The 72,089-nt window shown below is 38.3% G+C and overlaps 4 protein-coding genes and 1 pseudogene across 5 annotated transcripts; 3 read left to right on the forward strand and 2 right to left on the reverse strand.

Annotated features, from left to right (window-relative positions):
* Positions 1-682: 682 nt before the first annotated feature.
* Positions 683-43,999, forward strand: LOC132142551 (protein FAM193A-like). Of its 2 annotated transcripts, XM_059552504.1 has the most exons (23): positions 683-1,022; positions 6,273-6,341; positions 8,181-8,414; positions 21,570-21,739; positions 21,856-22,023; positions 22,640-22,871; positions 23,099-23,223; positions 23,311-23,458; positions 23,561-23,635; positions 23,768-23,845; positions 25,712-25,830; positions 26,042-26,284; positions 30,680-30,812; positions 32,772-32,915; positions 35,694-35,945; positions 36,286-36,499; positions 38,105-38,329; positions 38,439-38,715; positions 38,886-39,072; positions 40,141-40,371; positions 41,910-42,735; positions 42,842-42,923; positions 43,012-43,999. In XM_059552504.1, exons 1-23 carry the CDS (start codon positions 879-881, stop codon positions 43,103-43,105), a joined length of 4,470 nt encoding a protein of 1,489 aa, XP_059408487.1. In that variant the 5' UTR covers positions 683-878; the 3' UTR covers positions 43,106-43,999. The 2 variants fall into 2 exon arrangements, with proteins under 2 accessions (XP_059408487.1, XP_059408489.1); XM_059552506.1 differs by lacking the exon at positions 6,273-6,341.
* On the forward strand, positions 28,425-29,788 carry LOC132142552 (E3 SUMO-protein ligase ZBED1-like). The gene is made up of 2 exons (XM_059552507.1): positions 28,425-28,834; positions 29,198-29,788. Exons 1-2 carry the CDS (start codon positions 28,454-28,456, stop codon positions 29,744-29,746), a joined length of 930 nt encoding a protein of 309 aa, XP_059408490.1. The 5' UTR covers positions 28,425-28,453; the 3' UTR covers positions 29,747-29,788.
* A 7,024-nt stretch (positions 44,000-51,023) lies between the features above and the next one.
* LOC132142553 (TNFAIP3-interacting protein 2-like) lies at positions 51,024-56,615 on the reverse strand. Its single transcript, XM_059552508.1, has 6 exons — positions 55,951-56,615; positions 55,162-55,455; positions 54,981-55,070; positions 54,535-54,825; positions 54,296-54,412; positions 51,024-52,404 (listed from the first exon to the last, which is right to left on the reverse strand). The coding sequence occupies exons 1-6, from the start codon at positions 56,359-56,361 to the stop codon at positions 52,162-52,164; spliced, it is 1,446 nt and encodes a 481-aa protein (XP_059408491.1). The 5' UTR covers positions 56,362-56,615; the 3' UTR covers positions 51,024-52,161.
* Positions 56,616-57,946: 1,331 nt separating this feature from the next.
* On the reverse strand, positions 57,947-60,702 carry LOC132141950 (dentin sialophosphoprotein-like). Its single transcript, XM_059551593.1, has 9 exons — positions 60,456-60,702; positions 60,293-60,347; positions 60,153-60,200; positions 59,998-60,060; positions 59,525-59,554; positions 59,389-59,424; positions 59,234-59,266; positions 59,054-59,119; positions 57,947-58,970 (listed from the first exon to the last, which is right to left on the reverse strand). Exons 2-9 carry the CDS (start codon positions 60,344-60,346, stop codon positions 58,524-58,526), a joined length of 777 nt encoding a protein of 258 aa, XP_059407576.1. The 5' UTR covers position 60,347; positions 60,456-60,702; the 3' UTR covers positions 57,947-58,523.
* Positions 60,703-64,126: 3,424 nt separating this feature from the next.
* On the forward strand, positions 64,127-67,982 carry LOC132141674 (SPARC-like; annotated as a pseudogene).
* Positions 67,983-72,089: the final 4,107 nt, after the last annotated feature.

Here is a 72,089-nt window from a genome sequence, read left to right on the forward strand (position 1 = left end):
TTAACTACAAAAAGTTTCACATTTTTTATTTCATTTACATTTAATATAATAGCACTATATATTTTTTAACACTGTTATCGTAATAGACTTCATTAACAGATACAAATAACAATAAAGAATACTGTATACTGATTAGAATGAGCTGTGAAATATTGTATAATAATGACCCATATTGAAATCTAAACTGGATATTTCGCCTGATATTTTACCTCAACACAAGTTTGAATAGCTAGTTAGCGCCACCTAATGACTGAAAGTATTACTGCGTTTAAAAACATGGCCTCGGAGAGCAATGGGAATTTTAAAATATTAGTAAGAAAAAAAATACCTCAATAAAATAAAAAGAAAGACAGAAAGAAAGAAAGAAAGAAAAAAAAACCTTGACCAGAAACCCAACACACTTGTAAGAGACTTGAATTAGTGGGACGAGAGAGAACTTATAAAAAGTTATAAAAAATAGAGCAAGACAGCAGCATAAATAGAATAACAAAGAGCTTCATTATCCGTTTATGCTCGCATTTATTGTTTTAACAATCTTCCAGCACCAACACAGACACAACATCTAACCAAGGAGTAATAATAATAATAATAATAATAATAATAATAAAAAACCTCGAAAATAAAACTAAATTTCCCATAAGCCCTAAGCACATCATACGCTATTACGTCATGGCGTAAACGCCATTGGCCTATTCCTCTTGGGTCGGCCATATTGGAATTTGAAGTCTGCTATACTGTGAGCAAGTCGGCAGTCTCTTAGATTATATCTCTCAAATACAGTACATTTTACCCGTATTCGCAGCGCCAGAGTCTGGCATTGCACCCGAGACCCCGCTGTTTGTAGACGGAGCGTTGTCTGTGTATTTCGTGGGGTAGAAATGAGTCCTACAGACGCTAAACGCGGAGCGAAGCGCAGGAAGAATAAGCGGGGCGGCGGCGCAGGGAAGGCCGGAGCTCCGCCAACACCATCCAGCGGCTCCGCACACGGAGACCCGAGCACCATCCCGAGCCTCAACAGAGAGGTGAGCGGCACCTGGGGCATGCGAGGCGGTTAATGCTGGATCAGAGCTTAAATACACTGTAGTTTAGTCCAGATCCCATGATATCGGAGGCTCAGGAGAACTCCTGTAGCTGAGCACACATTTACATAGAGCCTGAGCTCAGCTTTACTGATCTAGAGCTTTAATCTTAAACAGTTCCTGGTCTGATCACAGAAACATGGGAGGAAAATAGTAAAGAGGTGTGCAAAGCGTATTTAAAGTGATTTTATGCTGTAGATGTGGATGTTTGAGTGATTTGTGCTGCTCAGAGTGATGTAAAGCTAACGTTAACTTGTCAAGCGATGTCCAGTGTTAGCTGATGTGTTTACATATGTATTTCAATAGATATATTATTGTGTTAAAGTTCTCACATAAAAAGAGGAATAAATGCGGTTTTTATGCTGGAAATATCACTATCACCCCGCGATCCACAGTAATGTCACCACGTACGTTAACGTTAGATATAGACAGACCTGTGACCAGAAGTGTGTTCAAATTATCCAGTTTACACATTTACTAACTTTTAACCATGTCCAATTTATTCGTAATTTAAAAGTGGATTTGCTTGTTATTATTATTAAGCAAAATTGGCTAAATAATTGCCCTTCTGAACTCCAACAGCGGTGTCAAAGTAGGAACATACCGGAAGTGCTTGAAAATAGTCGACGCTAAATGTCAACAAACCCTTAATTACGTCTGTCAGTGGTTTTGAATCGAGTCTTGTGCGAAGTTTGTGCTTTGGACACAAATGTAATATGAGGTAATGTCTTTACATCAGCACAGTTATTTCTTAACGTGTTCCATATTAATATACACACCTTCTTACCTCAGTTTCTCAGCTGCCTTGCTGTCGTGTGTTGATGGTGTCCAGCTGAAGAAGTGTCAGGGGATGAACAGGCCACTCGCAGCACAGGGTCCAGTGTTCAGGGCTTTGTCAGAGACGTATTCTTTCTGCTGGTATACCTCTTGTTTCCAGGGAAACCACATCTGTAGCTTAACAAGAGTATCAGTCTGTGTTGAAATAAGCAAGCTAAAGAGGCCATTGCATCGCTGGACTGAATTACAGCTCTTTTGCTTGCACTGGTTCTGGTTAATGCGATTTCAGCCACCAGTGGGCAAAATGTTGTGACCATGTCGTTAGTGAGAAATCACAGACAGTTAGAAATGTTAGTGTTTCGGTCTTATATGAATTGAATATTGCATCAAATCGATTTGATCATAAATAAGACTGATTATAGAAGAACATTTTGATGCGAATTGACAGACAGAGTCAGCTGAGAGCTTGGAATTGGGACATTTTTGTTAGGGTTAGATTTTAGCAGGCAATCAAGAAATCACATTCTCCTTTTCCTTATAAAACTGACAATATTTGTTATTTGTAAGTGTATCGTTTATTTATTTATTTTTCGAAACAGATTTCCTAAGTTTCTTTGCCCCTGGTTGGACAGACACCCATTGGTTAAGCCAGTGTGTCTGTTAATGTGCTCGAGTCAACCAATCAGTGTTTGACTAATCAAACAGTTAGCTTGAATTATTTTGTCTCTGCATATCAAGCTAAGATATAGAGAAGCATTAACATGGAAAAATTCCACACCGTAGCTATAAACAATACAAGCAATTAGAGCTGAAACAACGAATCGATTTAATCGATTAAAATCGATTATTAAAATAGTTGTCAACTAATTTAGTCATCGATTCGTTGCTAAATAACTTGTATTTGCCGTAAGCGGCTCATTTCGTGCATATTTCAAATCTGCGGTGACCAAAGTGTGGCAGTAATGAGCCACCGGAGGTTTTACTCAGCCAGTACAGCAGGAGAAGTAGCGAATAGCCAATAGCTGGCCTTGTTTTATGTCACGTGCTTCCCGAACAGCGTCTCTGCAGCATTCAGCAGGATGTGGGAGTACTTTACTTTGAGCCTTCAATAAAGAAGAGTAACCTGTAAACTCTGCACTACTGAACTGTTTAAGGGGACGTTCACATATCGCGTCTTTTGCGCGCTCAAGTTCGCTATTTCCAACACCGCACCGCATCGAGTTAAAAACATCTCAACTTTTCAGAATGCTGCAAGCGCATCGCGGGTCATGTGACAAGAACTAACCAATCAGCTTCATCCTTTCCCTTAACGTTAAAAGCTCAGTCAAGATGAAAGGAACAGCTGATCATAGTTGTATATGGATTTCCATTTTGAAATAAATTTAGTAGCAGAGCTACTGCAAGCGGTTTTTTGAGCTGCAAATCCATTTATCCTTTGCTGAAATTTCCGCGTCTTCAAGGAGAGAGCACGTCATGGTTGCTTAGCAAAGGCAGACGCCTCAGGGGCGCTTCTGCACGAGCGCTTTGGAAAGAAGGAGAAAGCGGTGCGCCTAGCGTTCTCCACGCGTTTTTAGGCGCGATTTGTGAACGGCCCCTAAGACTTTCATTTGTGCATATTCTCCAGTACAATGTTGTTTGCAAATGTTTAGTCGTAAAAGCTGATAACATTGCTTTTTAACAGTTAACATTTAAAGCTTTACAAACATGTTCTGTGATCAGTTTGTCGTTTACCAGTTCAAAATTCAGTCGTGCAGCCTAATTATGACTGAATGAGAGAGGTAAATGTTTAAAGATATTTGAAATGCACTTTTTTTTCTAAGTATTCACTGCTCTTTTTCACACAGCAGGTTTTTTTGTGTGTGTCCAATTTTTTTTTTCTGGACAACCTTCTGATGGATTTTACTTTAAATGAGTTCCATTCAGGTTTCATGCCACTGGCACTTTATTCGAAGGATTGTTTACAATTTCACAGCAAAAGCTAAAAAGCTGTTTCCCAGTAAATAAAAAATACAATGCACTGCAATTTTATTCTGTTTTATCCTTATTCTTCGTGAAAATACGTTCTGAAAGATTCCTTAATAAGCTTTGTTCGGGATGTTAAACTACTTTAGTAGCTCTAAGGACTGCCATGGTGAAAACATTATTTGAAATCTACTTGTGAAATTTGCTAGAGTATGGGTCAGTGTTTTGATTCCAGAAGAGTTCGACAAAGGATTACTAACACAATAAAACAACTCCAGGTATATTTTTGATGAGGATATGACAAAAAGGTTAAAATCTCTTAAAAATCTATGCTGAAGGATAAAGACCATTTATTAATAATTTACTTGGGGAAGAATGGAAAAAACTAAAATATAAGTACATGAACCGATTAATCGTAAAAATAATCGACAGATTAATCGATTATCAAAATAATCGTTAGTTGCAGCCCTACAAGCAATGCTGTTTTATTTTTTTGAGATTTGATATTGCTGCCTTTATTCTTGTTAGCATTGATTTATTGAATTGCTGATAACCTGCTGTTACATTATTTACAAGCTTTCGCTAATTAGTTATATATATGTTTTATTATCAAAATTAACGTGATAGTTCACCAAAAAATGAAAATTCGGTCATGTTTTTTTCAATCCACTAAGACTTTCGATCATCGTTTGAATTCAATTGAAGATACTTTAAATGAAATTCAAGAGGTTTCTGTCCATCCATTGACAGCCTTAGTAACTTTCACTTCGAAAGCCCAGAAAGGAAGTGAAAAGATCATGGAAGTAGCCTAGTCCATGTTACTCCAGTGGTTCAATTTGAATTTTCTGAAGTGACGGGAATGATTTTTGTTTGCCAATAACCCCCCCCCCCCCACCCCCTCAAGAATAACCATATATATTTTCTTTACCTACGCTTCAGTTTTCAATGTTTCATTTAAAATATCTTCAACTGTTTTCCAAGGATGAATGAAAGTCTTAGGGGAATGGAACAATGTGAGGGTGAGCATTTAATGACAGATTTAGATTGGGTTAACTATCCCTTTAAGATCATCTGAGAAGTTGCTTTGTCTTGACGGCTATATTAAATTACAACATTTAACATATTAATTATGGCTGGAACACAGGAAGGAAAATACTCTGTGGTTTCCTAGTTTTTTTTTTTTTTTCATGTTCCACATTTTGGAATAGGGATCAAGTGGCAACTCAGCACTTTACATGATGAAATCTTTGTTACTGCTTATTGTGCAAAAGTAAAAATGAAAGCTATTGGAATTCAAATCATTATTGATTTGCCTTATTTTAATAGTATATTATATTAAAAATAGGTGTTCTACTTCTATTAGGGTTCATTCGGGGTAAGGCTGGACAATAATTCAAGTTCAATATCGCTGATTTTTTTTTTCAATAACATTGATATGATTTTTAAACACATTTCTGATATGTCAATATATATTACCAGTGTTTCCCATGCATTGATTTATTTGTGGCGGCCCACCACAGTATCAACATTTTACCTTCACAAATAGATTTTCCAAAAAGGCTTTGACGAAATCAAAATGAGGTGCGGGTGTTTTCTGTAGCAACTCTGAACGCTTTTCATATTCTTTATCCTGGCTGAAGCACTTTAATTTCAGTCTATAAGAATAATCAGCTTATATTATAGTTTAAATGGAAAGATATTAATATAATAAGGTGTGTCTGAGAGTCTTATGTTTATTTGACAGTGATTTCACATTTCTTGGTTGTATGGAAGCCAAATAGGGGGGTGGTGTTGGAGCAGTGGATAAGACTCATGCCTTTGGTGTGAGAGACCCTGGTTCGAATCCACTGTGCGACACCAATGTGTCCCTGAGCAAGACACTTAACCCCTAGTTGCTCCAGAGGCATGCGACCTTTGACATATATAGCAATTGTAAGTTGCTTTGGATAAAAGCGTCTGCTAAATGCATAAATGTAAATGTAAATACAAATAAAATGGGAACATTGTACCATTTTTATTTAGAAAATATTGTATAGTTTTATAGGAGGACGTTTCATAGATTTGGCAAATTCATTTTTTAGAAGTTTATAAGTAAAGACATCCATTGTGGGTGTTCTAGGCAGTTTTTCGGAGGCTTTTTTAATATTGTTCATATTGATATCAGAATTATATCATATCGACTGAAATGAAGTAATATATTGTGATAAACTTTGGCCATATCGTCCAGCCCTAACTCAGAGTCAGCCTTTATCCAGTGAACTGATTTAACTCTTCTGCATGGTTTTGCCAAAGGCTTTTTCTTTGTGAGTTGGGAGCTGAGTAGTGCATTTAGGTGGCACTCTTTTAGCTTTGAGCTGAAGTTGTAAACAACAGAGTGTATCTAATTACATTATTGTAATAAGTTTATAACCTTGCAGCTTTGGAGAGTTGATCTATGGCCATCTTTCACTTCAGGTCCCAGTGAATGGTGCTCCACAGTTTTCAGAAGGGCCAGTAAACGCTGACTTCTCAGGAGTCCTTCAGGTAACAGGCAAATCTCTCACTTTGCAACATTTCTACAGCACTCTGCCGTATTTGCATTTCCTCTGTGTGGAAGCACAGCTGTGATTTCCTGAAAGTCTGCTCCGGTTTAAGTTGGGTTACTGTTTTGAAGCATATTCTTGTGTTGATCCATTGATCTCCTGTGGCGGATGGCCGTTAGTGCAATTTGAGTATATTCTGTATGGGCATTTTACGTTTCTACAGTCGTGGCCAAAAGTTTTGAGAATTACATAAATATTAGTTTTCAAAAAGTTTGCTGCTAAACTGCTTTTAGAACTTTGTTTCAGTTGTTTCTGTGATGTACTGAAATATAATTACAAGCACTTCATACGTTTCAAAGACTTTTATCGACAATTACATGACATTTATGCAAAGAGTCAGTATTTGCAGTGTTGGCCCTTCTTTTCCAGGACCTCTGCAATTCGCCTTGGCATGCTCTCAATCAACTTCTGGGCCAAATCCTGACTGATAGCAACCCATTCTTTCATAATCACTTCTTGGAGTTTGTCAGAATTGGTGGGTTTTTGTTTGTCCACCCGCCTCTTGAGGATTGACCACAAGTTCTCAATGGGATTAAGATCTGGGGAGTTTCCAGGCCATGGACCCAAAATTTCAACATTCTGGTCCCCGAGCCACTTCTTTTCACTTTTGCCTTATAGCACGGTGCTCCATCGTGCTGGAAAATGCATTGTTCTTCACCAAACTGTTGTTGGATTGTTGGAAGAAGTTGCTGTTGGAGGGTGTTTTGGTACCACTCTTTATTCATGGCTGTGTTTTTGGGCAGAATTGTGAGTGAGCCCACTCCCTTGGATGAGAAGCAACCCCACACATGAATGGTGTCAGGATGCTTTACTGTTGGCATGACACAGGACTGATGGTAGCGCTCACCTTTTCTTCTCCGGACAAGCCTTTTTCCAGATGCCCCAAAAAATTGGAAAGGGGCTTCATCGGAGAATATGACTTTGCCCCAGTCCTCAGCAGTCCATTCACTATACTTTCTGCAGAAGATCAATCTGTCCCTGATGTTTTTTTTGGAGAGAAGTGGCTTCTTTGCTGCCCTTCTTGACACCAGGCCATCTTCCAAAAGTCTTGGCCTCACTGTGCGTGCAGATGCGCTCACACCTGCCTGCTGCCATTCCTGAGCAAGCTCTGCACTGGTGGCACTCCGATCCCACAGCTGAATCCTCTTTAGGAGACGATCCTGGCGCTTGCTGGACTTTCTTGGACGCCCTGAAGCCTTCTTTACAAGAATTGAACCTCTTTCCTTGAAGTTCTTGATGATCCTATAAATTGTTGATTTAGGTGCAATCTTAGTAGCCACAATATCCTTGCCTGTGAAGCCATTTTTATGCAACGCAATGATGGCTGCACGCGTTTCTGGGCAGGTCACCATGGTTAACAATGGAAGAACAATGATTTCAAGCATCACCCTCCTTTTAACATGTCAAGTCTGCCATTCTAACCCAATCAGCCTGACATAATGATCTCCAGCCGTGTGCTCGTCAACATTCTCACCTGAGTTAACAAGACGATTACTGAAATGATCTCAGCAGGTCCTTTAATGACAGCAATGAAATGCAGTGGAAAGGTTTTTTTGGGATTAAGTTAATTTTCATGGCAAAGAAGGACTATGCAATTCATCTGATCACTCTTCATAACATTCTGGAGTATATTCAAATTGCTATTAAAAAAACGTAACTTTTTATAATAGCAACTTTTCCAATTTCCAATATTTATGTAATTCTCAAAACTTTTGGCCACGACTGTAATAGAAGTGAAAGCTGGTTTCTCACAGTTTATGTTTCGTTGTCTTTCACTCAGACCCCGTTCACATTCGGGGTGAACCAGAGGGCCCCTTACACCACTGGGGACCGTTGCCTGCTGTGTCGCAGTGAGCGCAAGGACACTGTCTCTTATGACATAGGAAGATCCAGTCAGAATGGGACAGCCCAGTCACCCAAATCTTCCAGCGCCCTTCAGTTGCCTCTGTACGTCTGCTCCGACTGCAAACGCACTGTGGAGAAGGATGATCGTCAGCCTTCCCTCGACCAGTTGGTACGTTTAGTTTTTTTTCCTTCAACACTTGCATGTTTTACCTCTGCCTCTAGTCTTGAAAAAAAAAAACCTAATTGGACAAATAATGAGTCTGGGTTCCTGTTATTAACTTGTTCATTTTCAGAGTCAGAGGAGTGTTGAACGTTTGAGGGAATTATTGGTGCTCTCAATATTGTTCCCTCATTAAAAAGGTTTTATTGCTAAAGCAACTAATTGTATGTCTCCGGTCATGTCATCAGCCTCCCAAAAAAGCTTTTTTTTATTTTGCATAGATAAGGTTGCCTAATGAGGGCTACCATGTCTGATCTCTTTCTGGCGGGCTTATGAAATTAGAAATTAAATTGAAATGCATATTCAACAGTAAAATAAACTCAAATTACCAACAATGACCAGGGCTCAACGCTATAGATTTTTTCTACCGGCCCGGTCGGGTCATTCGTTCAAATCATTACTTGCCCTGCCAATATTTTCGCTGGCCTTGCCACAAAAAAAATAAAATAAAATAATAATAATACAATAGTTGCCTTTAACATTGTTCTTGATCTATGTTCTCTTATATTCTAATAAATAATCACTATTATAATAACCAATATTTTAGATTTCAGTTCAATTTTACAAATTCTCGATTTCAATTTTGATAGAACAGAAAAAACTACTAGCCTGACAACTATAAAGTTCAATCATTATTAAAGACAAGTGAACAGTCAGTAAATAAGAACAAATAACAAACAACAGCACAACCGATTATAAAGAATAAGATACAAATTAAATTATGCTTTAGGATTTTACATTGTAGATGTTAAGGTACAGCAATCTGATAATCACATCTTAAATAACATTTCCATATTTTTCACTGTGTTCCACCTTGATTTTCTTAGCCATTTGAAATAGGCACGATACCATTTTCAGAGCCGATCCAATCTCTGAGTATCTCCGATCCGATCTGATACCAGCACAGGTTTTTTTATTTCATTTTAAATCAATGTAGAATTTCTATACTTCTATGTGTTGACCTGATCAAACTCTTGTGTGTGTTAAACACAATCGGCTAAATATGGACAACTTCATTTTAATGAAAAAATATATAATCATAATCTATGACAAAAAATATTACTATAAACTAGAAGAGTGGATAATTCAGCAGCAAATGTTTCTAGAAACATCATGGGTGCACAATAATTTTATAAAAACATTAAACATAATGTGAAACAACATTGTTTGTTAAGGACCCAGTAAAGGTTAATAGGACTAAATCTGGTAAAATGTTACACATTCAGGATTTTTCCCGGGTCAAAAATGGTCTTCAGTGGTGGCTGACGGTCATCCACATACACAGTTAAAAGAACTCTGCCCACGTGATCTGGGAGCAAAATACTGACGATAAATTTTAAACAAATGCAGAGAAGCAGTTTGTGAATTTTGCTTATCCTATTAATTCATTAAATATAAAAACAATCACTGTCAAGACGTAATAAAGCAAAATGCTTACAACTAATTTACATGTAAACGTCACCTTTTCCAAAGTAGTTCGTTAGAAAATAAATAAATAAGGACTGGTCATAGTTTACACTTGGTTGCTAAAAACAGGCTGATGACTTCCTTGTTCTATAAAGTCCCTCCTTCAGAAATACGTAACGAGTTCTGATTGTGCCAGCAGTTCCTGTGTTGTGATTCGACACCAGCTTAGTGCACGTTACCCTCCTGGAAACGCAATTGGCTAGTTTTGAGAAGCAAGTGGGCAGGATTTGTTTTGAAAACCTGGCAATCCTGATCTGAACGCACGTGCTGGAGATGTACTTCTAATCACAGAACGCCTTTACTGATGGGATGCGCATGAAAATCTCATTCAGTTTTTTGCACAGCCCTAACATCTAGTTAACAAAGCTAAACAGCATTGCCCTTTGTGTAATAAATTACAGAAACTGTTAAACGCACCAACTTAAATAATAAAATAAACTTACCGGTTGTGGTCCATAAACAAGGCCTTCTCCAGGCAAAGAGGGAACTGCTCCATCTTTCAAGAATAATCTTTGTGCGAATCCGGCATTAAACTGATTGAGATTGAGCAAGCTGTCCTCAGCAAAATGTGCTGTACATAGTTTTACATGTTGATTTATAATTTTCGGGAACAGAGTTAAACATAAATTGTAACCATTAATCTCCAAGTACAGCGTCCCTGGGAAGGCCAAACAAAGATGATTGGACTCCGAGATGAAAATAACAGCATTTCGACGACATGGCGACAAAAGCACTCTTCGAACGCAACTCTTCCCCCTCCTCTGACAGAGGTTGTGGGTTTGAGGTTAGTCAAAAAAAAAAAAAAAAACGGTTTTAGTGACCTCATTACTACAGGAAGTAGATGTAGTCCAAACTGGTCGTTCGATGTAGGCGAATTCTGTTAAATAAAATATCTCGCTTGGCATTGAACTTTGAGCTTTAGAATTTTACAGATATTATTTATACTCTAACAACAACATTACACACTAACTAAAGTTTGAAACATATTTTCTTTCAGATTCATCATCCGCTGATGGAGAGGAATTCTGTTAAATAAAATATCTCGCTTGGCATTGAACTTTGAGCTTTAGAATTTTACAGATATTATTTATACTCGAACAACAACATTACACACTAACTAAAGTTTGAAACATATTTTCTTTCAGAATCATCATCCGTTGAAATAGCTACTATAGCATTTAATTTGTGAAAATGAGAAAGAAGTTCTCTTACGAGAGCTCTCTCGTACTGCGTCTTAGCTAAGACGCTACGGGAAAAGTCTCTTTTCACGAAATACTGAAGCAAAAAATTATCCTTAATTTTGTATTTTTGTAAAGCGCATTTGCAGCAGTACACAGCCATAGGCAAGACGGCTCGTTCGCTCATTGGCTTGTTCTGCGGCAACTGCACAGCCTATCGAGCGCAGGCTGATGCAACATCAGACCAATAAGGGCGCTTCACGCCCTTCTTGCCACTTCCCGCCGAAACGGGTGTGGCCCAACCTATAAAAGGAGCTCGAAAACCGCCAGAACCGCCTCCAGCGCGGCCGAGCTCGCCGGTTCCCTCCGCTTCGCCGACCTCCCCTGCATCGCTTCACGATGCTCAGCGTCCGCTGCTTGCCGACGCGTCATCTGAGGAAGTGGATCTCAGGCCCTCGTCGGAGGAAGAAGACACGTGCTCTCTGCTTGCTTCGGGCAGTGAGGGTTGGGCGAGCTCCGTGAATCTCGCGCGCGCTGCTCAGAGGCCCAGCAGACGGGGGGATATCGATAAGGAGCTGATGCGTGTACTCTCGCTGGCCGCGGCGAGCCTCGGCCTCGAGTGGTCTGCACCAGCGCCCCCTTCACGTTCCCGGCTGGATGGTAGCTATCTTCCGGATGAGCGCACTTCCTCAAGCTCAAAGCACGCCCCTTTTCTTCCTGAGCTTCACAAAGAAGTGGCGAAAGCTTGGGACGCTCCATTCTCGGCGAGAATCCGCTCATCTGTTTCGCCAGCATTCTCCACACTGGACGGTGCTAAGAATAGAGGGTACCTGTCACTTCCGCCGGTGGAACAGGCTATAGCAGCGCACCTTTGCCCGCCCTCTGCTGGACGGCGGACTAAGGCGGCGTTGCCATCCAAAGCCTGCCGCATGACGTCATCGCTGCTCGCACGGATATTCTCTGCTGCTGGGCAGGCTGCGTCTGCGCTACACACCATGGCTACGCTACAGATTTTCCAGGGCGATCTTCTCCGCAAGCTGGATGAGATGGGACCTGAAGCGACCTGTCTCGCGGATCTGAGGAGTGCTTCGGATCTCTCCCTCCGCGCTACTAAGTAGCTGCACAGGCCATGGGACGGGTTATGGCTTCCGCTACGGTGGCTGAGAGGCATTTGTGGCTGACGCTTTCTGACATCAAGGAGTCTGAGCGCGCTGCGTTCCTTGACGCACCGCTAACTCCTGCCGGCCTCTTTGGATCTTCCGTCAACGAGTTTGTGGAGAGATTCGCTGAGGACCAGAAAGCTTCGCAGGCGTTCAAGCACTTCTTGCCGAAGCGCTCCAGTTCTGCAGCTAGCCACTCTAGACCGGCCCTACAGAGCTCTCAGTCACGCCCACCGCCTCCTGCTGCGTCATCGCGACAGCGTCAGCAACGCAGCTCTGGACCCCGTTCTTGCTCTTCAAGCCGTCGCCCCGTGCCGCGGGAGCCGCGGCAGAGGATTGCGGTGAAGCCAGAAGCCCCGAAAGCATCCTAGCACTGCTGGGAAAGCGCCGGTGTTCGAGTTGCGCTGCGGCCGAGCTCTCACCCAAGCGCGCCGCTGTTGCAGTTCCAAGAGTTGTGACTGCCTCAGTGTCTTCTGCAATGCGCAAGCCTGCACGAGTGCCCGCTTGCCTGCACACAAAAGCCGTTATCACGGCTACCCAGATGTTTCACAAAAAGATGCGCAGCACACTCGAGCGCCGCCGTTGCCCAGTCAACAGAGCGCGCTTCGCATCAAGCCCTTAGCCATTCATGCAGATGCATGGTCAGCGCTTCCATGGGTTTCGGATTGGGTGCTAGGCATTATAAAGAGAGGCTACTCGCTACAGTTTTCTCGACGCCCTCCGCGCTTTGCAGCGCGAGTCGAAACTACGGTCAAAACAGAAGTAGCACACATACTTCGGGCCGAAATATCAAAACTGTTGAGCAAAGGGGCTGTAGAGCCTGTGTCTCAAGCTCAAAGCGAGGGGGGGCTGTACAGCAGATACTTTCTGGTGCCCAAGAGAGACGGGGGTCTAAGGCCCATACTGGATCTAAGACAGCTGAACAAGGCATTGATGAAACGCAGTTTCAAAATGCTCACGACCAGGAAGCTCCTCGCGCAGATTCGCAGAGAGGGACTGGTTCATGTCAATAGATCTGAAGGACGCGTATTTTCAAATACAGATAGCGTCAAACCACAGGCGATATTTGAGATTCGCCTTCGAGGGCCAGGCATACCAGTTTACAGTCCTGCCATTCGGCTTGTCCGTAGCTCCTCGTACGTTTACGAGGTGCATGGATGCAGTGCTCGCTCCTCTCAGACTCAGAGGCATACGAGTGCTGAATTATTTGGACGACTGGCTGGTTCTGGCCCGATCACGAGCGGAGCCTTGAGAAGCTCGGCCTCAGTGTCAATTGGGCGAAGAGTTCGCTGAACCCCAGTCAGACGATCCTGTTTCTGGGTATAGTTCTAAACTCGTGTTCCATGACGGCGCGGCTGTCACCACAGCGCGCGATGGGCATTCAGCGCGCAGCGAGTTCTTTCCGCTGCGGCGCGACCGTGTCGCTCAAACACTGTCAAAAGATGCTGGGTCTCATGGCCTCAGCATCTCTGGTTCTGCGGCTGGGCCTGCTCCGCATGCACCCCCTGCAGTTCTGGCTGAAGGCTCGAGTGCCGCGCAGAGCCTGGGCGTCTGGCCGGCTGCATTTCAAGGTCGATCAGAGCTGTGTTGCGGCTCTAGCACCTTGGACAGCGAACGGTATAGTCGAATCAGGGCCCTGAGGGGAATTCTGAGTTCACGAGCGCTATGCGCTGCCGACTGTTATATGGGCAGTATTGCGTAAGACCCGCATTGCCACATTGGTCAGGCCTTGCCTCGGCTGTGTGATGTCATATTGCCGCATCTACGGATGCTGCTAGATATAGGACAAAGGGCTTTTTCCCTTTTCTGTCCTGGACTCTCTGTGAGTCCCTCAGGTGACTGTGCACTGTAAATCCTGGGCGTTGCTTCAGGTTTATTGGTGTGTGATCCCTGCGCGCACGGTGTTTTACATTGGGTTCCCGTAGCATCTTAGCTAAGACGCAGTACGAGAGAGCTCTCGTAAGAGAACGTACTCGGTTACTAAACGTAACCTCGGTTCTCTCTAGAAGAGCGAACGAGTACTGCGTTCTCTGCCGTGCGTACGATTCACTCTGGTTCGCTTCGGCGATGAAATAAATCAGGTGAGTCAGCCTTTTCGAGCTCCTTTTATAGGTTGGGCCACACCCGTTTCGGCGGGAAGTATTGGTCTGACGTTGCATCAGCCTGCGCTCGGTAGGCTGTGCAGTTGCCGCAGAACAAGCCAATGAGCGAAACGAGCCGTCTCGCCTATGGCTGTGTACTGCTGCAAATGCGCTTTACAAAAATACAAAATTAAGGATAATTTTTTGCTTCAGTATTTCGTGAAAAAAGACTTTTCTCGTAGCGTCTTAGCTAAGACGCAGTACTCGTTCGCTCTTCTAGAGAGAACCGAGGTTACGTTTAGTAACCGAGTACGTTTTCACACTGAAAGAGAAGTGATCTCGCTCTCATAGACGTGCCAGGCTATATCTGCAGCTAAACTGAATAAAAGCAGAATGAACTGATGAAACGTAAAAAAATACAATTTATGAATGATAGAGTGCTAATTGACATAATTTATGACAGTACAGAAACTATAAAGTATATTTTCTACCTTATTCTGTGCAGAAAATTAAAATAGCTAATTAAATGTAGTAGCCTATAAAACAATCATGAAATTGCCATTAGGAATTTTTTTTTTTTTGAAAAAAAAAAAAAGATTATTGCCCAGCAGTGTATTTGATTTCTTACAGCAAATTAAAAGTAATAAAAAAGAAGAGAATTAATTGTAAAAAAAAAAAAAAAAAAAAAAAAAAAATATATATATATATATATATTATAATTATGATAATACATAGGTTACATACATAAAATTATTGTATTTGACATTTCTGTCACTTCTGAAATGATGGATATGCCCCTGGTGTGACAAAATGTTAGCTTACATTTTAAAGCTCTTTTTTTTTATCTTGGCTTACATACATTTTTACGTATGCCATTTCATGCCATAGCATCATTAAACTAGCATCTAACAATGTAAAGTTTTTATTTTTATTTATTTTTTATTTTTTTTAAACCTATGGCCTAAGGCTGCTGTGTAATTTGCCCCCTGACTAAGCATTTTAAGATTTTAGGGGAAGCATTTAAATAATCCTGTGAATGCACTTGAATGCAGAATCTAATCATTATAATCGAATCGAATTTAATTATTCTAAATTTGCAAAAGTCTTCTTGAATCGAAAACCTATGAATCGTTTATCTAATCTAATTGCTGCCTACCCAAAGATTCACAGCTCTACAGTGTAGCATTAAAAAAAAGCATTAAAATGTATTTAACTAGGCCTAATAGTCTAATTTTCTTCCATGTATGACAACAAATTGCTTTGTGCTTTGATCTGGTTTCACCTCCAATTTAAACTACATTTTATAGGTAATTTACTAAACGCCTACATTGTCATATAAGTAACAAAAATACTGCAAATTATCAAGACTAAATCTTACTCTTGCTAAATGCTAAACACACTTATTTGCTGAGGTGTTTTTAGTAAATGATATGTTACACACAGATTCTAACAGTGATGTCTCGTGAGTTCAGTGTTGGACTATTGGTCCAAAAATCTGTTGATTTTTATTAGTATGTCTGAGGGAGGGAGAGGAAAGATGGTGCTCAAAGACAGAGAGTGATGTGGGCTCTCTGCTCTTTATCTCCCTCATTTAACATTAGCGCCATCACAAGCGCAGCAGTAATTAACATCACCCATAAATCACATTTACTGATCAAAAAAGGCATTGGCGGGACAAAATTTGTTTTGGTGATTGCCAAAAGATTTTCAATGCAGGAAAAACCCCGACATCGCTCTTTGTATTGTTGTAAAATATAAAACACAGAACAAAAAAGACTATTAATAATAATTAATTTCACAAAAAGTACAATACAAAAGGTGATGGCTACAATACAGAGCAGCACAAAGTGCTTATGCGCATCCCTAGCGCAGAATGATGCGCTTGAAGCAACATTGAGTCACAGCGTGCAGTGCTTCGCATAAAAAAGGAAAGAAATATTAGTGTATTATATCTGTGATATTTTATTGAGTTTTCTTTCAACAGTTTTAAATCTCAGTTATTGTGCAGTCTTGAACAGAGTTTCTCTTCCTTTTCTTTTTAGGCTCTTTTTGTCTCTTCCTTTTCTTCAATGGCCCGGGCCAGTGTTGCCACCTTGTGGACAAGCTAATTAATGCAAAAAAGTCATATGTGCGATCTGCACATAGCCTACTCTTCCCTCGGGCCGGATGTAGAAGTTTGTCAGGTCGCCAATTGAATAGCCCTGGTGTAACGGCTGACAGGACAGGAAAATACATTTTTACTGACATATGGCCTGACAACATCTCATCTGACCACAGTTCACTGTAGTTCTACTGAAGCTCCCTCGTCACCTGCATCTTTTCCACACTTGTTTGACTAGTGCATGGCACTGAGGTGAAGTTGGAGTGCGCATATGAAAACTCTCCCAGTTTATGCGGTCGTGAAGACATTTTGCGTCTAAATAAATGAGATTCAGAAGCAGCAGCTGTGAGTGGGGTGGCCAACCATAGCTCCGCCCCTGCGTTAATGGTGTTAAATAGTTTTAACTGTTCATGTGTGGATATTGGCAATATCGTTAACAATTCTTGCTTATAATCAGTGGCGGCTCCAGACAATTTTTATTGGGGGGGAAATGGGGGGCCCTGGTCATTTCAAGGGGGTCTCATGAAAACCAACAAAAATTACAGTGGACACAGCTAATAACTGCATATCACTGCTACTAAACAACAAAAAAAACACAGCATATCAACTACTTTGTTTTTAATTAATTAATCGATTGCAGTTTGCAAACAATATGCTCAAACTTTAAAGGAAAATTATGTAATTAATAACTAACCCTCATGTCGTTCCAGACCCGTGAGAGTTCATCACAGTTTAAGATATTTTAGATTTAGTCTGAGAGCTCTCAGTCCCTCCATTGAAACTGTGTGTCCAGAAAGGTAAGAAAAACATCATCAAAGTACTCCATGTGACATCAGAGGGTCAGTTAGAATTTTTTGAAGCATCGAAAATAAATTTTGGTCCAAAAATAGCAAAAACTACGACTCAGCATTGTCTTCTCTTCCGTGTCTGTTGTGAGAGTTCAAAACACAACAGTGTAGTGATATCCAGTTCGCGAACGAATCATTCGATGTAAACCGGATCTTCTTGAACCAGTTCACCAAATTGAACTGAATCGTTTGTAACGGTTCGCATCTCTAATACGCATTAATCCACAAATGATTTAAGCTGTTAACTCTTTTAATGTGGATGATACTCCCTCTGAGTTAAAACAAACCAATATCCCGGAGTAATTCATGTACTCAAACAGTACACTGACTGAACTGCTGTGAAGATAGAACTGAAGATGAACACCGAGCCGAGCCAGATAATGAACAATAGACTGACTCGTTCACGAGTCAAGAACCGGTTGCATTAGTTTTCGGATCACCGGTAGTTCTTTCGGACAGTTGGATTCAATAAAACGTTTGAAAAAAAAAAAAACGGTTCACCGGTTCTTTTGTGCTCAATGTAATAGCATCATTGGCGATGATTGCCCTTCATTCAAGCCTCGGTTTACCAGCGCTCATAAAATTAGCACAGAATCAGTTCAGAATAATTCACCAAAAGAATCAGTTCGGTTCAGAAGCTCTGTGTGACGGTCTGCTTCACGCTGAATCTCACATGCACAGGATCATCAGCTCCCCGGTTCTCGAATCGGCCGCGTCCGACAGAAATGGTTCTCAGTTCAGTGTACGAATAAATGTCAAATAAATTATTAATTATTATTGCTCTGGGTAGTTTGAAGAGAAACATTTTTAAATCTTCATCCTGAATATATATATATATATACAACCCGAATTCCGGAAAAGTTGGGACGTTTTTTAAATTTGAATAAAATGAAAACTAAAAGACTTTCAAATCACATGAGCCAATATTTTATTCACAATAGAACATAGATAACATAGCAAATGTTTAAACTGAGAAAGTTTACAATTTTATGCACAAAATGAGCTCATTTCAATTTTGATTTCTGCTACAGGTCTCAAAATAGTTGGGACGGGGCATGTTTACCATGGTGTAGCATCTCCTTTTCTTTTCAAAACAGTTTGAAGACGTCTGGGCATTGAGGCTATGAGTTGCTGGAGTTTTGCTGTTGGAATTTGGTCCCATTCTTGCCTTATATAGATTTCCAGCTGCTGAAGAGTTCGTGGTCGTCTTTGACGTATTTTTCGTTTAATGATGCGCCAAATGTTCTCTAAAGGTGAAAGATCTGGACTGCAGGCAGGCCAGGTTAGCACCCGGACTCTTCTACGACGAAGCCATGCTGTTGTTATAGCTGCAGTATGTGGTTTTGCATTGTCCTGCTGAAATAAACAAGGCCTTCCCTGAAATAGACGTTGTTTGGAGGGAAGCATATGTTGCTCTAAAACCTTTATATACCTTTCAGCATTCACAGAGCCTTCCAAAACATGCAAGCTGCCCATACCGTATGCACTTATGCACCCCCATACCATCAGAGATGCTGGCTTTTGAACTGAACGCTGATAACATGCTGGAAGGTCTCCCTCCTCTTTAGCCCGGAGGACACGGCGTCCGTGATTTCCAACAAGAATGTCAAATTTGGACTCGTCTGACCATAAAACACTATTCCACTTTGAAATAGTCCATTTTAAATGAGCCTTGGCCCACAGGACACGACGGCGCTTCTGGACCATGTTCACATATGGCTTCCTTTTTGCATGATAGAGCTTTAGTTGACATCTGCTGATGGCACGGCGGATTGTGTTTACCAACAGTGGTTTCTGAAAGTATTCCTGGGCCCATTTAGTAATGTCATTGACACAATCATGCCGATGAGTGATGCAGTGTCGTCTGAGAGCCCGAAGACCACGGGCATCCAATAAAGGTCTCCGGCCTTGTCCCTTACGCACAGAGATTTCTCCAGTTTCTCTGAATCTTTTGATGATGTTATGCACTGTAGATGATGTGATTTGCAAAGCCTTTGCAATTTGACGTTGAGGAACTTTGTTTTTAAAGTTTTCCACAACTTTTTTACGCAGTCTTTCACAGATTGGAGAGCCTCTGCCCATCTTTACTTCTGAGAGACTCTGCTTCTCTAAGACAAAGCTTTTATAGCTAATCATGTTACAGACCTGATATCAATTAACTTAATTAATCATTAGATGTTCTCCCAGCTGAATCTTTTCAAAACTGCTTGCTTTTTTAGCCATTTGTTGCCCCCGTGCCAACTTTTTTGAGACCTGTAGCAGGCATTAAATTTTAAATGAGCTAATTAAGTGGATAAAAGTGTAAAATATCTCAGTTTAAACATTTGCTACGTTATCTATGTTCTATTGTGAATAAAATATTGGCTCATATGATTTGAAATTCCTTTAGTTTTCATTTTATTAAAATTTAAAAAACGTCCCAACTTTTCCGGAATTCGGGTTGTATATATATATATATATATATATATATATATATATATATTTTTTTTAATCAGGAAGAGGGTGGGGGGTCAAATGGGGGGTCAATGCTTTTTTTGGCAGGGCCCCCCAATACCCCCCTTGGCGGCGCCAGTGCTTATAATCAATAATATGGCTTCTTCTTAACAAGATCTTAGTCTATGCTATGTTCTGTTCTGATAATGCATGAACTTCATTATTTGAAGCACACTTGCCGTCCAGTATGGCAAAAAGCTTCGTGCTTTGTTACTTTTTAATAAACAAAGTATCAGCTTTAAAATTATTCAAAATTCATACAAAAATTCAAACAATATATACAAGTTTTGGCACTCTTTAATGTGGCGGGCGTAGTCGCTTTTGCGCTTCAGTTCAAGCGGCAAGTTAACCCATTTAATCTTTCTCTTTATTACTATAGTACATAATGGACATGAATTAACATCAAAAGGTAGACTATTTTATAAGAGAGCTCACAGTACAATTTACTGAAATGTCTCATGTAAAAGCTCATTCAGTGTTTTAAACTGCAGAAACCATGTAAAGATTGTAAACATTGCAAAGTAATATACACTTGCATCAGAATAACCATTTGGTGTCCATAAGCTCATCAGTCAGCTAGAAAAATAACTTTAAAGTGGAGGATTTTGCTATAATTATGCACTATTGCATTTTAATATTTTTACTTAAATTGATACTCCACCCCAAAATGAAAATTGTCATTAATCACTTACCCCCATGTCTTTCCAAACCAGTAAAAGCTTAATTCATCTTCAAAACACAATTTAAGTTCTTTTGGATGAAAACCGGGAGACTTTTTACTGTCCCATAGACTGCTAAGTTACCCTGTCAAAGTTCATAAAAGTATGAAAGAAGTCATCAGAATAGTCCATCTGCCATCAGTGGTTCAACCGTAACATTATGAGACGACGAGAATACTTTTTGTACACGAAGAAAACAAAAATAACGACTTTATTCAACAATTTTCTCTCCACATCACCATAGTGCCATTTTGGACATTATGAGCTGAACGCAGGCAGCTTATGTTCGTCTGCCGTGCCACAAGGTTGCGCTGTTTTCTTTCAAATCAAAGCGTAAATATAAGTAAAAAAACGTATCCTTGTGGCGCGGCTGTATTTTTGTCGCTTCATAATGTTACGGTTGAACCACTGATGGCAGATGGACTATTCTGACGATGTCTTTCATACTTTTCTGGACTTTGACTGTGTAACTGTGTACTTGGCAGTCTACGGGACAGTAAAAATCCAAATATCATCCAAACTATCTTAAATTGTGTCCCGAAGACTAACAAAGCTTTTATGGGTTTGGAACGAATTTTTAAGAGCGTATGACAACATTTACAGGATGCATTGAGGAGGAGTCCAAACTACACTCAGTGGCCAAGTGATGCTTATGGCCCATGATATTGCTACAGATTCTGTGTAATAAACATTGCATGACTGTATATTTAAAGTTGGAAAAGACATTTAGTTCCCACTTTAAGTGAACCTTATTTCTCAGGTCATCTACAAGATGGATTAAAATGCTGATAAAGTCAAGAAAAGATGAGACATATTACATGGCAGTATGTTTAAAATGTAAAAATAAAATTATAATTATAAAATAAGCTTTTTTCTTATAGGAGCCAATGGCTCCTTACTCAATTTTTTTTTGTTTGGAGTCCTGGGATGTGTCAGTGTTATCCAATTCTAATTTAAAGTGTAAAGTTAATATGTAGCAGCAGTGTGTCAGAGGGTTTTTGAGAATAGCTTGCAAAAAGAAGAAGTAGTACATAAATATTTTCTTGTTCTTTATCAGAATCAGGATTTCTTATTGCACATGCCAATGGGTAATGGCGGTTTGTCCCAGGAGCCCTTGGGGGCCGGAGGACGACTTACAGTTGGTACTCCTACACTGCCTGCTCCAGATCTCAGCACTCCCCTCACTGCAGACACAGTGTGTAGCTGTGAGGCCTGTTACGAGCGGAGGTGAGTCCTGCATGAGTTTTTAATGTGGGATCAGCTTGCATGGGTCTTATAATCATGTCTGTTGACTAATCAAGACTTATTTCTTCATCTACGATGCCTGTGGTGCCTTTGGTCAGGGAGATCACAGCTGAGTCAGAGCGGGAGTCGCAACAACTGCAGAATCACTGGTCTGAGGTCAGATACCTGGTCCGGTGCATTTACCGCCAAACTGGCACTCCGCTGGCTGATGATCAGGATCAGCCTCTTGACCGGGACAATGAGAGCATGAAGGAACTCGTTGACAGGTATTGGCATTCTCCTGAAAACCTCTGTATATTGTTATGTAAAAATTATTTATTGAAAGGATTGAGCCACAAGCAATCTGTTTAGCAGTTTTTGGAAAATGACACAAATGTGCACTGACAACCGTCAAGAGTTGTTGTTAGATTCTAGCTTATTTTGTGCTGAAATTTCAGCTTTGCCATCACAGGAATAAAATGCATTTTAAAATATAATAAACTAGAAAAGAGTTATTTTAAACTGAAGTAATATTTCACGTCAAATTAAGGCAGCTTTGGTGCGAATGAATCTTATGTTTAAATGTTTACAAAAATCTGACCTACTGAAGTTTTGAAACATGGTATAAGTAATGTCTAACCTAAAAATGTTATGAATAATGGGGTTTGTCACAAATACTATTATCCATCACTTTAACGGAATGGGTTGTACATTTTCCGGAGTTTAAAAAAAGAAAGTTTAGTTCTGTAAAAGTGCTGTGTGAAAATAACATCAAGCACTGCTGTCTTGTAGATCTGCTGACCCTGTGTAATAAACTATCACGTTAATAACTCCACTGGACGACACTTGGAATCTCTTTATTTCTCTCCTCCCAAAGCCTCACCTCGCTTTCTCTTTATTTAGGCTTTGTGAGAAAGATCCTTACCAGTTGTACCAACGTCTGGAACAGCAGGCAAGGGAGTACGTCTTAGAGATGAAAGTACGGCTGCTCAAGCACTTGTCCACAGGCTCAAAGGCACCTATTGCAGTCGCTCAAGGGCCTCCACAGGCCCACCAGTTCATCTCACTGCTGCTAGAGGAGTACAACGCACTCTGCCAGGCGGCCCGCACCATCAGCAGCTTCCTGCTCACCCTGGTGTGTTGTTGCAGCCCAGCCATATTATGCATACATTCTGGTGTTGTCAAAAGTACTGGTACTTCACTATCAAGTCGATACTTGTATTTTAAATAGTGACAAACAATACCATTCTTTCTGCAGCACCATTAATAATGACTTGTTTGCGGGTATATGAATAATGAAAATCTGTTTAAGCACCAGCAGCAGTATGGACTACTACTAGCACTGTTCTTCTTCTTCTTCAGGAGAATGAACATTTGCAGAAGTTTCAAGTGACATGGGAGCTCCACAATAAGCACCTTTTTGAGAACTTGGTGTTCTCTGAACCCATCCTGCACAACAGTCTACCTGCCTTAGTGGCCCGGCTCAGGTATGGTCTTTGATGAATCAGTTAAAACTTTATCATTCTTTTAGCACTCCTCTGTGTGTAAGATGCCATTTTGTTTTCGTTGAATAGGCAGGGCACAACATCCCATGATTCATACAGTGAGGATATGTACCGTACACTGCTTGAGAGATACCACCAGCTCGACCAGGAGATGAGTGCAGTGGCACTCGAATGGCTGGAGTGTGAGAAGAGGATTGATGACTATGTTGATGAGCAGGTATTTTTTGTTGGCCAGTAAAGTGAATGTAGCCTTACTCATCAATCATTGGTGGCGCTCTTGCATGATCTTGCATTTAAAACCAGTTTTGCCTGTTTGCAGTTGCTTTTCAAGGTGGAAGGTCAGAATCTCACAAATCAAAGGACAGAACCTCATAAGTCTTTAATTAATAGAAATGTAAGTTGTAATTCAAGTAATTCATTGCAGTAATTGCATTATTAATCTTCATACGTGAATTTGTCCTTTACAAAGCAGTTTATTAAGTGGAGTTAAATGAGTTTCTCCTTTTTTTTTTTTTTGTTAAATAAGATGTCTTTAAGAACCAAGCAGCGGATGCTCAAAGAAGATGCAGAGATATTCAAACAGAAAAGATTGTTTGAAGAGCAGGTAATATTTTCTCCAAACCAGATCTTATTATCCCATTGGGCTTATTGAGAATAAAAAAAATAAAAAAATAAAAAGGTGGTGTCAAGTGTACCAAAATTAACACCTGCAGCGCTTCTGCAAGTGGAGAAAAACATAATAAAGCTAGGCTATATATATATATATATATATATATATATATATATATATATATATATATATATATATATATATATATATATATAAATAAATATTATATATATTATATATGTTAAATATTATATATATACAAATAAATAGGCCTATACGAGAAATATAATTTTACTTAAATAATAAATTAAGAAAATGAATGAAAAATGCAGGTTCGGTTCATGTTTGTGCTGCGCGAATGGTAACCAGACAGCAAAAAGCGGCATCCTGTTTTTCGTTAGGCTTATTTTACGAACAAAGATTTGTTTTCGTTGTGAATGTACACAAATGAATGCAAACCATTTACAATTCCGATTATTTTAATGACTAAAAGGAGTAGCCTAGTTGCTTCCACTGTTAGAGGGAAAAAATTCAAGAGATTGCGCTGCATGCGCGCACAGATTAGCTTTGCTACCTTGATAATGCAGCCTGTTCATTATCATATGTCAAAAAATGGGGGGAAAAACACACTGCTCAGTTTACATATGAGAGAGAATACCAGAATGAGAGACCTAAGGTTGGTTTCAGTTTTGTTTTAGCTTAAATTAATTTGTTTTGACTTGTTGTTTATATTGCTATAACTTCTTAAAGGCCTATTTTTAACTTTTGTTCTTTTCTTAATACTGTTAATTGAAAGAATTTGTTGTGGAGTGAGGGAAACTAAAATAGCCTAGCTATGTTTACAGTGTTTATTATAATGTTTGTAAACATTTTGCATCGGCATATTTCTGGATGAAATGCGACTTTTTTTTTCTCTAAAAAAAATATACGCGTAGCTTATTTTAACCATGCAGCAAACATTTAAATATTTTGATAAATTAGGCTACTGAAAATAAATAAAGAAATGACTTTTTAAACCGTTTAACTGATTGAATAATCAGTCAAAATTCTTAACGACAGTTAACCGGTGAAGATCAACATTCCTAATGAAAATTGCCCATTCAATCACCAATTGCACAAAACCTTTACACTTTACCTTTAGATTCAGTTATCACTTTTGAAAATGTATCAAGTATATTAAGCAACACAAATATATTCAACATAGACGATAATAAGAAAGGTTTTTGAGCAGCAAATAAGCATATTACAGGAACATGTGACACTAAAGATCGGAGTAATGATGCTGAAAATTTTTCCTCACTGTCACAAGAATAAATTACTGTAAAATATATAAAAATATGAAAGTCATATTTGCTTTTACAAGGAAACATGTGTATGTTTCAAAGGCATTCAGAATATGTGTGTTACCCAAATAAAATAATGACTAAAAGTGCGTCTGCAGCAGTGCAGCGATCGTTTATGTACTGACTAGCGGACTGCAAACGCGTCCTGTTAGCACGTCACGTTTGATGTGGTAATTTCACAGTAGGCATATACACAGGTTCCAAGACTCATTCTCGCCCCCTACAGTGCAATTGGGTTAGGTATACATCCGTGCTAAAATATCAAGGTGAAAGTCATCATAGCTCGGCTAGTATAGACCCAGCTCTCAACCCAACTTTGAGAATACGTTAACGGCGATATATTGTTTATTGCCCGATAAGAGTCTCCCATTAACGCAGCACGATAATGGCCCATCACTAATATATATATATATATATATATATATATATATATATATATACACACAAACAGACACACATGTGTTTCCTTGTAAAAGCAGCTGTATTCACAATTATTGTTTTAATATTGTGATTGCAGCTTCTACCGAACAGTAAAAAATCTCTGGGTGGTGACAGTAAGTTTACAGACACAGTAAAACAGATGCTTTCATCCAGACTGAGTATCCCAGACTGTCCCAACTGCAACTACAGAAGGAGGTACTTAACAGTTTCATTCAGTTATAATCTTTGTATAATGTGTATGTATTAAGTTTGATTGGCGGGTCTTTCTTTAAAGGAAGAGGGGCCACTTTTAGAAAACAAGAGACAAAAAAGACAAGCAAGTTTTAGTGCCCTTTGAGTATCCTTACCCTACACTGTTGTATATTGGTAGCCTGTGTAGTCACTGAATTAATGAATTTACCTCCAGATGCACCTGCGACGACTGCAGCCTGTCTCACATTCTGACCTGTGGCATCATGGATGCTCCTATGGCAGAGGATCTGCATCTGAAGCTGCCCCTGCAGGCGGAGCCTCCCCGGAGCTACCTGTCAGAGGTCCATCCCCCCAGCATGTCATCAGGCAGCTCAGGGTCCGGCTCAGCCCCGGGCTCCCCCATCACCATCCAGCAACACCCTCGCCTCATCCTGCCACATGATGGCACCACCACATTGTGAGTTAAAACCGTTTTGTGCTTTCTGCTTAATATGAAATTAATCTGATTACTTACACATTCATTTTCAATGTCGGTCCCATAAATATCTACCAATTTTTGGCTTTTATGAAAATAATGTTTATTACAAAAATGATTTGTATCTTTAACTACACATTGCCATATTAAAAATCAGTCAGTAATGATACTGAAGATTTTCATGAGCCTTAAGTAGTACATATCACTGACAGTAATGACAACTTGAAGTTTAGCAAGTGAGTCAAATATTGATTTAGTAACTCCTCTGACAGATTTGATAAGCTAATTCATTGAAGGGCTAATCTGAACCAGTGACTCTTTAATTGAACACTTTTTGAATGATTCATTAATGGAACCACATTATGAGTCACTTTTTGTCAGTGAGACTACATTTTGTGTACAGTTCTGTGAGGAAATAATTTTTCTCACTGCATTCAAGTAAAACAGCTTTATATATACATGAGTTCACGCGCACACACACACACACACACACACACACCACACACATACACACACACACACACACAAACACAACCATTCAAAAATTTGGGGTCTGTAAGATTTTTTTTATTTGTTTTTGAAAGAAGAGCGTTATGGTCATTAAATTTATAAAAAAAATATTATATTGTTAATATTATTATATTATTATTTAGAGAGGATCAAAATCCCTCCTGAGATGAGTGCAAACTTGGTAATCAACTACAAAAAATGTCTCACCTCTGTGCTTGCCAACAAGTCATGTTTTGCTTCATTTCACTCACTTATTTCACAATGCAAATCAATTTCTGACCTTTATATAATTTGTTTTTTGGTTTATATTCTGTCTAACCGTTAAAATAAACCAACCATAAAAATTACAGACCCTTAATTTCTTTGCAAGTGGGCAAACTTACAAAATTAGCAGGGGATCAAATAAATATTTTTATTTCCGCTGTATTGCACTTTTAATTCACTTTTCTATTTTAATATGTATTAAAATTTGAATCTATATAAATATATATTTATACTTTGCACTGTAGTGTATATTAGGGATGGGCATGATTAATCGACGATCGATAATTGATCGTTAAGAATTTCGTCGATCACGTTAATTTGTTATCGATTAATCTAATGCATTTTTTTTAAATCTAATGCATGTTGCGTTGTGTAGCGTAGTATGAGTCTTGAAGCAATTAAATGAATTTCACTGTGTGCCAGCAATTAAACATTTTACCACCAGGGTGCAATATTTGACACCATACTCAGTTATCTGTGATCTTCCGGTTTGATTTCAAAAGAATAATCATGAAGAGGTCACGGCGAAGTGTGGCGTGGGACCATTTTGATTTAAAAAGCGAAATAGTTCACTGCAAACATTGCGATGCCGTGTATAAGTACAACACGGCCACGACTCAAATGATGTACCACTTAAACAAAGTGCATCCGTCTCTGGTTAATGTCGGTGGCGGTGCATCCTGCTCTCGGTCTCAACCTAGCATCAAGTCAGCGTTAGCACGGACTCGGAGCTGTGATGCACAACGAGCAGAGAAAATTACCCAAGGGATCTGCAAGTTCCTTGAGATGGATATTCTGCCCTTAAGTGTTGTTGAGGGCAATGGTTTTCGAGAACTGATACATTTATTGGAACCAGCATATCAAATTCCATCACGACGCACCATAACCAGACTGGTAGAAACTCACTACGAAGAACGAAAGCAGCAGCTGTTAAAAGAATTGAGCAAAGCTGAGAGAGTTGCTCTAACTACAGACTGCTGGACCGCTTTAACAGCTGAGAGCTACATCACCATAACCTGCCACTACATCAGTGATGACTGGCAAATGAACTCAGCGGTCCTGCTCACAGAAAGCCTGCCAGGCCGGCATACAGCTGACCACCTCGCTGAGAAAATGAATGGAGCTGTAGACCAGTGGGGACTTAAAGGCCGAGTTATTGCATGCGTTCATGACAACGCGGCCAATATTGTAGCTGCCAACAGTCCCACCAGAGTGCCCTGGATTTCCGTTGCCTGCTTTGCACACACCCTCCAGTTGGCCATAAATGACGGATTTGCACTGTATCTTCATCGGGTAATATCAGCGGCTAGTAAACTCGTTAGCCACTTTAATCACAGCACTACAGCAACCAAAGCGCTGCAAAAGAAACAGGAGCAAATGGGCCTCGCAACTCACCGGCTTACCCAGTCGTGTAAAACACGGTGGAACTCCGTGTGCGAGATGTTTGATCGGCTGGTGGAGCAGCGGTGGGCTGTTGTTGCTGTGCTGTCGGACCGAACCGTGACCAAGCTTCAAGATGCCAGGATCCTGGAGTTGAAGGATGAGTACTGGCAGCTGATGGAGGACACACAGCCCGTGCTGTCAGCACTTAAATGTGCCACCACGGTTATGTCTGCAGAGAAAGACGTCTCCATCTCGAACACTTATCCCGTCACCTTCGGCCTCATCAATATCCACCTCATGCGCAATGAAGGAGACGGGCCCAGACTCATCGAATTCAAGACAAAAGTGCGTTCCTCTCTCATCCAACGAATGAATGTAAGTTATCTTAGTTTACATATACATAATTACATGGATACTTTCCTGTTATCTGCGTGTTACCTTTTTAGAATTAAGCAATAAGCCCCGCGAAGAATAAAACTGTTACTCCATAAAAATATTAATTTTAATATTTATTTTATTCGTAAAATAAACAATAAAAAATATAACGTTATTATAACACATGTATTCGTTTATTCGTTACCTATTTAGATTTAAGCAATAAGCCCCGCCCCGCGAAGAATAAAACTGTTACTCTTACTCCATAAAAATATTAATTTTAATATTAATTTTATTCATAAAATAAACAACAAAAAATACAACGTTTTCTGATTATTGATTCCTCATCATATATTTATACAGATTGAGTCTGGTGAGTTTGTGTCATTCGCCCCCATGATCTCATCAATGCTGGACCCTCGTCACAAACACCTGGGCTTTCTTACACCAACACAGAGACTGGCTGCTAATGTGAAACTGGTTGAACTGGGAGAGGCGGTGGGGACCGATAGGGCGGCTATCCAACAGGCTGGGGGAGTCGAGGCTGCGTTGTCTGACACGGACGAGGGGAGCGCAAACACTGAAGTCGCGACCTCCCAGTCATCTGCTATGGCACAACTCCTTGGGGATCACTATACCACTCAATGCGAGGCTGGCATCGAAGCAGAACTTCAGAACTTTCTGAGGGAGACTCCCCCACCCCTGAATTGCACACCTACAGATTGGTGGAAAGTGAACGGAATAAGGTTTCCCGGGCTGGCCAAGTTAGCGCGGCGGTACCTGTGCATCCCGGCAACGTCAGTCCCCTCAGAGCGGGTGTTTTCGGCGGCTGGACTGACGGTCACCAGGTTGCGGTCGCGTCTGACCTCAGATCATGTCAACATGCTTATATTTCTCAACAAAAATCAGTAAACTGGTGCAGAAGTTGTATGCGAGTTACTAAAGTTAGTTATTTTTCACGAGGCTTTAAGTAGCCTAATTTGTTAAGTAAGCCTAATTGTTAGGAAGCACTTTCTTCTGGCTTGGATAGTTTTGAGTTACATTTTGACAAAACCTGTCAGATCTAAGTATTATTATGTTTTTTGTTTAAGTTATTGTTTAACATGATTCTTTTGTATTATTATTATTTTGGAACAAATGAGGTCTCCGTTTAAGAACGCCGGCTCGCAGCCGCAGGTTCCGCTGCTTCAGAGCACCGCATATGCACGCGCATATATGTTCAGTTTGCCTGAACGTAGCTAGTTTAACGTAGTCTGCCACAAGTTTATCTTGTAATAAAGGTCTCATCGAGGAAAAACACGCTGTATTTTTGTATTCATTTCATCTTTGAATTATAAAAGTTAAATAATTTTATTATAAAAAATATTAATGATTAATCGATAGTCGATCGTTAATTCTCCCGACGATCGACTAAGAAAAATTAATCGAATGCCCATCCCTAGTGTATATAAATGCAAAATGCAGTCATTTGCAGGTGATTGCAGAAAAATGTGTTGTTCCCTGTCTGCTTGTTTTATGGCAGCATTTTATAATAATTTTGTGAGTCAGGGGTTTTTACGTGGATAATGCTGAAATGTAGACTTGGGAATTTTTTTGTAAGGTGTAGTACTGGTAATAGGTCACCTGTAGACAGTATTGCAAAATCAGATAAGAGTCAGATCAGGCAAGTTCCAATTATTATAGTCATTACTGTATTCATGATTTCAATGACTTCATAATGTACTTTCCTGCGGAGCTCAATAAGTTTCTGTTTTTCAATAGCGCAGTGTCATCAGTTTTTTTTATTACATCACAACTCCAACGGCTGAGTCATAAGGTTTCTTTTACTTTCTTTTTCTTCCACAGCGATGATGAAGTGCCTCCAATGTCTGCCATCTACCCTCTGAGTGGGTACGAAGACCCTGCGGTGGTGGCCAGCTTTAATGGCATCCACAGTCAGCTAAGTGGGGGAGAAGAAAGCATGAACCTTAAAGATAAAGTAGGTGGCTGCTGATCATCTGTTGTTGTCACTAGAGCCCGACCGATATGGATTTTTGGGGGCCTATGCCGATATTAACTCGAAAAGAGCCGATTTATAAGCCGATATTTTGATTTTAAAAATAATCTGGATATTAGACCCATTTCCTATAAACTGCACTTACACAACATTCAATAGCAAAATATCTGCCTGTTCTATGTATGTGGGCTGTATAAACCATTTTCCAGAATGGATTATGTTAAAAAAAAAGCCTTAGATTACAGTCTCAATGACTAAACAATTGCACATCAAAAGTATATATTTTTTAATGATCAAAAAACAGTCTGGTTTTAAACATTTAACACTTTTACTTTCTTCCAGTTGAAGCTGGTTTTAACAGTCTGTGTGTTTACTGTAAATAATTTATAATACTAAAGTTAAAGTATTTGCAGAAGTAGTCCCACACTTTGCTGCTACAGCATTCACCTTTTTCAGCCATCTGTAGGCAGAAAGAGAGACAGAGAAAGAATAAGCATGTGTATTAATATTATCACCATGTATCATTACTCATGTCATCATTAGAATTATAATAATAATAAACTGGGATCTCCTACATAGGCAAAAATGAGAAATGTATATATATTTTTTTTTTATTTGTCAAGTAATAGGTATTACCTACTTATATTTAACAATATTATTTCAACATTTTCCTGTTATGTCTGTAAAGCTGCTTTGAAACAATATGTAAAAAAATAAATAAATAAAAAGCGCTTGTTCAGCTCACATTTATTTACATGTCCCCTCTGGTTTAATCATTTCTGACGCACCTACTGTAGTTACTGTAACTACACTATATTTGCTCTCACAGAACATCGTCTTGCCTACTATTACCGGAAGATTACGGAATCAATTCGAAGTTGAATGGTTAACGTAAGTGTCATGAACACACCGCTGTCAATTTTGAGAAGAACCACCTTCAAACAAGTTAATAGCAAGCATTTAAGGGGCCTGCTAAAAAGGAAGCTATTAGCGTTAGAGTAACGTAACCAGCCTGAATTCACCAAATTGTTCTCTGGACCTGAGGGTAGCCTCTTCTTCCTTGCTTCTCTCTTAATTCTCATCAGCAGGACTAGCGCTATCGCTCGCTTCTTACGAGACAGATACATGTTGGCTGCTGACCGAAAGGAGGAGGAACAGACTATGAAAGAGCTCCAGCTAAATGTTTTTAAAACTCCGCCTACGCCATAGCGCAGCGCAAATCGCGTTGTATCTGAAGGGCAACGCTGAACCCAGCGGCAAGCGCCGTGCATACCGCGTCCTGTGTGAAAGGCCCAATTACGCGGTCATTATGTGGGAAACACCGCAATAGAATAAGAATAAGTTAAACGCTAACGTTATAGTTTGACCTCCTATTAACGTTCGCGCTCTTCCACTGATAAACATGGTATTAGCTTTGTGGCTAATCTAATATAGCAATGCATTAGCGGCTGTAAGTGATGTTACAGAATATTTAGAAGTGATAATGATAGGACCGTTAGCTAGAACTACCACACAGTTTTTATATACAGGGTATGAACTAAATCTACAATCATTTCACATGACAAACGACAGACTCACCGTCAAAACAGTAAGTTACATCTCCGTGGCTTGGCTAATCACTTTCTTCTGTAGTGGACTTCTGGCGCTGTTGTTAACTCTGGAGCTGCAGAGCTCCCTCTGGTGGGCACACTATGCAACACTCATAACATGAGTGAAGCATGAGACTCTGTTTCTCATGTTTCATCGGCCGTTATAAATGCCGATTTAAATGCAATTAGCTTATATCGGCCGATAATATCGGCCGGCCGATATATCGGTCGGGCTCTAGTTGTCACCTAAAGTGTAAAATAAACATTTGTCAGCTGGAAAAAAAAATTGACATTTGAATTTAGAAATGAAGTTACTTGGATGGTAATAAGCCCTCTTCTCTCACTCTTTCAGTCTTCACGGGGGAGCAGCAGCAGTAGCAGTTCCTCTGAAGGAGATGACGAGGAGAGGGAGAGTGGTGAGGAGCCTCCAGGCCAGAAGGTGTCACTCTCTGGAGGGAAAAATGACCATCCGCCTCCGTCATACCCTCATTCACAGGTAGAGTGTAAGAAAAGATGTTACTGGGACTTTAAGAATATATATATATATATATATATATATATATATATATATATATATATATATATATATATATATATAACAACCGTTAAAGCATAGTTTAATTACTAACACAAAAATAGCATGATCTAACAAAGCAAATAGTCGATTTTCATAAATGTTTGTGTATATATATATATATACATATACATACATTCACTTTATTAGGTCACTTTATTAGGTACTCCTTGCTAGTACCAGGTTGGTCCATATTGACATGATAGCATCACGCAGTTGCTGCACATCCATGATGTGAATGTCCTGTTCCACCACATCCCAAAGCTGCTCTATTGGATTGAGATCTGGTGACTGTGGAGACCATTTGAAGGAAGTGAACTCATTGTCATGTTCAAGAAACCATTCTGAGATGATTTGAGCTTTGTGACATGGTGCATTATCCTGCTGGAAGTAGCCATCAGAAGATGGGTACACTGTAGTCATAAAGTGATGGACATGGTCAGCAACTAGGGATGTAACGATATCAAAATCTCACGGTACAATACAATTTCGGTATTGACCTCACGGTACGATATTTATTGCGATATTGTGGAAAAGCTCACTGTATTGTTAAATAGCTCACGATAGTGTTTGTGATGATAATAGCGAAAAAATGCTGACATTTATTCTGCTTTTGCCAGTCAACAGGCAATTTATTGTTGTATTTATGGATCCATGACGACATAAAACGCTGATCACATAGTGCTTTTAAAGTGCAAGTTGTAGTCAGGAACATCAATATTCTGTATAGTAATATTTGGTTGCATAACTGATGCTTCTGTGCAATGTTCAAAGTTAAGGAGCAACTAGAACAATTGTAAACAATAGGGAATTCCCTTTAAGTGCAAACAAAGATCAAGTTAAGTCAGGTTTAAATGTGCAAGGCAAATAAAAGCAGCCTTTTAAAACTGGTATTTAGGAACATAACTTAAACTTAAATAAAATAGTCAGTCAAAAAGCTTTTTAAAAAACACTGACCTATCATTTAGCTTATGGTCACGTTTTTCATCAGAAAGATCAAAATATCTACATTGCAAGGGAGAAGAAAAAAAAACAGTAAAAAAAATGCTTAAATAGTCTGGCAAAAAGCCTTCTGAAAAACACTGAACTATCCTTTAGCTAATGTTCAAGTTTTTCTTTAGAAAGATCAAAAGATTTACTGCAGAAAAGGGATGTAAATCACACGCTATGTATTCCGCGATGTACCTCGTGATTTCTTGAGCCCTTGCGCTGTTGTGTGGCATAGTTGTTGAAAATGCCTCCTTCAGGGTTTTATGACCGGACAGGACTTTCTTTGTGAGAGAATTTGCGTTTTTTGACACGGCGAAACCAAAATGTTTCCAGACATCTGATTTAAAAGCTGCAGGGGCAGGCACAATCTCAACTTTGGTTTTGTTTTTTTCATCCTTACAAGTATCGCTGTCGGCCATGCTGGCTTGCTGTGAGCTTGTGTGGACAGCGTGCAATCCTATTGGCTTAACAACGGTTGTTGTGACGACGCAGCGCAAAGAATCATGGTCTATGTAGTTAACGATGATTTGTTCCACGGGACTGTGTTTATTCCTCTTGCTTTTTGACGGACACCTGTCCTTTTAATATTGTAACCCAACCACGACGATATCGAGACACGTTTACCACCGCGATAGCGCGATATCGTCAATATCGTTACATCCCTATCAGCAACCATACTCAGGTAGGCCGTGGCATTTAAACAATACTCAGTTGGTATGTCAAAGTGTGCCAAGAAAATATCCCCCACACTATTACACCACCACCACCAGCCTGAACCGTTGAGCCAAGGTAGAATGGATCCATGCTTTCATGTTCTTATGCCAAATTCTGTCCCTACCATCTGAATGTCACAGCAGAAATCGAGACTCATCAGACCAGGCAATATTTTTCAAGTCTTCTGTTGTCCAATTTTGGTGAGCTTGTGTGAATTGTAGCCTCCGTTTCCTGTTCTTAGCTGACAGGAGTGGCTCCCGGTGTGGTCTTCTGCTGCTGTAGCCCATCTGTTTCAGGACTCGAGGTGTTGTCATTCAGAGATGGTATTCTGCATACCTTGGTTTTAATGAGTGGTTATTTGAGTAACTGTTGCCTTTCTATCATCTCTAACCAGTCTGCCCATTCTCCTCTGACCTCTGACATCAACAAGGCATTTTCATCCACACAGCTGCCGCTCACTGGATATTTTCTCTCTTTCAGACCATTCTCTGTAAACCCTAGAGATGGTTGTGCATGAAAGTCCCAGTAGATCAGCAGTTTTTAAAATACTTAAATACTCAATTTAGCAATTGAACTGGTGTACCTAATAAAGTGGCCGCGGAGTGTGTATATATACACTCACAATTTCGATCAAAATTATTCAACCCAATTAAGATTTTCTGAATATTCAGTGATAAAAGTGATAATGTCAATATATGTAATGTAATATTTTATTAATTATTTTATAATGTAATGTTATAATTTTTCTTTTTACAGTTGTAGGATTTTTTTTTTTTTGAATTCAGTTATATCATATTTATTCAATAATTCAGCATTGCACATCTTAAGTAATTTATTTTTATAGGGTACAATTTATTTTTAAAACAATTAAGCCTTTGGAAACTATAACACGTAATCCGCTTGAGCTCTTACACGTGTAAGTTTAGCCCATGCATGTGCTAAAATTGTAGCAAATATGGCCTCTGGTAAAATGCTTAATCTTTGTTTCCTATTTAGGTGGATCAGGTACAACATCCATGCGAATGTCATGTGTGCAATCAGGGCATCGGGGACAGTAGTGCCTCCAGCCTGAACTCCACCAGGTTGCATGCCGGGGGTCACCAGTTCTTCTCAGAGAAGACGGCAGTCCACCCTGCCCTCCACCTCTACCCCCACATCCACGGCCATCTACCCTTACACAACCTCTCCCACCTGCCCAGACCACTGCTGCCCACCCTCTACTCCACCCCTCCGCTCACACACAGCAAGGTTAGACGCACGCACAAGCACTGAAATGCACAGGAAATTCCCAGCCAGAGTTGTGTGGGTTATAGGTGCTTGGTGAATTTGCTGTTATTTTTCCAGCCACAAGGGGGTGACTTGTATCAGAAATTATAATCTTTAAAAAAGGCACAGGTGCTAAATTTCACTTCTCACTGGGTATGTCCCTTTCCACATCATTGACTATTGCTTATCAAGCGGTGACACGATGTCATCATAAATTTCCCATTACATTTTCAGTAGCATTATTGTAAATCATTTTAAAAGAACATTTCTTTATGAATTTTTCATGTGATGATCCCAACTCTCTTCACATCATCTTCTCTAGACTCTCCCTCCCACCCCCACATCCAATCAAACAGGTGGAAAGCAGCAGGTGTTCAACCCCACCCTACCAGAGCACGTCTACCAGAGCTGCTTCAACACAGCAGGGGACTGGAGCGGCTCTTTGCCATGTCCCTCGCTCAAACTAGAGAACCTCTGGGACACGCACATGATGAAAAACTGCAACCCTTCTGTGCTTCTCCAGGAACCCCTACCTGGTCAGTTGCCCAGGTCATTTTAAAGATGTTGTGCACACTTCAAAGTGGATAAAACGACACTTCCATTTTGACTAAACACAAGCTTTTAAGAATTATTCAGGTGCTTAAAACATTAACAGGCTCTATTTAGATCTGGTATTAAAGTTCCTGGTGATCTGATCCTTCAGAAGTACACTCAAATAATTTTCGTTTCATGCCACTTTAAAAAATAGCATCTGTGGAAGAAACTGTTATAATTTGGAAAAGCACAATGTGCATACAGGACCAGGTTCTGTGTTCAGATAGTTACAACATTAAAGGAGCAACCTAGCACCCCTAAATTGTATGACTTGGCACCTTGCAACAAGTCCACCCTCATCGTTCTGGTCGACCAATATAGTTTTTTTTTTTTATTAATACTTGTGTTCCTGTAGCTCAATTGGTAGAGCATTGCGTTATCAAGCGCAAGGTTGGGGGTTCGATTCCCTGGGAACACATGATAGGTAAAAATTGATAGCCTGAATGCACTGTAAGTCGCTTTGGATAAAAGCGTCTGCTAAATGCATAAACTTAACTTAAACTTAAGAAATCTGAAATCATTTGAAAATTGATAAAAAAAAAAGTAAAATAAACATACTTTAGATGACAAAGTATTTTTCACAAATAATTAAATATTTAATAAAAATATAATTAAAAAGGAAGTAAACACTGTAACCTACAGGGCACTCAGTAAGTTTGTGTGCAGTGGGAATCATATTTTTCAAATTAAGCAAAGGTAACACTCATTTTACATGCAGCACACAGAGAAAATGACATGAATATGACAATGGGCCAATATATCCGTCAACCATTAATTCAGATACTTGACTAAAATATCTGAGAAATAATCTTAAAACATTGTTTGTATTTTATTTAGTCACAAAATCAGATTCCTTACTCACAATGCGTTTAAAATTCATATGAGAATGGACACATACACACTAAAGAGATTTGGGAGTGACAACTGCCTTAAAATGGGAATCTCTGAAATTTAGAAGTGAAAGTTTTTATTTTTCTATAGTCTTATCCCCCAAATATAAATGGGATACAGGATTCAGTCACAAGATTTGACACAGTGATAACCATAGTAAAAGTTCGACTTAAACCTAAGTAAATAAACTAAAAACTACACACAATTTAAGCTGTTTGTCTGAGCTGTTTTTGAGTAATGTTAACGATCAGAGTCATTTAGTCACCTAGCCATCAATAGGAAAAAGCAGTCCACAGAGGTGTGTTATGTTTATACTCATTAAGTTTTAACAGTATGCTCTTTCTGGACCATAATTGATGGGTTTCCCCGAGACCGCAGGGCTAGGGGTGAGAAACTGTTGGGAAGAGATCAAAATTTGTGAATGAGTCAAAACACAATTTTCTAGCACCACACCTCAGACGAGCCGTCTGTATCCAAAAGTTGGGTGACGTCACTGTAGTAACAACTATTTGTTCAGTTTGGCACTGTACAGATGTGTGTTTTATATACTTATTTTAAATTCATTTAAATGGTCACTAATGGACCAAAAAGGATGTTTGATGACTTCTATTGTTTTCAGTGTCTTTCTGACCCTGAAACTCTTCTCTTTATCAAAGGTGACATGCTGGGCCCTCCCCTTCCCGACGTGCCCCTTCTCTCCTCCAGTTTGGACCCTAATGTCAATCCCCACTTTGCTCCATATGACAAAGAGAAGAAGAACGGCGCCAAGAAAAAGTGTCTCTTCAACTACCAAGATGCCTTCATGGAGGCGAGCGAAGTGGTGATGGCCACTTCCTCTGCCACCTCCTCTGTCTCCAGTACTGCCACCACTGTCCAGTCGAGTAATGATCACTTCCACGTTTCTAAATGACCCTGATCATGAGTGTTTAGATTGGATTCTGGCTTTCCTGTGCTTATTTTCCTCCTTTTCCTCCTTTCCCTTTTTTATAGATGAAGTTTTCCATAATTTAGGTAAAGAGGACCATAGACATCCCACTCCTGTTGCTCCTAGGAATAGTCCCACTAGTATCGCGTCTCTCCCCCCTCTCAGCGGAACCTCGCATCCCTCTTCCCCCAACACACACCTACCCAGTATAGGCACCCAGTCCTTCCCAAAGACTGTAACTCCAGGCTACATGGATATCCATCAGGGTCTGTGCTTGTCAGCTGGTGAGCAGCCAACCACCCTGGGCGATGGTTTAGTCAGTGGTCCAAATAGCGTGTGCAGGTCAGTCCCCCAAGTATATCATTTATAAGTTTTCTGTCTCATGTCCCTGCTGTGCCAGCATCTGAGACGCATAGACATGCTGTTGTATTCAATACCATGTCAAGCTTTCTGTTTTTAATAAAGACACCAGAGTATGATCCATATACTTACAGTTCGGATGTTTTTGTCAGTGATCCAGACTGTGAGGGTCATCGCTGTGAAGGGAACGGAGGCTACGAGCACCAGCCATATGAAGGAGAGGAGAGCCAAGATGAGGACAGCAGCTCAGAGCACAGTTCTTCTACCTCCACCTCCACCAATCAGAAGGAAGGAAAGTACTGTGACTGCTGCTACTGTGAATTCTTCGGTCACGGAGGGGTATGGAAACACTCTCATTTGGCTGTCACCAAACTGTTCCTTCCTAAGTCTTCCTAATTCGGATCGGGGGGTTTGACCATAACAGTACATCACAGCATAGATTATTGAGTATGATATGATTCACAATTTATCACAATATAATAGATAGCAAAAATGGTTGGTTTATTAAATTATCAAGAGGTAATAGCTGTTTTTGAAAAATTAAATACTTTAAATAAAACAATTAAACACTTGAGATTAAATAAAAGATACATGTCATTTGATTATATTGTCTGGCATGTATTAATACATTTTTGGATGTCAGCTGATATTAGTTTTAGTTATTTTTTCATGTGTCCGTATCTGTTGCTATTGGATATATATATATATATATATATATATATATATATATATAGAAAACTCACTTTTGGATATTAAATTGTGCTTTCTCATTTCCCATTTTTACATTTAAATTGCCTTTGCCATCATCTGACACTCACTCAAAAAGTGTAAAATATAACGTTTAGCAAATCTCAAAATAAATATCCACTTTTCATACGGTACATTATAAGCTTATGATGCCTAAATTCACCTGTAGCATTTAAAACAATTGATTTTAGTTTAGTTTTTTATTGATTTAATATTCATTAAGAGAAAATAAAGATTAGTGGCAAGCCATACCATCAACCATATCATCTACTGATAATGGGCTTAATGGTATTTGCAACAATTGGTACATGATGCAAGATACAACTTGTCACTTTAACATTAACACAAAGCGGTCCTGCCCACCGATGCAATCCATGTAAAAACATACATCTCCAGGATATAGTAGACCCTTTTTTGCCCTAACTCACTGCATACATCATACCATCCAGTTCTATTTCAATAATTATAGTCAACCACTTTGATGTCCATACAGTGTTAGTGATGGATCAGTGCATGCAGTTATTTCCTGCACCATATCAGTTTTGCATACTCCACTGCTAATGTAAATCATATCGTTAAAGGAATATTTGTGGAAGCAGTTCATGTTACCTGTCTATCATTAAATAAGCTAATCAGGCTTCTGTTGTTTGTGGTGTGTAGCCCCCTGCCGCACCCACCAGTAGGAACTATGCAGAGATGCGGGAGAAGTTGCGACTCAGGCTGACTAAGCGCAAAGAGGAACAGCCTAAAAAAGAAGAATTGCTGCTCGAGCGGGATGGGGTGGAGGACGATCGCAAGGTAGAGGACCTGTTACAGTTCATCAACAGCGCAGACAGCAAACCACCCAGCAGCTCCAAAGCAGCCAAACGTGCCCGTCACAAACAGAAGAAGGTAAACTCATTTTGTAATCAGGAATTATACACTTGTCTAAATCTATTCATCATAAGACTATATTAAAATGCAATACAACTGTTCTTATAATGTATTTGTTTTCTTTATTATAAGAAAGTCTTAGAAAAACTTTAGAAACCTTAAGTAGTTTTTGCATAACCTTTTATTAAAAAATATATATATATATATATATTAATTAGTATACTAAATATATATATATATTAATTAGTGCTGTCAAAATAAGCACGTTAACGCATGCAATAATTTTTTTCAGCTTAACAGCATTACAAGTATTTAACACAATTAATGCAGGGGTGGAAATAGGGTTGGCCATCCCCACTCACAACTGTTGCTTCTGTCTTTTTTTCTCGACAAGAATTGTTTATTTAGAAGCAGAACGTCTTTATAACCACATCAAACGGCAGACTTTCAAACGCACACTCCAACTTCACCTCAGCGACAGGCGCTAGTCAAATGAGGGAGGAAAATGTACAGGTGACGAGGGAGCTTCAGTAGAACAACAGTGAACTGCGGTCACATGATGTTGTCTTATGTCAGTAAAAAAAAAAACTATGTCAGCCATTATACTGTACTTGTAACATGTGCTCTTCAAATGCACACTCAAATACTTTTAAAGTACTGTATCATATTACAGCACAAATTAAACTATGAGAAAATGTGAGAAAATAGGATGCGCGTCAGATCTGTGTCATGTTCAGCAGCCAGAATAACCTAATAACCCAGCTTCTGCAATGTCTCTCAATCAAAGAAAAAAAGGAAATCAATAACTTTTGTAACTAAGGATTTATCTATTTTTAATTTAGAATTGAGTGATAACTTTTTTCAGTTTCTGTAGATTTCCTTCTTGCTGAAGGGCACAGGTAAATATGACATTTATTATAATGGGTTTATGTAAAGATTAAGTTCACTAGAAGTAAATTTTTTTTAAGACTAATAAATGGTAAAATTTATAGCAGTTATAGCTACTGTAATGTTGAATGACTATAGTCAATGCTTAAATATTAGGGGGGTGGGGGGGGGGGGATTATTTCATAGAGACATGAGTAGTATTAGTGATACTCAACTTCAGACATAAAAAATATGCCAGTAAACAAATATTTAAAAAATACTGTCTTTGTTTTTTCTGCATTAATTTGTGAATAAAATTTAAAAACTTAAATGTTAGGTGAGATCAGTCATGATTAATAATAATTTAAAAAAAAATGTGTGATAATTTTTTTTAATCGATTGACGGCACTTTTTAATCAAAACTTCAACAATGCTTATTTGTATTTGGAAAAACGCTCCTCATGAAATGTCAAATAATATGTCAAATAATTTGACCTTTATATGACAAAGCAAGATTAGTTCCGGTTTTAAAATGTCATGTTGACCCAAAACGCTTAATGATATTTATGAATGAGTAATGCATAAGTTATAAAAAGAAACACACACACACACACACACACTAGTCATGGGATCAATCTCTCTTTTGGGGTGTCATGGAGTTAACTGTCTGGCGGTTTGTTTGGGTGCAGCTGGAGGAGAAAGCCCGTCTAGAGGCAGAGGCTCGGGAACTGGAGATACAACAGCAGTTTTTAAAGGAACAGAGTAGGCGGCAACAGGAGGAGGAGGAGGCAGCACTGAAGCGGGAGCTGCTCCGTCTGCAGGAAATGCAGCAGTTGCGGGCATCTAAGAAGAAAAAGAAAGACAAAGTCAAGGAGGTAACCAAATCTGAAAATCCTCTTGTTCCAACAACCAACAGCCCTCAACCTCTTCAGCAGACAGCACAGAGCGTTTTAGAAAAGAACATGCAGAACGGCAAAACACAGCTACTGCACAATCTTATCCGTCTCAGTCCTAAGGAGCCTCGTATAGAACCTGAATCCCCCACTTGTGTGAAGAACGGCCCATTACAACAGCCTTGCAAAGAGAGACCTTCAGAGACTCTCGCCCTCCAGAATGGCACCTCCTCCCACCCAGAGTCATCCCATACCAAGGTCAAACCCAAGCAGCAAGCATATGGCTCCAAACCCAACAGTGAGGCCACAAAGAGGCCAGCTGAGACCTCCAAAGCTTCAGAGCTTCCCAAAGCCGGGAATGCAGCCAGCCCTCAAACTGACACCAAAGCCAAGCAGAAAGCTTCAGACGAGTCTGTGACCGAGATCAAGAGGGACGAAAGGACTAATGGGAAAAAGCCACAGAATGGAGGGAAAGACGAGAGGAACTCTCCTGTTACTGATTCTTCAGCTGTAGAACCTCCTCAGCAGAACGGCAAAGTCCCAAACAATGAGTCCCCTCAGCCCAAAAGTAAAGCAAAGAAGAATAAGAAGAAAAAAGCGGACAAGACGAGTAACTCAATAGGTGAGTGTTGTGAATTGCCAAACTGTCTGAAGATAAAGGATAAAAAGAAAACATTTGTCCATTTTGGAATAGAAAATCAAGTCAGAACTCTCTTATTGTCCAACAGATGATGTTTTTCTGCCCAAAGACATTGATTTGGACAGCGTAGACATGGACGAGACCGAACGTGAAGTGGAATATTTCAAAAGGTAATTTTTGGTATTTTTCTGTAATGATTTAATCTGGCATTCATGACCTTTTGCTTCCCAATGAATTCATTTTTCCCCCTTTTCGCAGGTTCTGTTTGGACTCGGCGCGACAGACAAGACAGAGGTTATCCATCAACTGGTCCAATTTTAGCTTGAAGAAGGCCACGTTTGCTGCCCACTAATGGGTCTTCCTTTCAAGAGACAATGGCAGGAATCAATAAGCGTTCCTCTGGTTTCTTCTCTCTCTCCCATGTTTCTACAGACTGATCGCTGACCCCAGTGCTGCTATGTTTCAACTGCTCCACCGGTCTACATTATCCATGCCGCCTTGCCTTGTCCTTGTTGCTATGGGTTCTGCAAAGAACCCAAAATGGGCTTATATTCCTGCAGTACTTCTGGAGAGAAAAAAAAAGAGCAAAGTCAAAAAACAACCACAAAATGCTACTCTATAAGTTTATCCCTATTATTTTGGTTTCCCTTTTCGTCTTTTAAAAAGCGTGTGTGCTTTTTGTCAGTGAGTGGGCCGTTTCCCTTAGGTCTGTGCCATGTTCTGGGTTTTCTCTGGCTTTATGTACATTAGGATGAAGGCACTGCGAAAGACATGCTTCAGTGTAAAAGAAAAAAAGATGAATATGAAAAAAAAAAAAAGATCCTTTAATTCAGATCAGCTGTGGCTTTGCTCACCTTTGCATCTAGCACTGCACTTCCTCAACTCTTCAAGAGAATCGGACTGGTCAGCTTCACGTCATTGCCCCGTACTTCTCTCTTTATTGGGAGAACGGCTACTACTTGACAATGTTCACATCAGGTTTTCAGTTCCATTTCAAATTGTTCAGTGTAACAACTGTGTTCAAGTTACCATTTTATTTTTGTTTTCTTTTTTTTTTCCAACTTGTACCAAGCTTGTATCAGAATACTTTCCGAATCGAATCGAACAATACTCACACTATCAATCTGTTATAGAGTGTATATTGTATTAACACTGAAGCCGGACTGGCTACTTTTTAACATATTGTTAAGTAATATTAAAATCTTGTCTTTCTTTTTGAAAGATGGAATACAGTAGAGTGGCAGGACATTTCTGTGTCTGTGTCTTTTTTTCTATATTCAAATTCCTAACCTTATCCAGTCAAGGGGAAATGCTAAACCGACTGCAGATCCACAGTAAAGGAGCAACCTAGCACCCCTAAATTGTATGACTTGGCACCTTGCAAAAAGTCCACCCTCATCGTTTTGGTAAGTGTTAATAGTTTAACATTGGCTGCAACTTAATTACTTCAACAGTCATGATGGGGATAATAATAGATATGCAAACATTTCGGATAATTTGCTCAAAATTTGAGGTGAAGTCATTATGAATAATTTTCGGTTTATTTTGCTTGGTTTTCTTTCCTGTGATTTTATTACCAGGGTGTGGCAGGTACAAGTCGGTGAAACTATTCCTTCCAATCCAAGCACTGAGCATCACTGGAAGCAGATTATGCAGTATTATTGTTGCTGCTGAGGTAAGTGTGTTGAAAGTGAAAATAAACTTTTAAAGTATTTCAGATTTTATCATTTAAGTAAGCATACTTTTCAAGTTAGCATGTCCTACTGAATGCATGTTGAGATAAAGTTGATATTTAAGTTAATATTTTTTAAATGTCTTCAGCTTGTCAAGTTTAAAAGAACAAAAAAACAACGTTAAATACTGCTGTTAAAATCATTTTCAAGTCTACTTGCCCTGTGTGACTCCTCTTCCTAATTTGGGAATTTTGATGCAATATGGTTAATCTGTGTATGAGTTGACCGCGATTAAAGGTATATATATGATTTGGCTTTTTCACTTCAAAAGTGCAACAAAAAGTGTGATTACCTCACTCTTGCATTAGAATCCTGTTTTAAAATGGGAGGGAGGGCACATTTTTAATCTTAGAAACCACTTGACAGACTATTTCTATACATATGACTCCCACAGATAGGGAACTTTTGTCACTCTCCATCATCATCACTTTGTTTTATGTAGGGCTTTTTTTTTCACTTCCTGACAAAAACTTTTTCGCTGTGGTGGAACGCCTACCTCCTTTTAGCGCATAACAAAGAAACACCAGGTTTGATGAATTTCGATTTGTCTTGTTAGAGATGATCTCATTTCGATAATGATGCTGAAAATACAGCATTGCCACCAAAGCTTAAAATTTGAAATGTATTCAAATAAAAAATAGTTATTTTAAATGGCAATCACAGTTTACAGTATTACTGTTTTAATTGTATTTTTTGATCAATTAAATAAGAATTAAAAAATAAGGCTTATTTAAAAACAAAAGCATTTAAAAGCAAGAAGTGTAAAAAAAACTGTTTTAATACAGTAATCTAAATTGTTACAGTAAACTGAGTTAAAAGAAAATCAGTTAATAATTAAATATATTTATATGATTTAAATATGACCACGTGTTTGCCTGGAAAATCGGAGAATGAACAATGGGAGATTTTCTGAATCTTTAGTTTTAGTTGACCAGTTTTAGTCACCCATGATGCAATGCTGGAGTTACCTCATTTATGTGAAATCTTTTTTTAGAAAGACATTTCTGGTTGAGGCCAAATTCACGCTGTACTTTCAATATGAAGTTCAAAGTAGTTGTTTTGACAGAATGAGAAGTGCAACTACACAAGATGATGTATCAATACATCCCTTATCTTGTCTCCCATACTGAAAACCCACAAACCATTGTCTTCCATATGACATTTGGATATTATCAGTAGAGCGCAAGATGAATTGACTTGGCATATGCATCCCAATTTTCAACTGTCCTTTATGATGCTCTTTTGAAAGGAATACTAGAAGAGCCTAGACGTATCTTTAATCAGTCTTGGACAATAACAGGGTCATAAAGAGAGTGAGAGCTGGGCTTATTAGAGAGATATCAAAGATTGGAGATTAGATAGTGTAGTTTGTAATCACTGGTGAAGATCTTTTCATTGAGGATGGCCCAGAGCTGGGGAGAAACGCAGACAGCTCAAGAGGGAAAACCCCCATCATTCCACATACTGGAATTGACAATAGAGTTCTGTCTAAGCGCTGATCGCTCTTATCAAAAAACAAAACAAAAAAAACACCACAACAGGCCACTATCACTCTAACACAGCTGGTAACAACAACCCTTTAACTGATATCTCTACCGCATGGTTGAGCTCAATTTGATAGGGAAAAAATTTATCAAAATAAAGAGACGAGAGAGTAATCTTTGCACAGCTGTACTGCCCCATCTCTGTGTCTTCAGTTGCCATGGAGGGTTTGGGAGTTTTCAAGTGACAGCAGCAGTTTACAAAATTGCTTCTGGTCAGTCATCAGGTAATAGGGTCAAACAAACAATCAAGGAAGTAGGGATGAAACCCTTATCCAAAATCATGTGTACACCATACAGTTGATACGTCTGTAAAGGAGATCATGTAACGCATATATTGCCAAATGTCTGTATGTGTTATAGAGACAATTAAATATCTCTTTTTTATCTTTGTGAACCCTGAAGGTTATGAAATGTATCCAAGATACTAATAAAGTTAAAGGAATGTTTATTACTAAATGGAGGGAAAATAACTAATAGAAATAGTCTTCTTAATTTAAATCAAGATTTACCATGGACTGACAGCTCAACCATACGGTATAGTTTTATATAAAGTGTAAGTTATAAATTATTTATTAGATATCTACTGATAAGAATTTTAAGCTCCCTTTAGGGTTGTTAAATAGTTAACTTTATGTTCCCATAAAGTTAAAGGGTTAAATAAGGAAGTTAGCCAATGTTCAGGAATTCCCTGCTTTCACAATCAGTCACATTTTTTTCCCTCTTGGAAAATCATAGCAGGTAAAGTTATGGATATTAATAGGTAAAAAAAAAAAAAAAAAGCTTCACCATGACAGGCTACTTGGAATTTTTTGTTGGTGTTTTTTGTTGGTGTTTTTTGGCTGGTGTTGAATCTTTGAGTTGGTGGGCTAATTGTGTAAGTGACATTTTGTCTTTCTGTGAATAGTTTTACTGTAAAAGTCATGTGTTCATTTGACCTAATTATTTCCACTTCCTAAAGGTTGATTGTGGTGTGAGTGTGTGCTTTTCTGCAGTAGATGTGTGGGCCTCACTTTATTGTAGGTGTGTATGAATTGTGTATGCGGGGAATCCCTTCCAGCCTACCTTTCACTTCTCCAAGGAAAAGGTTTCGTAAAAGAACAAAACTACAGCGGGCCCACACATCCATCACTTCAGCTTTTTGCATCTCCAGTTACGATCTACATAGCAAGCTTCTCAGTGACTTCACAACAAATGACTCCTGCAGATAGAAATATGACACTGTTCTTTGTAAAACTCATCCGAAGTGTGTTCTTGTGCTTGGGCGACGTCATTTCGAGAGTGGTGACTTGACTGAAGCAGAGCATGAAACTCCTGCTGGACTTTTCCCTCCTGCCCCCGTGGCAGCTAGCTAGGGTCGTGCGTCTGAGCTCATCAAGGGTTTATTGACTCAGGGGACAGTGGTGCTCTTTTACATGTCTGACGTGATCTTACATAATCTGAATAAGGGCCTGCACTTATGACCAGTTTCCCAGATGTAACACATTGGTGGTGGAAATAAAATACAAATTCACGAGGGAGCCATTTAGGAGCCAAATTACGTTTTGAGTAATATACACAAATGTCACTATTGTTTTGTAGGAATATTTCTGCCTGTTTGAAAAAAGAAAAGGTAACAAGTATTGTTGATTATGGTTCACCCACCTTACAGTTTTACTCCCAAACAAGTTTCAATTAGACCTCACTATGCAGAAGAATCAAACAATGAACAAGTTTTATTTTTAGAATGAAATTTATTATGACATGATTCTGTTGTTGCGGTTAGTAATGGTTTCCAGTGGGTTTAAGAGTGATTGTCCACGATACACTACGCATATCCTAGCAAGCTGGAGAAAAAAAGAATATATATATATATATATATATATCTCTCTCAATTCATTCATTATACTGCTTGTGGTTGCACGCAGGAAGCACTTGTGCACTTTAAAGTTATAATAGAGTCCTGTAGTGATGAAATGTTTTTGTAGGCCAACCTAGAATTTTGCATCCCTCAACGAAAACCCAACCGATTTTTTACTTTGGCTTTGGGATTATTGCGAAAAATAAGCTCTGTGACTGACAAAAAAAATGATTCTTACATGTCTTGTTCATCTTTCACAAATAGACAGAACTTTTATCTATTTCGAAGCCTAAAAACAGTCGGCAGACGTTAAAAGCTAAATGTAGGCCATAATTAAGCTACATCACCAAGTGGTAACTTCAAAAAAAAAAAACACACACACATTCCCTAGTTTTCAAGCGTGCAATTATGCACTAAACAAGGCTGTGAAAGCAGACTAGTGAGTAGATGAGATTGCCTGTTCTGCATGACATTTAATGTCCCCAACAACCTAGTCCCATTTAGATAAATGTCAAAATATCTCACGCTTGTATTAACCACAGATCTTATTTCAAGCATTTAACCAAAAGCCAACTGACTTCAGGATTATGGAACTTTCAAGCATTTAACCAAAAGCCAATCTGACTTCAGGATGATGGAACTAGAAGAGCTAAAATGCTAACTCGTTTCCAGGTTCTGTCCTTCAAAATCTGTCAGCACCCTATTAACTAGTTCCACAGAACCACATAAGGATGCACACACGTTTTACAGACTATCACCAAAAGTGACTTTATTATTTTGTCACATTTTTGCTGCATTTTTGGGATTCTCAGACTGAATCCCTTCATTCTGGGTTGGATAATGAGTTACTAGTGGTGGACAGTAACGGAGTATCGTTACTGTACTTAAGTACATTTTTCAAGTATCTGTACTTTACAGGAGTAGTTTTATTATGAGTAACTTTTACTTTTACTTTACTACATTCCAAAGCATAAGATCGTACTTTTAACTTCACTACATTTCATAAAACATATCTGTGGCGAGTGGGGCGGGGCCGAGGGAAGTGGGAACACGAGTGAGGCCGGCAGTGATTGGGCAAATCAGTGGCACCTGCGGCCCACCACCGGTCTCGAGTCCCACGTAGGGGATGGAAGGATATAAAACTGGAGCGACGACAGTGAAGGACGAGAGAGGACCAGGCCTGGGCTTTTAGTTGTGTTTTGGTTTTTAATTGCGCGCACCAGTCGTCCGTGAGGGGCTGGTGCGCTGTTTTGTGTTTATTTTGTTATTAAATGTTATTTGATTGTCCGCCGGTTCCCGCCTCCTTCTTCCCGATGATTAGGAAGTTTTTATCATTACAATATCGTTACTCCCTATAATATATCACGTGCTCCGACACGCAGAAGCGGTGTTTGATTCATCATGAACGAACTGAGTCTTTTCAAAATAAACTTTTAAATCGGATCGCAAATCGCACCAAACGATTCGTTTACGAATAAGAATTATCCGAATGCAGCTGTTCTGGAGTCGACCACTCACTGATTCAAATGAACTGTTTAGTGCGAGTCTACAGAAGAACCGGGAGATCTTGTGAGCGCGCGTGCGTCTGATGTTGCTAAAAGTAAGTTATTAATGTCGAAATGTAGGATTAATTATTGTAACTGAAAATCATATTAAAGTCAAAATTGTCAGTTGTTTGGGAACTAAATCCGATGTAAAGAGTGATCTATTTAAGCCCACTGAAATGCTCGAGTGCAGACGATGCAGATCAATCAGCGTCTCTGTGTTTTAGGAAAAAAAAAAAACATTAAAATAACACAATTAAATAAAATAACTCATGCATGTTCAAATTCCCCGCTGCCGTAATATTAACAGTTTTATTAAAATGCTACCATGTCCTATGTGACGTCTGATTTTATATTGTTTATCAACAGTAACGTTATATTGTTTGGATTAACTAGAGGAGTAAGTTAGACCGACATGAATGTTTATTCATAACCGTACTGAAAATAAGTAAATATTGTTAGCTGATGCTAACTGTCTAGCTAACAAGCTTGCTGGTGCTAACTTGAGGTAATTTTTATAAATAATGTCCAAATATTTTTATTCAACCACCTATATATATATATATACATCTGGGGAGAAAAGGAAGGATGTGATGTTTAGAACATGGTAACTACAGTAATTATCAAAGTGGGAAGAGATGCACCCCGTTCGGCCAGGGGTGTTTTTACACCACAGACAAGGTTTGAGAAAGATAAAATCATTATGAAAATATAATTATATTTTCCTTAAAATGTTCTTCCTAACTTCAGGCCTTATTATCATATCATATATAACTGTGATGTTCTGTAAAACAACAAACTTTAAAATACTTTGTTCTTACTGGTGAAAATCAGATGGTCAACTCTGCTTTTTCTAAGGTACATCGCAGTGTAAGCTTCACAGTGAACATTACTCTCGTCAACGTAGTCCATATCAACAACAAAAATATATCTTGACTCCATATAGTGGTTATTTTGGAAAGAATCAGTAGGATTATAAAAAAATATATGTGCTAATATAAAAGTAAATTAAGTAGCCTATATAAAATTGCAAACATCTATCTTTCAGTACTTTTTTACTTAAGTACATAAAAAATTGAGTACTTTTGTACTTTCACTTGAGTAAAATTGAAAAAGGAGTACTTTTACTTTTACTGGAGTAATATTTTACTATACGTATCTGTACTTTTACTCAAGTACTTGATTTGTGTACTTCGTCCACCACTGGTTACTAGCATCTCAAAACCATTGCAGCAGTTTAGATTTGGATTTGTTCTAGTTCAGTTAAAGACAACCTTGTTTGGTCCTATAGTCTCCTCCCCTTTAAATAGCCAGTCCCACTATATCCCAATAGTTGCTTGTTTCTCTTCTAGTCACTTGTAGGCCTGGGGACAGCTGAGAATTTGCTGCAGTTATAGCCTGTCCATTCAGTTGTGCTTGGGAAGGGGCTTTCCACCACTTGTGCACATACACACACACTTTCAAATCCCAGGGGACTTGAGTTTAATGCTTCATGACACACTTTGCCTCATGATCTTGCCAGCATTATCACAACTCTCTCAGTGTCTGGTTTCTCATATCTTCCTAAAATGTACCTTTGGCTGTACAAACACTGACAGACACGAACAAGATAAAACAGTTTAGAAAAGGGTCCTTAAGCAAATATTTTATTATAAAAAAAATAAATCCTCCTATAGTTATACCATTTCTCTGTCTTAGTTTGGCATCTCTACAATAATTTCTTATTGTCAATTAATGTTTTTGGTGTCAGTGCCTTAAAACCCCCCAAAAAGTGTTCAGATACACTTTAATAGGAGGCCATTTTGTCATACGCAGCATCTGAGACGTGAAAATTTCACAGGGAACTTCCTCTCTTACTTAAAAGTAGAATGTTTTCAGCTGCAGAGGGGGATCGAATGGCAAGTACCTCACAGTCAAAAAGTGCCTGACGGAGCCATTTAACATTTTTAACCAGAAACTAATGTTTGATATGTATATGAATCAGAAAGTCAAATGTTGAAAGATTATTTATAGTGTGTGCTGTTCTGCACTGTATATTCTGGTACAAATGAACATCTTTGATTTAAAATGTAAGCCCAAGGCAAATACTAACAACACACTTACAAATAAACAAATAAAAAAAATGAAATATAAAAATATTAAAATAGCACCGTAACAAAAGCAGTATCTGACAGTCTAATAACAATGAAGGTTATGTATTAAATATAAAAGGTTATGTACATCTATCGTCCGTATTTGCCAATAATAAAAATAAAATAGTAGAAAGTGCATACTATGACTTTACATGAGGTATATGATACCAATTTGACAATTCATTTGAATTATACACAGATCTGCAATACAGTACTTAGCTAAATTTGATTGAAACTCTAATACAAAATGTACCATACTTAAAACCATAAAACCGAACAAATGACAAAACCCAGACTTATAAACCAAAAATGCTTGAGATTGAATAACTTTTCGTAACCAAACCATCTGCATTCAATGACAGCCCATGTGAACTGGGAATGACCAACCCAAAGTCACGTCTTGAGTCCTATGCCAAAAGCAACCTTCTTAACATCAACTAAGCCCACAATCGAAAAGCCAAGTAAATAAACAAAAAAACTCTTCCTGCGACACAATCCTGTTTAAACGTGTCCCTGCCTTCATCAACATCCTGTCAAACATCCCATAGTCTGCAAGCTTGTAGTGATTCTGTCCTCAGTGCTTTCTGTGCCCTGTGAAAAGTCAGTGAGGTGAGAGACTCACAGCTTGGCACACTCGTCCCAGTGTTTAAGGTATTCGGCCGTGTGCTCATCATCATATGTGGTGAGACAGCGAGGGCACTGCAGTTCAGCGGCTCCCTGCGGTGCCGTGTTACTGATAGTCCTCTTTGAGTTTGTTTCTGGGGGACTGTTTCTTAGTGGTTCGGCAGTGTCCGTCTGTCGATGGGGAACTTTTTTTAGGCCCATGTGAAGTCGCCGTGAGGATGAGGCATCTTGGACACCCTGAGTGATGAAGAAAAAATTTGTGTTATTTAAAGGATATTGGACTTGGATTTTAAAATCTCATGCTGGTTGGGTTGCACTGAAAAAATGGAAATGGTAACCTAAATATGGTAAATGCACTGGTTTTATTTTTAAGATAATATAATTGAATATAGCTGAATCAACCTAGATACATTAAAGGGGTCACATGATGCGAATTCAAGTTTTCCTTTCTCTTTGGAGTGTTACAAGCTCTTGGTGCATAAAGAAGATCTGTAAAGTTGCGAAGACTAAAGTCTCAAATCCAAAGAGATATTCTTTATAAAATCAAGAGTCAACCACTCCTGCCTTAAACAGCTCATTCTAACACCCCCCACCCCCCTCCCCACACACACACGTCTACGTTATGATGTGGGAAGATTTCCATTACACTGTTAGTAGCCTACAATGCTGGTGTTTGTTTCTATAAAGTGGGGGCAATTCTAACTTTGCTAGGACAGTCTGGTGCTTCTAACTCACAACCTGTAAGTACGTTTTCATATTTAAAGAATTTGCCACTGATGATTCAAACCCAAATTTTAAGCAGTGTAGAGTAATGCTTGTTGTTTGTTGTTTCTCTAATCACAAATGCAGACATGGTTTTATGTTTACACGGCACGATACACAACATGTAAAAAGACAGTGTAAGGTATAGTATAATCAGTAATTATGTCCCCACTGGATGCAACAAATGGCTCGTTTGTAATGCGTTTTTTTTTTTTTTGACACTGCATCACAGTATGGTAAGTGGCGTAACATTTCTGACACACACTTGAGGAATTCAGCCAATCACAACGCACTGGATAGCTTGCCAGTCGGCGCACACCTCACTTTTCAGAACAATGAGCTTTGTAAAAATCGACTCATTTCAGAAAGGCGGGGCATAGAGGAGAGACAATAATGTACAATATGTGGAAAATAATGTTTTTTTAACCTTAGCATAAACACATTGCAATACACAAAATAATGTTATTTTTAGCAATGTCATATGACTCCTTTAATTTATACCACCAAATCTACATTTTATAGGTTAAATCATGTAGATATTTAGTAGTATGTTAAAGAAAGGGGAAAAAACGCCAGCATTTAATAATCTTTTTTTTTTTTTTTGACACCTAGAATGTTTGAATCAAAATGTCACAACAACAGGTTTCTCTTTGGAGACATTTCCCAGACTTTTCAAATAATTTAGTCCACTTAAACCCTGCCCATCCATGTTCGACTGAAAGCTCTGATTCATTTTTCAATGCAACGCCCACATCTCAAAATCCAATCAACAACTGTACCCACCCTATATTTCTTTCCCTTATTTTGTAAATCCTTTATCCTAAAATATACATCAAGAAACTAAAGAAAATATCGGTCACTATTTCAGTTTCATCATGTCTTAAAACAATCCATAATCATTTAAAAATAATTGTGTGTGTGTGTGTGTGTATATATATATACACATATATATATATATATATATATATATATATATATATATATATATATATATATATATATATGTATGTGTGTGTATATATATATATGTATATATATATATACACACACACACACATATATATATATATATATATATATATATATATATATATATATATATATATATACATATACATATACATATACATATATACACACACATTTTTTAACTATTGAATATTAATAATATATATGTATTTTTTTTTTTCAAATGTCATGCTGGTTGGGTTATTTTGTATTAAATGATAAAATAAAAATGTTTTTTTTTTATTAGGTTTTTGGGGAGTTGCACCACATGACATTTTACAACCTGAACTAAGCTTTTCTTGCCATAAAAAGGTCAAATTAACTTTTCAAGAATTTGCATTCTTTTAATGCGGCTTGCCTGTGTGCGTATTTGCAGTTGAAGTTGCCCAACTTCATCTTGAAGATCCAGGATTTTACCCTGAGCCCTTTCTCGGTCTGCCCTCTCCGATTTGAAGTCCTCAATATAGGCTAAAACCTACAAAAGAACAAAGAACGGATTGGTTTATGGGCAGCAATCCAAACAAAACTACTCCTCACTTTTGTTGTGACTTTCTGTTTAAGAGGAATTCAGAATTTGCTAGTTGAACTGATAAAGACCTGCTGCTCAAGCATCTGAATTTTTTCCTGGTCTCTTCTTTTACTGTCATCCCTCTCTCTGCTGAGTCTCTCGCACTCCATCATCTTGTCCTGCAGGAGGCCATTGAGCCGCGCGATCTCCTGCTGTAACAAAGGCATGCTGCCCGCAACCAGAGCCGGAGCCAGAGTCTGGGTCAGGGTCGGACCTGCAGATGCCAGACCATTTGACTCTTTCAACTTCTGACACAAACCCCTCACGTACTCCTCTCTACTGGAGTCATACTTCTGCCACTTTGAGTTTAAACTTTCCACCTGAGATGGAACAAAGGCATGTATTTATGATGTGAACAGAAAAAAATGACATTTTCTAAGAATGTTTTACATTGGTTCTTTCCATTTTCTGCAAACAGGTAAAACAAATGCCAGTGGGTGATGATCAAACAACGGTTCCATCGTGTGATCCTTACATATGCAACTCTCTTTTTAAGCTGGTCATTCTCCTCTTCTAACTTGCTGATGATGACATTTAGATGAGGAACTTCAGGGGAATCATTTGTCTGATGAAGACACAAAAGCAAGGTCAAATATAGTTTTAAGTATTAAAGGCGGTCCAGATGTTGTAAACTACTGATAGTTTCCCCAACACACCTCATTTGCTTGAGTTCTCTGATCCGTCACGGCTGTCTTGTTTTTCTCTTCCTCCAGCCGCCCCAAAAGCTCCTGGCACACCTGCACGGTGGCCCCCAGCTGTGCTCTCAACTGCTCGGCTTCTTCAGCGAGAGAGTTGCAAAGGACGGCCCTGGTGGCCTGTGTCCGATCGATTTCGGCCAATGTGGAGCGCAGTCGCTGGATCTCCCTCTCTTTCTCCTGCTCGGGCCTTTCCCTGATGGTCTCCAGCTCTTGATCCTTCTCCTTCAACTTTTCTTGCAATCTCTGGATCTCCTGGAAAAAGCAAACAGTCAGAAGACCCTTTCATTGGTATTTCCTGACAGGTGAACGTGAACAAGAAATTCACTTCTCACCACAGCTCAAGCTGTTAAGTATCCATGTGTTAATGAACAAATGTAAACTCGCAAACCTCTTGAGGAAAAAAAACAAACACCTGAAACCACTGTAAATTAGTTTGTTCTTATTACTTAACCAGACTTGTCTGTTTTAAAATGGTTTTGGGCACTTTTCAAATGGTGAGACTGGAAGACCAGTTTAAACCAGCTAGGACTACCAAATAATTGTAGGCTGGATTAAGCTCTTTATTTTTTTATTATTATTGTTGTTGTTGTTGTTTTCTTGATGGAATTAAAGTATTTTTACAAAGACATACATTACAGCTTTACAGTGCTTTTGTTGGTAAAATGTACTGAGGGAAAAAAAATCAACTTTGCATGTTTTTGTAGATAGGAGAAGCAGGAAGACATATGAAAATGTGTTTTAACTTACTGTTTTACTGGTTTCCAGTTTCTGGGCGGTGTCCTGCTCTGACTCCTTGACTTTTTGCTTTAATTTGCAAATTTCCTTACACAAACTTTCGATGAGAGATTTCGACGGCCCTACAAAATAGGGCTCCTCTCCTTCTATGACCAATGTTTTCTCATAGTTCCCCAGTCTTGCCTTCAAATCGACAATAATTCCTTCTTTGGAGGAGACCAATTGATTTAAACGAGAGATTTCTTGTTGTGTTTCGTGGTAAAATGTGTTGAGTGTAGAGTAGCTGCGCAACTTCGCCCTCAGCGCCTCGTTCTCCCTCTTTACCTCATCCATGCTGAACATAATCCGCTCGCGCGTTAAAGGCAATATATAAAGTTCGGATTTCCCATAGATTGTACAGGTTTGAGTGTCATAGGCTGGCATGCATCTGCTGGAGACCAAAGGCAGAAAGCTTCAGCTTGTGAGAGCCTCACTCAATTTCGAAATTATTTTATGAAGAGGGGATTTCCTTGCGGGGACTTCCCCATCTCAAACTGGGTAACTTATATTTTTTCTCGTGTTTCACATTAAACGTCGAAAAATAGTTCGTTAACAGCCCTACTTTTGGCATCAAAAGAGTTAATTGTCGAGTCGTGTGGGGTTTAATTGTTATTTTACAGACAGTTGACGTCGGTATCAGGTTTAGGAAGATCACAGTACAGCTTGACAAGTGACACTGGCTGTTGCGCGTGCACAAAGATTGCGCGCGACCTGTACTGTACGCCTACGCTGCCGGTGATGCGACGCGGCAAACTAGAGTAGCCTACACGGCTTCCTTGATTGTCATAAGACATACAGTCCCTTATATATAGGGCCAATGTGCAATGCGTGTGAAGGGAGCTGCCTGTGGAACTTGGCTCACTAGGACAGATGGCTTTCAGATAACAGAAGACATACTTAAACACATAAAATTAAGCTAAGGCATGAATCTGATTTAAGTATGGGAAAGTAAAACATTTTTCACATCTTTTAAAGGGTCAGTCCACCCAAACATGAAAAATCATTTACTTAACCTCTTGTCCTTCTAAATTAGTCATCTTCCTTTCTGCAGAATGCAAAAGAGGATATTTGGGGGAATGTTGATTTCAGTTCCCTTTGACTTCCATTGTAATTTTTTTTATATATTTTTTTTTTGTCCTTACAATGAAACCGGAACAGTTTGGTTACCAACATTCTTCAAACTTCATACAAGTTTGGAATGACACATGAGGGGGGAGTAGATGATGACAGAATTTATTTTGTGTTGCTTATCCCTTTAAATACAATTCAGGAACATTGCTTGGCTTACAATGTAATATACTGCAGATTTTAAACGTCATGCTTTCTTTCCCAAAAACAGTTGATGAATGAATGTGTAGTGGTGCGAAATGACTGCTGATATTCAGCATTCACATTGTGTTTTTATTGAGAACATGCAAAATGGGTAAGTTATTGTTTTGTTACCAATTAATAATTTGATGGTACCATATCATATGGCACCTAAACAGATAACTGGGAAATAGCATCTGACAACAGTTTTTACCCCTTCTTGTCATAATGGATCATGCCTGCCATTATCTTGGATCACATGTGTCAATTGTCTAGACAATGAAAGCCAATGGCACTTAGTCTGTTATCTGAAGATTGAACTATAAAACAGTCATTTTAATTATACAGTAATTAATAAACTTACCGTGTCTAAACCCCCATTCTTAGCATTAGGAATCTTTATTCCTCTGCCAAAAGCAGCACACATGAAACAGCAAAAAGTCCCGCTCAGCATGTTTGTGTGAGTTCATGATTTTCTGCCTATAGGGAAACCCCACCGCTGTTCTTTAAAGTTTGCCACCATCTTGTGGTGTCAAAACAGCAATGACATGGGTTTGACAGACATGATATGATATAGTACTTGTAAATAAGTCAGTCGCACACAAACATAATTGTTGCAATATTCCCTTACTGCTGAAAGTGCTCTTTCATAGCTTGATACACAGCAGCCATTTCAGCTCTCTATACACATTTTTATTGTTTAGGCATGCTTGTGCAAAGGTATGAACTAAATCTGTAAAATTATAGGCAGTGAAGTTGGTAATTACACTTGGATTGCATCAAGGCAACCCTTTCATTTTAGGAATGTATGGTGCTTGCATGCAATTTTTTAGCATTAAGAATTCTTGGGAAAAACGGCACTCGTGCGGTTTGACTTTTTATTCACTTTATTTATTTGAAAATGGTTAATACCAACAGTATAAATAAATGACTACAAATTCTATACATATACAAAATACTACACACAACTCCAGCTTCACAGAAATTAAAAAAAGCAAAGTGCCGTATAAAATCTAAATATCAATGTATGCTTACAATGTTTAATTTAAAGTTCAAAATCGACTGAGGTACCAGTATTATTAACATTTATTTAATGATTTATATTAATATTATATAAATTCCTTACATACTCTCCTTTAAATATTTTCCTTAATAGAACATTCCCATTTTAATATTCCTGGGATTTCCACTTGCAGATATCAGAGCATTGAGTCATAAAATGATGCCTTAAACTGCTGTTAGGGCTCAGTGACATCAGGCATTAGGATGCCATTGAAAGGGTCTGTTGCACCATCATCACCGATATCCAGAGGAAAGTCTTCCTTGCTGTTACATTCTTGGCTGTCAGCCCCTGGCTTGCACTCAGCTGAGCGACTTTCGCTGTCCACTGGGCTGTTTTTGGACTCCGTACTTTCGCTGCTGCTGCTGCTGCTGCTGCTATTGCTGGTTCTGTACTCAGCACTGTCAACACTATAACTGTTTTCACTGCTTTCACTTGTGTCGGCACTGTTATCCTCCTCATTTGTGTTCAGAACAACCGTTTCCTTGCTTTCCCTTGATTCACTGCTTTCACTTTTTTTTGACGCATCACTAGTGGACTTGATGTCATTCTCTTCTTGCTGGCTGGTCACTTGTACATTGCCATTGTTGTTAATATGGACCCATTTGAGCGTGTAGATCCAGCCCTGTGTAGATTCATTATGATTATGATAGTCATCATTCCTGTGTTACCACACATGTATGAAGCATGAAATTGGATGTTCCTTACCCTACGAACATTTTCTTTACTGCTTTGAGTGTTGTCTGATGTCAGTGCAGTCTCACTTTTTCCAGACTAGATAGCCATAGATGACAGAACATAGGACAGTATAAACAGGAAACCAATTTCTCTGCAATCTGTATGCTTTAGAGCGTGAGTTTTAGGTTATGTTAGGGTAAAGAAACTTACCAGACTTTCCACAGAATGGCTTTCACTAGAAATCTTGACATATAAAAAAAAAACAGAAAACAAAAAAATAACAAAGATATTTGCAGTCATATTCATCTTTTAAGTGATTTTGTAAATTTGTGAAAAGATATAATAAAAGTGATTATTAGTTATACCGGTTCATTTGAGTCCGATTCAGTTGATTCTGAACTCTGTAAGAAAACGGGGAAAGTGAAGTGGGCCTATTTTCTTAAAAGAAATATATGAAAATATTTTGTCATTAGATTTGTTATCATAAGTGTTTGCACTTACATTGCTGTCAGAGACAGTGTCCTTAGACCTCTGCAAGCAAATAAATAAATGTTTTATTTGTACATTATTCTTTTTCATTAAAGATACAAAATACCATACAAAAGTGTTCTTTTTTTGTTTTTATTTGTTTTTTTTAGAAATTTGGTATTACATGCATTTTCGTATATAGTTGGATATTTTTGAGGTAAAAAAATCAAAAGTTACAGTTCTCCTCACTGTAAAAAAAAAAAAAAAGAAAATCCACCTACTTCAACTTAAACACTTCAAAATTCCTTTCAACTTGCAACATGCAAGTCCTTAAAAAATGAAGTTAAATTGGTTAAATTATTTTGTTGAGTTAAATTAATTATTTTTTACTTGGTTCACTTTTTTTCTTTTTAAAGACATTAAAAACATATATACAGTTGTCCCTCCTTCTAGATCCGCATTAAGTTTATTTTTATAAATGACGTGGAATTTGATTGAAAGCATACCTCTTCTGAAAGTTCTGAGGTATTACTCTGGTCAGAGGATTCAGACATTGAAGAGCTTTCCGACTGTGGAATATAAAAGATTATAAAACAGCACTACCTAAAACACTTTTAAACTTGACACAACGTTTCTTTAAAATAAACTGAGCATCGCTTACAGAGTTGGATGCATGCTGAATAATCTCCATAGCCTTTTTATGCAATATCTGTGTGATAATTCAAGAAAGAAACATTGTCACTCTTTGAAATGTTTGGAAAGACAGAAGAACATGTCAACATTATCCACTGCAGTACTCACTGGATTAGCATAGGCTGCTCCCAGCAGACAGAGAATCAATATGGCAGGTTTCATTCTGAAATACAAAATTTGGTGAATAAAAATCCATATTTATGTTTTAACATTATTATGTTTTGACATTTCTGCTCAAAAATAAAATATAGGGTAGGTATGATAACCTTACCTTTCTCTTCTCTTAGTCCAAATGCAAAGTCCAAGAAAGCAGAAGAGATGAAATGAACGAGAGTACTTTACAGAGACTGTTTATAGCTAAAGCTAAGGACTGGATTTAATGGTATGTCTAGAGAAAGTGCTATTTAACAGGCTGGCTCTTCACGAAGGTAACAGCATCACTTCCTGCTTGCAACACTCAGATTACTGTGGGGGCACTTTAACTTGGAGCTGGAATATAAAAGAAAATGAGAGTGCCACAGTAAGAATGTTTACATAATGCAATGACACACTACAGTGCGCGCTCACCCAAACTTCCTCTCCTGTACATGTCTATTTTAGGATGCTAAACTATAGGGTTTTTGGCCTCTAAACACGGAGTAAGAGTACTGTCTGATCCCACACTGGGACAGGAAGTTCATAATGAGAGCATTCCAACACAGAGTATTTCTTTTTTTCTTTTTTTCATAGAAAAGCATGAATGTATTAAATTATATATGTTTATTATGCACCTTATGTATATAAACTGTTGAAAACAACAAATGGCATAATACGGTTGTAATAGCTTGCTCATATAAATATCATTAATATCCCCACACAGATTTTTTTTTTCTCACCATTTCCTGAAGCTCCATATTTGGAGTGCAACTTTTGTGTGTGTGTGTGTTGATGAAGAGTAGAATATTTCCATTTTACAAACATTCCTCACTATCATAATCATTTTCATTGCAATGTACCCAGAAACCCACATGCAGCAGCACACACCGAGATGTATACTGATAATGCCGCGTGCAGAGGAAATATAAAACAATATATAATGGTTCAGTAATGAATATTCAGCTTTCGCAATTTGAGTGGAATTTGCTTGCAGTTATAATTTGATTTCCTGAGAAAAGGTGGATGTGGAAAGGGTAGATGTGAGAAAGATATGAGAGAAAGGGAAACTTCAAGAAACAGAGAGAATTATTATTATATTATCGTATTTACAGAATGTTATCGTAAAACTAGCCAAACTGTTATCTTACAGTGTCGTTGAAAAGCACACAATCATTTAAATGTCTTAAAATATACTTTTTATGAAATATTTTTTTTTATTTTAATAGACCTGAATAAACTGATACTCTCTTACCAACATAGGTGCATAGTTTTAAAATAGTTCAGGGCCGGATTATTTACAGCAGCTCCGCCCACCAACGTCTGGTTGACACTCAATATTAAAAAAGACGCATTCAATTCGATGGCTTCAGTGCCGTAGGCAGTAGATGGTCAGATTCACAAAAATACCTTTTGACACGATTGACCTGGTTTCGAGTTCACAAATTTTCGTGTAAATCGGGTATAGAGCCATTCTGACAAACTTTCGAACTCATGAAAATTTTTCTATTTTTTAAAATGTTAGTTGGTACGAATGTTTTTTTTATTTTTATGGCGTTTATCGTGTTTTGTAAATGAACTTTTCATATATATATATATATATATATATATATATATATATATATATGAACAAGACATTGTACCAAGGGGCCTCTGAATTCCTAATCCAGGCCTGACTCCGATGAAAATTCAAGGTCTGGAAAAGCACTGAATGCCATCTACAGGTGGCGTTTAATATCTGCTTTTAGCTTTGAATGTCAAAATTCCCTGTCCCAGGGCTGCTCATAGCTTCAAGATCTGAAAAAATATATACCAAGCATCAGATTTTCCACATAGATGTGAAATAGATGTCTTAAACATTTTAAGAAAACATAAATAGTTTGTTAAAATACAATGTTAAATAGTTTGAATCCAAAATTGCTAATAGACTTGAAACATTAAGTACATTTTTAATGTTGCAGCGAGTTCAAATTTGTAACTGTGTTTTTCTATCCCTCTGTTCTTCTCCCCACCCCCCACTGAAGCTTCAGTTAGTTGTGTCTCTATGAATGGCCCAGTGCAGATGAAGTGCATCTGATGCACAGAGCTGAGGGGGAGGCATAAGAGAGTGAGAGGTACTTTGACTGCCTGCCTCTGGGTGACTCTCTGTGACTCGAAATTCTTCCCCTTTTTACCGGCAATATCACAACTCCGGTAAGTCTCAAATTGCAATTTCTATCTAATTGAATTAATTAAATGATCACTTCTGAATTAATAATAAGGCAATGCAAAAAAAAAAACGACACCTATCGTATTGGTGTCATCAATAACAATGTACATTTTCATTTTTTTGCAGTTTTTAAATGCTGGAGATTCTTCTAGCACAAATTGATTCCTTTTATTCCAAGCTTGCTTCTGAAAGTATTTTACAGGAATTAAAATGTGCACAACGTAATTTATGTCATTCATGAAAATGTATTGTGCATGTTTGAAAAAAATAAGAATAACATAAGTATTGTAAAAAAAAATTAATAGAAGGAATTATATAACAAATAGTTATAAATCATATTTTGGCATGCAGTATCTTCATGCCATTGCACCCTGTTCATTGTCAATATCAACATGGCCAATAATGGGCACAAAAAAGTTGTGTACTAAGTACTTGTGTAAGTACTCTTTCCAGTCTATAAGCTTCTGATGTTTGCTTTTCCGCTCCGGACTTTGAATGTGACTTTTGAGTGGGGCTCATCTCCTGGGTCCTGTTACCATGACAACTGAGGCAGCTGATTTGTGCTGGGGTGTCATGGTAGGAGTACGTCCAGCATACAGATGGATAACTCTGAACCCTGTGTGAGAATGGCCCAGAGGGGAGTAAAACAGAATTCTGGGGACATCATGTCACTTCAAGTTTTTCCGGAAGGTTTAAGATAGGACATAGGATTGTGCTGACATCCATACATTATATATATATATATATATTGGTCTCAGCACTGGCCACATATGCAAGTAAAATCTCCAAATCTAAAATTTCTATCATCCTGCTAGCAAAATCCACATAATCATGTCTAAAGGTCAAAGAAACAAATGGAATCAGTCACAAACCACCAAGATGTTTCCAAGAAAAAAAAATTCAAGGAATAAAGTTCAAAATGCAAGCAATGAGTAATATGCATGCTGGGAATTTGAGACAAGGAGCTTTTAGAGAGTCAATCAAATGGTATCAAGTGTGCAGATAAATCAGCGGAAACATTATAAGCTGCAATGAAAGCTGTTGTTATATATGACCAAGGCCAACAGAGAGGGTTTGACACAGCTAATCACAAACATGGCTATGTATTATTCCATTGCATTACTCTTGGGATTGGAGTGGGAGTAGACGAAGTCTTAAATGGAGTTCTGCTGGGCAGTAAATCAATCCCACAGTCCCAGAGCTGGTGAAAGGATAATTGTGTAGATTTAAAATTACAAAACGCCTCACTTAAATCATAAGGCCGAGGCATGTTTTTCAGTTCTAGGAGAATGTAATGTAAATGGACTATCAACATTAGTTACTATCAGGAAATAGAAAGACAATACTCCACTAGCAAAATATCTGTATTCCTCTAGGAAATTACAACAGATTGGTTAGCCATAGATAATTGAGTTGGAAGGATTACATGAACAGCAATGTCATTTCATGTTGGTATGAGTTTGTATCGTTTGAGTCGTGGAGCTGAAACAAGATTGTTGTCTGGGTAAATACAGTTTGTTCTGCAAATAAAGCAGTGAACATCATGTGCAATGGCGTGTACATGTGTGCAAAAATGAACATTTTTATCATTAAACTTCAGCATGGTATTGTATAGTCCTACTTATTGCTACCTGGAACTGGTGAGATATTTGACAGCTTAACCTTAACTTTCATAAACCAAAACAAACGGTTGCATTATTTATTTATTTTCTCTTTTTTTTAGGGACAAAGTAAGCCTCATGGAAAAAATCAGCATGTCAAACACAAGCTGACTCCAAAAGAGCAGGTGATTCTTAAAAAATTCTTAAAAATTATTAAAAAATTATTAAAATAAAATAATTTCCCATATACTAATGCATTAAATCGTGTTTCCTATAGTTTTCAAGTCATTCTTTCAGCCATGTGCCTATATTTAAAAAATAGATTTATAAATTATACACAATTATACGCACACACACGCACACACACACACACACACACACACACACACACACACACACACACACACACACACACACATATATATGTGTATGTGTGTGTGCATGTGCTTTTGTGCATGTGTGTGTGTGTGTCTGTATATATGTCAGTGTATAATTGTGTCTGTATGAGATTTGTGGAACCCTAATTCAATCTAGATATTTTATTTCTTGTTTTATAAATTAATCCAGGATCTATAATTTGCTGGCTTGAAATGATCAGTCTTTTATAGGTTTAATAAAAAAGAAATCTTAATAATAAATAATTTTTATTTATTTAAGTCAGAGTCAGTGAAGCCTCATGACAGTAAGGATGGAGTTCTGCCTTTTGAGTCCAGCACTCAGGATCCAGAGGACGAAGACTTAAATGAGGAGAATAAGAGCCGTGTGGAGATGAAGCAAGCAGCGGAAGAAAAGCTTGAAAGTTCAAAGGAAGATGAGAAGAATACACCATTGCTCCTGAGCAAAATCTTATTGGGAAAATTGTGGATCATTTAAGCAGGTAACTATTTAATTTAGGCCACATCTTTTTTTTTTTGTATATTCTCTCGAAAGTGTTTGAAATGTTTAAATGTGTTGGTTACAGACTCGCTTGGTGGGGATGAATCCTGTACAAATTAGGGCCACTATGGAGCTTTACCCTGACATTTGACCCACCCATTGGCCCAGTGGACAGGGGTTGCCAGCTGGTGAGTGTTGTCCAACATTGTCTTCATAGCCCCAAATTCTTATTAGGAATCTGCTGAGCAGAGGTTTCTTTAACATAGACTGTCAAACCGCCCTGGCTTAAGAAGTCAATGAGAGCCTTAGCTCCAGGTTTATGCTCTATCCAAACCAACAGAGGCAAAGGAATGCCGGCACATCTTTACAGAGTTGTTATAACCTTTATTAAATGTCTCTTTTAAAGCAGAAGTGGACGCTTGAATTGAGGATACAGTATTTTACAAGATATTTGCACATTCTTTCACTGTTTTGTCCAGACCCCTGTGAGAACTTTACTGTAAAAGAGGGAAGACATGCAAAATCAATGATGAGAACTAGCCCGTCTGTCTGTGTCAAGAGCCATCAGAATGTCCTCCCAGTGTAAATGATTTAGACCATGTAAGTATACGTAATTACTTTAATTTGCATTCAGCTGATTACAGTAAAACTGCTTTAACTTCCAAATGGACACTCTATGAAAAAAAGATACAAAGCTGTCACTGGGGTGGATCCCTAAGGTACAAAAGCTAAAAGTTACATTCTAATTTACCACCAAAATTGTATATATTACATTAAAAGTGCATGTACCTAAAGTGTATAGTTTAGAAGCCTACCCTTTGACAGAGTACTGCCACAGTGACAGTTTTGTACTTTCTAAGAGTGCATATTTACATATTCCATTACAGATCCAAGAGGTATACTAGAAACATTTGCAAGTAATATGCTGTTGTCTTTGGGATATTTTCATTGTAGGTATGCGGAACTGACAATAAGACATATGACACATCCTGTCAGCTCTTTGCCACCAAGTGTGGCCTTGAGGGGACCAAAATGGGCCAAAGACTTCACCTGGATTACACTGGATCCTACAAATGTAAGAAACACGAATATGCTTATTTTAATTGTTACCACATGAGAGGTTAAATTTGGTGATAATGTAGGTGTAAGATCACCTTGTCAGAAGAAATAAGAAATGTAGAGTTTCTGCATATCTACTTTTTTGTCTATTTTAATTTCTCCTAATGTTTATTTTGTGTGTTTTGTCTGGTAGTTATTCCTCCATGTCCAGAGTCAGAGTTGGTGCAATTCCCTCTGCGTATGCGGGACTGGCTGAAGAACGTGCTTCTGCAGTTATTTGAGGATGAATCCATGTCTCCTGGCTTTCTCACAGCTAAACAAAGAATCAAGGTATGTCTATCAGAGATACTGGACAGTTTTTCAAGTTAGATATCACGTCTCCCAAAGAGAGATACTGTATTTGTATGATAGGTTTAAAATAAGAAACTGGTGACAAATTCTACTCAGCTCTCCAACTTCTGACACACTTTTCGCAATGTTGATGTACTACCCTGAAAAATAGCCCTTGATTGTATTTAAACCATTATCTATGGCTTCATCACAGATGACTAATGTTCTGCTCAACAGGTTCAGAAAATCTATGAGAGTGAGAGATGGCTTCATGCAGGCGATCACCCTGTTGAACTTCTACAGCAGGACTTTGAGAAGAACTACAACATGTACATCTATCCAGTCCACTGGCAGTTTGCACAGATGGACCAACATCCTTCAGACAGGTGGGGGCTGTGTGTCTGTACAGATTTCTACTTGCAATATTATTTAGTTGATCAGAAATGAGAAATCCCAAGTATCTCTGTAAATGAAGTCAATAAATTCTCTTGACATTTATTTTGCTATCAAATTTCCTTCTAGCTTTTGCTTGCAGCCAGAATTTCAACTAAAATGCTGATAAAAAATATCGGATAACTGCAAATTGCTTAAAGCTACCTAATTAGATAAGAAGACAGAGTTTTGGGAAATCTAGCTCTACAGTATGTGCATATGTGATTGGTCACGAATGGGCAGTTCGTGGGCAAGACGTCTGAGGCTGAAACTATTCTAACTCTGACTTATACAGGAGGTTCGGTAATATTTTTAGCTGGTGTGAGGATGTGGTTGAGGGACATTTCGAGAGAAAAAGACAGACTCTGTGCCAATATATCCTCCACAACGTCAGTGGTCAGACAGACGCTTTAAAGCTTCAGTGCAGAGGAAATCTGCCTACGAATGATTTACTTACAGATGTCTCGCAGCATTAAACTGAGATATGAGAACATTTCACACAGTAGCTTTAAGAATCTAGTGTTGGTCTTTCAGATGGTGTGGACATGACATATCATAAATATTTTCTTTCTTTTGTAAACTGGTGGATACACTATGCTGTTGCAGGTTTCTTTCTCATTCGGAGCTGGCTCCTCTGCACGTTCCCCTAGTTCCAATGGAGCATTGCACCTCAGTCTTTTTCCAAAGGTGTGATGCTGACAAGGACAAACTGGTCTCCTTCAAGGAGTGGCGCAGCTGCTTTGACATTAAGGAAGGTAAAAGTATTTTGAAGGCCTTGTTTAAAACAGCTGACAGTGATTTTAATTTATTATTAATTCACTTTAAATTCATTATTTATGCACGTTTTAAATAAATCAAAAACTATATAAACAAACCAAGTTTTTCAACTTTTCCATCTTTTCATTCCTACAGAGGACATGGATACCAATCTGTTGTTCTGAGCAAGAGCAAATGCCTAAACAAGCATATCTGAGCTAATAGAAGCAAAACTATTTTTTTTATTACATATGGCAGATATAATATTGGAGCTCTGTTCAGTGAAATGGTACTGTATTTTATGTAATGATCATGATGACAAGAATGTCTAAAAACTCTTTTTTGGTGCATTATGTAATATGAATGAAAGAAACTATAGGTAATAATTTAGTTTTAGTTTGAGAGTTTTTTATGCATTCCAGGGGAAAAGTTTACACAGTGAATAAAAAACGAAATAAAATAGATTTTATAATGATGCTGGAATTGTATTATTTTTATTTATTTGTTGTTCTTCTTTTTTTGATTTATGTATATTATATAAGCTTGTTGTCAAATAATTAGCCTACAATGTACAAATTATATTAATGCTTAAATGAATGAATCCGGAGTTTAACTTTGCGTTACAAGTTTTATATCCTGTAATAAGCTTCAGAAGGTTTGTTAGGCACACTGACAACAGTTACTGTGTGTGAAAAAGAACTGTGTGGGGTATGACCACTATAATTAAAACAAACAAAAAATGAAAAGAAAAAAAAAGTGTCTGGGGGAAAAATACCCTTAGGAAGTCATTTAATTCCTGCTGTCAGAACTGTATGCAGTGTGCAGTGTAATTCAATGACCGTGTGACTTCTCTGAGCAGTTAATGCAAGGCACACAGTCATCTTCTCTGATTAGACTAAGTACCTCACATGCAATTAAAAATTTAAGGACAATGGTTTAAAATAACCTTATAATCAGTTTTTGTAGCATCCTGTAAAATCATAAATACTGTATGTCCCATAAATACTACATTTGGAAGTTTTTGTAGGATAAATACATGACCAAAAAGCTATATGCAAGAAAGAGAAGTCGAATTACTTAAAAAGAAAACTTCTGAACAATTTTATTTTCTCCTTACCATAGCCTGTGCATTGGGGTCAGCATCTCCCCAAAACATCTTTTCACTGGATGTTTTTCCCCCAGATAGATTCAGAAAGTTGAATAATTTTAGTTTGACTTTTGCATGCGCGCACACACACACACACACACACATTAATGCTGCGACTACAATTTTTGTAATCGTGATTAATCGCACGATTGTCTACAATTAATCGAAATGAATAGCATAGTTATGCACAAAACTAATAATGCATTCAAAAGTAGTATGTTGTGCACTTTTTTCATTTAAAAGTACTGCTATATGAACAAAAGTACAATAACATTTGGTTTGCAGACACTTTGTGACACAATGTAATTCAATTAATGTTTTTATAGTTTTTTATAGAAAAACAAGTAATGTTCAGAGTCCAGAGCCTTAATTATAAGTTTATAACAGGCATCTTCCTATTAGAGACCTGCACATCACAACAGAGTGCGGCACGGGACAACACTTGATGGGCGGGTAGAGACTCGTGTGTGCGGAATGTGGGAAAATATTAGGGGGTGCTCACACTAGGCAGTCTGAACCCCCAAAGCCTGGTTTGTTTGAATAGTGTGATCGCTCCATTTAGCAGTCCCTGGCCCAGTTGGAAGAGGTGGGCCAGAGTTCAGTTGTACAGGTGCATCTCAATAAATTAGAATGTCGTAGAAAAGTTCATTTGTTCTCAGCAATTCAACTCAGTATGTATAATTTGTGTATTAAATAAATTAAATGCACACAGACTGAAGTAGTTGAAGTCTTTGGTTCTTTTAACTTTGATTTTTGCTCACATTTATCTCAACAAATTAGAATAATTCATAAAATTATTTTTTTTAGTGAATTGTTGGCCTTCTGGAAGGTATGTTCATTTAGTGTACATGTAGTCAATAATTGGTAGGGGCTCTTTTTGCTTTAATTACTGCCTCAATTCGGTGTGGCATGGAGGTGATCAGTTTGTGGCACTGCTGTGGTGGTATGGAAGCCCAGGTTTATTTTACAGTGGCCTTCAGCTCAACTGCATTTTTTGGTCTCTTGTTTCTCATTTTCCTATTGACAATCCCCCATAGATTCTCTATGGGGTTAAAATCTGGTGAGTTTGCTGGCCAGTCAAGCACACTAACACCATGGTCATTTAACCAGCGTTTAGTGGTTTACAGAGTATGACAACTGTAGCCAAATTCCTTGACATGTCAGTATGCCTTGACCCCAGCCTCAGTTCATTCTTTGTGAAGTTCACTCAAATTCTTGAATCAATTTTGCTTGAGAATCCTGACAAGGCTGTGGTTCTCTCGGTTGGTTGTGCATCTTTTTCTTCCACACTTTTTTCTTCCACTCAACTTTCTGTTAACATGCTTGGATACAGCACTCTTTGAACAGCCAGCTTCTTTGATAATGAATGTTTGTTGCTTTCCCTCCTTGTGAAGGGTGTCAATCATTTTCTTCTGGACACTGTCAGATCAGCAGTCTTCCCCATGATTGTGTAGCCTATCGAACCAAACTGAGAGACCATTTTGAAGGCCCAGGAAACCTTTGCAGGTGTTTAGGTGTTTTGAGTTGATTAGCTGATTGGCATGTCACCATATTCTAAATTGTTGAGATTGGTGGGTTTTTGTTAAATGTGAGCCAAAATCCTCACAATTAAAAGAACCGAAGACTTAAACTACTTCAGTCTGTGTGCATTGAATTTATTTAATACACGAGTTTCACAATTTGAGTTGAAATACTGAAATAAATTAACTTTTCCACAACATTTTAATTTATTGAGATGCACCAGTATTTTGGGTCTCAATGTTTGATAAGATAAGACCACCTGTGATTTCAGAAAAAGAGTTTAAAATTCTGGATTCTGGAGAAAGTATATATATATACCCATATAACATTAACCTCTCAATAAATATGAGATGATGCAAATATTTGTTAAATCATGGAGCACATGAAGTATTCAAGTTTTGGCATCAAATAGAATATCCTTGAGGCGAGCATAATCAAGGGAGCTTTGACGTTTGATGGCTTATTTATGACTTGGATGCTTTACTGTAAACTGTACTGGCTTACAGCCCCATGGCAATAGATATATAAATAAAACATTGGAAATATTGAATTAAAGACTAAAATTAAATGGGAGCATCTGTCATAGGAATTATTTTGTTTTTATTTGTTTAGTTGTTTTTTTCCAGTAGAGGGCAGCATTACATCAAAACAATTTTGGACTAGTGACTACCTCAAATGATTTCGAGGATGAGACTAAATAACAGGTATACACAAAACACGTATGTTGATTTATTCTGCAAGAATTTATTTTAAAGGGCTGCTTTTGCTGTGGTTTTGTCAAATATTTCAGAATATGGATTTGAAAGTTTGTTTTGAGGCTCTCTGGGGTTTCATCAGGGCTTCCTCTGGTTCTTGAGAGCGTGTTAGCATCTGAATACAAAAATGACTCTCTTAGGAGAGGATGTTCAAACATGATCCTTGCTGACTTCTAAAAACCAATGTTAGCGCTGGCATAATTGTTTGGCCGTGGCCCCAGAGCATTGTATGAATTAGATGAAACAGCTAATGGTGTACAGGTGACACTTCAAGGGCTCTCTGACACGTTAATGGAGTACGAAGAGGGTGCATGTGAGATGTGCTGTTAGGGAATTCAGTTAGAAATCACATGTATGTGTGTGTGACTGAAGTAGCATCTGACTTGAACATCCCCCGTTTGATCCTCCATCCATCTCTTTGTGAGGCTTTCCTGGTATCATCCTGTCCATTTTAGCAATCTCTGCTGTAAATTACAGAGGCAAGAGGTCATGGGTAACCATGCCATACATTTGGAAAATTGTTGCTCATCATTGCATATAATCATAGTTATTTTATGTAACATCATAAAGGTACTTTTGATGTTTGTTTGTGTCCGTGTTTGTATATTGGTTATGTTATCTTCGTGCATTTTTTTTCTTTCTCTCTTATCATTGTTTATTTTTCAGTTTATTTCTTTTTTTTTTAACTTTGATTTATGAATTATTTATAGCTTAGATGAAAAGATTGTCAGTTTATTGATTTCACATTAAGCTCATAACCTTCCTGACCTTTCTAGCTCTGAATATTTAGATGAATTTATCTCAGCATAGACAACTTCATTAACAATTCATGAAACTAGATCAATGCAATCAAATTTACTTATCCACTAAAATACTATCTATAAAACTATCTTGGTTCTTACTACCCTTTTGAGTCATTGTTTAATTTAATCAAGGAAGAGGATAATGAGTGTAGCCACACATCTAAGCAAGGCTACTGCAGTTGGTCTATGTAACTGGCTTACATTCAGTTTGTAAATTGATTTTTTTTTTTTGCATCACACAAGGTTCAAGGTTGGGATGAAATGTCCTTATAATGGAATTAAAT

This window comes from Carassius carassius, chromosome 6, assembly GCF_963082965.1.
Source record: "Carassius carassius chromosome 6, fCarCar2.1, whole genome shotgun sequence".
Taxonomy (NCBI): domain Eukaryota; kingdom Metazoa; phylum Chordata; class Actinopteri; order Cypriniformes; family Cyprinidae; genus Carassius; species Carassius carassius.

Bases quoted from the DNA above. Each gene is read 5' to 3' on its own strand.
- LOC132142551 (XM_059552504.1), top strand. From the start codon at position 879: ATGAGTCCTACAGACGCTAAACGCGGAGCGAAGCGCAGGAAGAATAAG. The intron at 8,415-21,569 runs GTACGTTTAGTT...GTTCTTTATCAG, and splicing joins AGCCTTCCCTCGACCAGTTG to AATCAGGATTTCTTATTGCA. The intron at 25,831-26,041 runs GTACTTAACAGT...ATTTACCTCCAG, and splicing joins AACTGCAACTACAGAAGGAG to ATGCACCTGCGACGACTGCA.
- LOC132142552 (XM_059552507.1), top strand. From the start codon at position 28,454: ATGGGCCTCGCAACTCACCGGCTTACCCAGTCGTGTAAAACACGGTGG. The intron at 28,835-29,197 runs GTAAGTTATCTT...ATATTTATACAG, and splicing joins CTCTCATCCAACGAATGAAT to ATTGAGTCTGGTGAGTTTGT.
- LOC132141950 (XM_059551593.1), bottom strand. From the start codon at position 60,346: ATGAAACCTGCCATATTGATTCTCTGTCTGCTGGGAGCAGCCTATGCT. The intron at 59,425-59,524 runs GTAAGTGCAAAC...GTTTTCTTACAG, and splicing joins ACACTGTCTCTGACAGCAAT to AGTTCAGAATCAACTGAATC. The intron at 59,267-59,388 runs GTATAACTAATA...TTATATGTCAAG, and splicing joins AATCGGACTCAAATGAACCG to ATTTCTAGTGAAAGCCATTC.
- LOC132142553 (XM_059552508.1), bottom strand. From the start codon at position 56,361: ATGCCAGCCTATGACACTCAAACCTGTACAATCTATGGGAAATCCGAA. The intron at 55,456-55,950 runs GTAAGTTAAAAC...TGCTTTTTCCAG, and splicing joins AACTGGAAACCAGTAAAACA to GAGATCCAGAGATTGCAAGA. The intron at 54,413-54,534 runs GTCTTTATCAGT...GTTCTTTTGTAG, and splicing joins TTCAGATGCTTGAGCAGCAG to GTTTTAGCCTATATTGAGGA.